Source organism: Lytechinus pictus, chromosome 16, assembly GCF_037042905.1.
Source record: "Lytechinus pictus isolate F3 Inbred chromosome 16, Lp3.0, whole genome shotgun sequence".
Lineage (NCBI taxonomy): Eukaryota > Metazoa > Echinodermata > Echinoidea > Temnopleuroida > Toxopneustidae > Lytechinus > Lytechinus pictus.
Genome location: NC_087260.1, coordinates 3,603,927 through 3,666,187, shown reverse-complemented (window position 1 = coordinate 3,666,187; position 62,261 = coordinate 3,603,927). Strand labels below are relative to the sequence as shown.

The 62,261-nt window shown below is 35.8% G+C and overlaps 3 protein-coding genes across 5 annotated transcripts in view; 2 read left to right on the top strand and 1 right to left on the bottom strand.

The window, feature by feature from the left end:
- Positions 1-8,419: 8,419 nt before the first annotated feature.
- On the top strand, positions 8,420-42,606 carry LOC129279458 (transcription factor Dp-2-like). 3 transcript variants are annotated; one of them, XM_064110904.1, is made up of 12 exons: positions 8,420-9,156; positions 17,696-17,817; positions 18,488-18,551; positions 23,235-23,350; positions 24,913-25,007; positions 25,400-25,447; positions 26,661-26,835; positions 29,263-29,478; positions 30,930-31,081; positions 32,561-32,727; positions 33,749-33,900; positions 36,891-42,606. In XM_064110904.1, exons 1-12 carry the CDS (start codon positions 9,114-9,116, stop codon positions 37,041-37,043), a joined length of 1,503 nt encoding a protein of 500 aa, XP_063966974.1. In that variant the 5' UTR covers positions 8,420-9,113; the 3' UTR covers positions 37,044-42,606. The 3 variants fall into 3 exon arrangements, with proteins under 3 accessions (XP_063966974.1, XP_063966975.1, XP_063966976.1); XM_064110905.1 differs by having other exon boundaries at positions 8,680-9,156; positions 26,664-26,835; XM_064110906.1 differs by lacking the exon at positions 8,420-9,156 and adding an exon at positions 15,641-15,983.
- A 715-nt stretch (positions 42,607-43,321) lies between these two features.
- LOC129279170 (uncharacterized) lies at positions 43,322-47,189 on the top strand. Its single transcript, XM_054915271.2, has 3 exons — positions 43,322-43,472; positions 44,031-44,181; positions 45,345-47,189. Exons 1-3 carry the CDS (start codon positions 43,340-43,342, stop codon positions 45,436-45,438), a joined length of 378 nt encoding a protein of 125 aa, XP_054771246.2. The 5' UTR covers positions 43,322-43,339; the 3' UTR covers positions 45,439-47,189.
- Positions 47,190-55,230: 8,041 nt separating this feature from the next.
- Positions 55,231-62,261, bottom strand: part of LOC129279001 (F-box/SPRY domain-containing protein 1-like) — a 19,011-nt gene continuing 11,980 nt past the window's right edge. The window contains exon 2 of the mRNA XM_054915117.2: positions 55,231-55,416. Within this exon, the coding sequence (XP_054771092.1) occupies positions 55,231-55,416 (186 nt within the window). The remainder of the gene's footprint in view (positions 55,417-62,261) is intronic.

Sequence of the window (62,261 nt, the reverse complement as noted above, 5' to 3'; positions counted from 1 at the left end):
CAATATTAAAGGTCTCTAGCTTTAAAGCTGTAAAAACAACTGATTTTAATGAAAAAAGATATAAGAGGCAGCTTTGTAACCCCCCCCCCCCCCATCTTGGATAAAAAATTCTAGTGGTGCTACTCTTTAGACTCACCAGCCAAAATTTGCAACCCTGTATTGCAATTTACATTGGACCCAATGGGAGTTTTCAAGACTATTTTTAAATTTTCCATGAGGCATTGTGGGGAGGGAATTTGCCCCACGCCCTACCGACAGCGTGCTCTTTTTTATTCTAGTATGTCATTGGTTTTTAATAGTCCTCTTGGGATTGTGTTCTTTCTAGTCTGTGCACATCGTATTTCATACAATGTTAGAGTTTTACATTTATATATATTTGTAAAGACAAGGAATGTATCTAAATCTATTCAATGAAGAACTTTATGTGTACTTGGGTTTGACAGTTGTGTATCAAGAATTTTTTTGTTTTGTCCGGAGACTGTCTGGTAATGCCACTGAAACAATTTTTTTTTAACCACTGTTCAGATTTAGTGTAGGGATAATCACAAAGCAATGACTTTACCAATACGATTATGATTAGATTTTGGTTAGTTTCAAGTTATGATAGACAGAATCATGGTTTTGAAACATGTACATTTTATTTTCCACTGACAATCATATTGTACTTGTAAAGAGCTTCTTGAAGGATTTTTTTGTATAACCTTTTACGTGATTTCGCTGTTTAGAACTCACTGCCACAAGCAAGACTGGTATACCAAAACTTAAAAACAATAGTTGGTTGGAGTTTGGAAATCGAGTCAGTGGACTCCTATCCTTTGGTAAGGAATATATATATATGCAATTACCAAGTCCCTTGGATAGGATGTAAAATGGCTGGTTCTCTGTTTGATTACTTTCTGTCTGAATAAAGCAACCAGCCAAAGGTTACAGATGAGTGTTTCATCAAGCAGTGATTAGCAGTGACAGCTGTTATAAGCTACTGAAATGCTCGTATCTCATTGGCCGAGAGCAATGTGTAGGTGAAAAATCACTCAGAAGATTTGTAAAATGCTCCCTGAGGCCATGTTAAGTTTACTGATTGGTCATGTAGTACGTGTTTACAGTTGATTGCAAATAATTTTTGCAATCAATTATAAGAGTCGGCCCTGTGGCTGTGATCAATAACTAACATTTGTGTTACAGCACTATGGGCTTCAAATGTTGCAAACCTTTACAGTCATATGATTTCTCTCAAGATCTTTCTTAGTTTTTTCTCTTTGTCATGATGAAAGTCTAAATTTTTCTGAAAATGTGTGATATCTGATAAAACGGTCTTCTAAATTTTTGTTCCTTTGAGAGTTTTTAGTTATTATAATAAGCATAATCTCCACATTATGGCTACTTCCATGTTGTATTTACTAAAAATATATTTCATTTTTTGTTCATGGGTTTATATTTGATTTCTACATTTTTCTGTACATTTGATATGCAATTCTTGTTAACTGAAATCATACATGGTTGTCTAATGTGCATTCCTGTGGTATGTTGTTTGGTGATGGTAGGTTAGTTTTTTAATTGTCCTAATTATACACTTTAAAGAAAAGAAACTGCAGGGATCAAGGCAGGTCCCATATTTATGAAATATTGATAAACCTAATAATCATATGGCAGTGTTAGTGTGGTCTATTAAATCAGGTTGCATCTAGTTTTGGGGATTTATGAATATGTGACAAGTTGGTTGATTTGTGGTTTGGTAAAATTACGCCTTATATTCTGGGTTGTGCAAAATTCACATCAGGATCAGATACTCTTTGGTTGGGTAAAAATGTGCATCAATATCTTATTTTCTTGTTTAAGATAAGAATTGTGATACGAACATGTCAAATTTGTTTTATCTATTGTGAAAAATTGCTAAATATTCCCAACCAATCTAAGCATCAACTCTTTTTAAATGATCTTTTAAACAACTACTTGATGCATTTTACTCAACAATTAGTAACTGATGCCAAATTTTAAATTCTCCAACATCACATCGGGCCCATATATTTGACCTTGTTTGGAAAACCAAATGTTTTGTGAAGTAATTATTATTGATTTTGTGTATATTTTGTTTGCTTGCATTGTAAGTCTAATCTTCAGTCCAATGCTGTTAATGATGAAAAAAATAAATCTAATGGTTTTTTTTTTTACTCTGCTTTCTATTTCGCCTTTCCAAAGTGAATACAGACTATCGGTATGATTGTGATATGCTTTGCAATTTTATTTTTTTTTATTAATGATTTTATATATTAATGTGCAGTTTACATTGTTGTTGTTTCATACGTATTGTACAAACTTTAAAATCCCCAGCTATCCCTCTGCAAGTCTGCAATTGTAATCATATAGTCATATTGTATAATGTCTTTTTGTGTCTAGATTCCTGTAGTTGATAAACAAACCAAGTTTTAATCAGGCATTTCAAGAATTTGCAAAAACGCCGGTGTTAATTTAACACCAGCCTGGTAGCTATATCAGTCCACATCAGAGAGGTGTTGAAACAACACCAGTTTGGCGTTAGGCTAACACCAATTTGGCATTTAAGCAACACCAATCAGTGTTAAACCAATATTGGTTTGATTCTTAACTGGTGTTGTTTCAACACCTCTTTGGTGTGTACCGATGTAGATACTGGGTTGGTGTTAAATCAACACCTGTGTTTTTGCAGTGTAGGCAAGCTATGTCTGTTAAAAAAGTGATGTTTAAATCTGTTAACTCTTAATCTCCTTCTTTGACACTTTTTAGGGAAATACTATAGCCACCGATTTTATGGAGAATATATTTATATTGAGAACACTGCACATTACTAGTCACAAACTGGTACATTCTTATAAGATTCATGTAGCCAATAACTTTGAAATTGAAAACTTTGTAATTCTTTTTATGTGTCTTCCACATGATTAAAAGTGATTAATTACAGGGTCCTTTTTAGTAGAGAAAATTTCTTATCATATTAACCTATCATATAGAACCATTTATTCTTGCATTTGACTTTTAAAGAGAACAATCTTATACTCGTACATGGACTATAGTTTTGATGATATATAGATATATTCTTAACCTAAATTTGTATGGGAAGACGATCTGCAGCCATAATAAACCAAAGTACTAATAAATTCAATGTTTCGCATGATATTTAAATAATGGTTGGTATCGAACGTTTGCAAGCCAGCAGGAAATGCCCGACATAGCAACAGATAATGCATGCACTTTGGATTTGGGTATAGCAGTTTATTTGTCATAAGTATGCATTTTAATATCTAGTAATGTGGTCACGAGATAAGAAAAAAACGCCTAGAAAATTGTCTGTAAAAACAAGAAAGGTTTTGTCATTATACTTCAGATAAAGCTACTTGGAACCAAGGTAATTAAACTCTTCATATGAAAAATTTGGACATTTACCTCATTCAATTGAAGTTTGAAATAGGACAGTGCCTTTTCTTTCAATTTCAGTTCTAAGCCCATGTTCTGTTATGTATTCATGTATTAGTTATGTGTTTGAATGGGACCTTTCAAGAAAGATGTGTTGTATATCAAGGTTTACATTTCCACTTCGATGTATTTCATTCTAATCACAATAAACCAGCAGCATACTGTAACAAAGCAGATGAATAGAAATTAGATCGATACAGGATTAACTGCACTAGATAAAAAGTCATATCGTGATGGAAATAGTACTGGAGCGCCGTCTGCACCAGCCAAAGTTTTCAATTAATCGCGCTATTTCTTATCGGCAAATTATCCTGATCTGAACAATCTCGAGATCATTTGTAGTGGAGACGCAATCATCGCGATAGTTCTGGATTAATCTCGAGATTGAAATCCTAAGTCAACTAAGGATTATTTGCAAAATATTGTACTATTTACGAATTATCCCGCTAATTTGCAGGTTCAGATTCACCCGAGATTCAACTCGGGATTATTTATTCACGGCGTCAGACCATAGTGCATTGATGCCTCGCTTGAGCTGGTGGAGATGGGGGGTCTCGAGATTAATTGCGAAGAGGTCTGATCAGGCTAAAATCTTGAGATTGAACAAAACAGATCAGGGCCTTGTAAGACAGAGATTAGCAAGTGATCATGGGATTGAATATTATGATTGATGACATTGATTAAGTATGATCAATTGTAAAATCAGCCTATGATCGATTGCTAAGCTTTATGATACTGGGCCGAGATTTATTTAATCCTTGTGATGAATTAGGTCTTGTTCAAGCAATCTGTTCACATTCATCGTTTTGAAACGTAGCTACCTTGCTAATGCTTGAAGTCATCCATACTGCATTTTTGTTTTCCTTAAGGGCTCCTTCGTTGTTTCAATATGCAAGAAATCTTTGTATGATTGGTCCCCTTTGTTCAACCAAATGAAACAATCATTGTTAATTAATAATTGTTCAAATGTAAACTGGTAAACTTGTCTGAATTGAAATGTATATGTGATAGGACTCGAGGGCTGCATAGATAAACCCATGATACATGTGATACCCACAGTAGCTGCTAGGTTAGGCAAACCTTGTTCTGTCCTGTATTCACTGTTGTATAGACCTTGTTTGACCATGGAGTTTCAGTGATGCCTCTATGGTTGACGCTACAATCTGATGTGGAATAGAGATGATGATATGTTCATGTTCTTAGTCTATTGTGAGTAAATATAGACATCTAAATCCAAGGTTTTTTTATCTTGTCGTGTTTTATTATCAACTTTACCTCGAGGCAAGTATAGGAGAGGCTGGGGGCAACCCCCTATCATTTTTTTAAGTAGTGTAAAAATGAAATAAAAGGGGGAAGGCAGAACAGAGAAATAACATAAAAATGTTGTGGGTGTGGAACTGTTTAATAATATATCTCTTTGATTTAATTCAAAACAAAGATGAAGTCATGTTTGGGTCATCTTGCCCCCCCCCCTCTCCTTTCCCCATCAAAATATTGTTCAAATAACAAAGAAGTGAAAGAGGGAAAGGGGCATTCGAGACAGGAATGGAACATGTGAAAACAACGAGAAAGAGGATTAAGACAAGTAAAAGAAGGAAGAAAGAAAGAAAGAAAATAAGCAGATGGTGAGGCAAAAATGTAAATAATCCGCGTCATTGATCAAGTGATTTGTTTGGCAATTGTGATTGCCAAACTGATATAATAAGTCATTAAAGCGAAAAAAAAAATTGAAATTGAAATAGGGAAAAACGAAGATATAAATAATTTGAACAAGTTTGATAGGCTGCAGGGACACTGCATTCATAACAAAATAATAAAAATCATTGTCGCTCTCTCATTGGCTTCATAGTAGGGGGCGGTGTGAGCTGTGAAAATTTTGTGAAGCAATTTTTTTTTCTTACCTACTGAAAAGAAAAGAGGATTATCGGCAATACCGTTAAAAGAAGCATATGTCCAGGAAAATCACAATTTGTTGGAAAATTGCGAATCGTCGCCCTTTCCATACCGGTACCCTAGCTTCCAGTCCTCCACTCCACAGGGGCGGATCCAGGATTTTCCAAAAGGGGGGGCAAATTTTTCGGAGGAAAATTTTGACAAGACCCCCCCCCCCCTCCCCCCCCCCCCCACAAAAAAAAAGGTTTTCAAATACAAATTAAGGATATTTCGTACCCGAAAAAAATTTGACAAGCAAAAAAAAAAAAAAAGTCTTCAATTTCAACAAAAGAGGCAGTACATTACAAATTTTTAATTGTGCTTCTCAAAAGGGGGGCATGTGCCCCCTGTGTCCCCCCCCCCCTTGGATCCGCGCCTGCCTGACTCCATAACGAAATTCTTATCACAAAATTTACCACAGTACTGCAATCGGTAAAGATCGAGGCAACAAAAAAAGGGAAAAGTGAGACTAGCTGGGAAAAGAGGGGGGAAATTCGGAAATGAGAAGAACGAACGAAATGTTGGTACAAGGGATTTCCTTATAATCTTTCTTTCCCCCGTTTTCTTTAATATTCCATTCGACATCCCTTTCAGTCAGTTTTTATTCTTCCCTCTCCCCCTCTCCAGCCATTATCCACCCCTCGCCTTCTTGTCCATCATGGCAGTAAATGACTTTAGAGTACTTCCTACAAGAATGAAAACTATGAAGTAACAATGGTGGTACCCGTCCTTAGTTGATAAAAATATCAAATTGAAAAAAAAAAAAAAAAAATCTTTTTTCGGAGATTACCGAATGTCATATATATTTTATCAGGCTACGGTATTCAACACTGGCGTACTGAAAGGGACGGGGCCTTGGGGTTTCAGCCCCCCCCCCCTCTTAAATAAATTTCAGCCATAAAATGATAAATTTTCAATTTTTAGGTTAATGATTACAAATGTTTGTTTTCTTGTTATCTCTTTTCTTCAAACGTTTCTTCGTTCGGGTCAGTAGGCATATTAAAAAAAAATCAGCTCGCGTTTCGCACTCGAATTATTAATTAAGTGAGATACGAATATTTTCTATGATGACAAAATGTGTTTAAAATGTGCAGTACTTTTCTGCCCTCGCTCTTCGCGCTCTCATTATTCGATTAGTTGTGCAATTTTAATTAATCAGTTTTCTTGACAAAATACATTCTAATGATCTTGCCATCAGATTTAAATCAGATGCGTCGTTTCGTAACATTGGTATAACTGGAATTTAATTTGTATAATATGAATGCGGGGCCTGAATAACTGGACAAGTGAAATAATGGAATAATCCTAAAAATAAGAAAGATCTTTTGATTGAAATTACGTCAAATTCCTTTTATTTTTTCAAGATGTAATACAAAAAAGGAATTATTGGCAATTCTTGCAACCTTTCCTCTTTTATCTTGAATATCATAAAATCGTCAAGGCCATCCATTTTCTTTTTTCTTTCTTTATTTTTTTAATTCAAGAACATTTTCACCATTGGCCAGGCCAGATGAGTAAGTTTACTTTTGATTAATATGATAGAGTGTATATAAATTGTTTTGTTTATTTCTTAATATAAGCCTTAAAATAAACAACAACAACAACAAAGTTTGTAGAGCAAAATGAGAAGAACATGCTTTCTGCGTTCATCCCGGATGTTCATGAATTAATTTCAAATTGATCTGGCCCGTGCCCCCCCCCCCCTTTGAGAGGCATTATCAACATTTGTAACAAGTGTGCCCCCTCCCCTTTAAAAGTAAGGACTTTTTCCCTTTTTTTGCTTGTCAAATTTTCCCGCGGTTAAAGTGCCCCCTCCCCTTTTGAAAATCCTGGTTCCGCCCCTGATTCGATTGGAGCAAAGATTTTGTACCACAATGGATAATGATAGGCATGGGGTACCAAAAAAAAAACTGTCAGTTATTTTCTGAACAAAAATCTATTAACGTGCTGACAAGAAAATGATACTACCACAGAGTAAAAACACTACTTACAACGCTGTTTATTGAATGAACTTTGAGTTTTTATATGCAGTTTATTGTTAAAGGACAATTTCACCCAAACAAAATGTTGATTTTAATTTAAAAAAAAGAAAAATCCAACAAGCATATTGAAAATTTAATCCAAATCGGATGTAAAATAATTAAGAAAGTTATTACATTTGAAAGTTTCGCTTAATGTTACAAAACAGTTATATGCACTTTCTGGTTGGTATTCAAAATGAGGAGACTGATGACGTCATTCACTCACTATTTTTTTGTGATATGAATAAAATATTCAAATTTTCTCCTCATTGTCAATTAAGTGAAACAATAACGATCAATATTCCTCCCTGAGACCCTGAACATGTGGATTTATCATTGCTCAATACTATATGGTTTAGTCCAGTGTGTCCTTATTGCCAAATGTGTAAAAAAAAAGAAATTGTATAATTCAAACAATAAAAAAACAAAAGAAATATATAGTGAGAGACATTATCCGTCTCATTTGCATGTCACCGAGTTCTGCGTATCACTGTTTTGTGAAAAAAAGGCGAAACTTTAAAATGTTATAAATTTCTTATTTTACATCCTATTTTGATGAAATTTTCAGTGTTGTGCTAGTTTGATTTTTCTCTAATTATTCATATCAACATTTTTCTGGGGTGGACTTGATCTTTAAAATTTAGTTTTAGTTATCCAATCTTTATTAAATCAAGGGTGGTTCAACTTCTGTAAAGCCCACACAATCAACGATATTGCATAAAACAAATAAACGGCGTTTTTATTGTGTAGGCATTATTAAAAATATATATAGGGCTAATAATACTTTATAGGCCTATTATTTTTATGTTATTTTACGCTTGTGCCACTTCCGGTTATTTTCATCTACACCCGGCATCTACAGTATACTGGAAAGTAAAATTACACATTCTTCTCGATGCTGAATATCCTTTTAGTAGGTTAAAACAAAAATTTAGATATTTGTTTTTTAAAATCCAGTAGGGATGGGCTATGAAATAGCTGAAAATGCTTGACGTTGCTGCTTTGTCCTCGAGTTTTTTGCGACAAACCCGGAGATTCAATTTGCATATGTAAACATAATCTAATTTGCTCTGTGTCGCGAGTTTTTTAAGTCACGTGGTGTAGCTTCGACCAATCAAATCCTTTGTTTCTTCATCACCGCCAAGCTCAGTTTACTTGGGAACTCCCGATTTTGACCGAGTTCGGTGATTTTTATTTGTTTTGTTTGTTGTCCTAAATTCCTACGATGTCTTCAGTGGAGGAATTTAAGTTCTAGGGTGTCTCTCGTACCTATGGACACAGATTTAACGATATTTATCCTCAAATATCACATTTCCACGCTGGTTTTGCCGAAACTTCGATCGCGAACATCGCTCGAAACACTGAACCGCACCGCGAGGACATGGGAACAACAGAGTTTCTGTCATAGCGAGAATTAATCAATGGGACGCCATCTCTTCGCTCAATTTCGACTCGAACCAGTTCGGCTAGGCAGCGGCACCGTACCTCCGGACCACTGACAATCGAATCTCGGGGAGCGAGCCTGGGGCTTGGCCCTCTTCTCCGGTGCGATCGCAAATAGCTCCATGGTACAGCGCAACACGGGATTGCTGACGCGACGTCACCGGGACAAAGCAAACATGTCTTGTTTTACAACCCGTTGATTCAGCTTGGACTGCTAGCCTAGATTGTTAATGCCAAATTCAGCCATAAATCGACAATTTCCTCATCACCATGGAACCGAGTGCTAGTTTGACTAGCTTGTGGGGTTCTGAGGGTAAGCAAATTCAGTCAGCATTCAATTTCCAAACTTTTTTGTTGTTGACTGAGACTGAGTAAAAAGTTAGTGAGTGTGGGACTGAGTGAAGGCAGGGCCAGGATCAGGACATGCATTGGCAATGTCATGATCATCATGATCAAGTTCAACTTTTATTTAACTCTTAGTCTTAGTCTTAGTCTTAAATCGATTATTTATAGAAAATGTCTTTCGGGTGCTAGCTAACTTGGCTTTTATTACTTTTGTACGAAACGGCTAGACAGCTGGCAGGCGTCTGTTTCGAGGAGTTTTTTTAACATGTACCGGTACTAGTAATTTTTGTATCTCCTCGTACACAGTCACAGACGGCTCACGATCGTGCAGCCGCCATTAGGGGGTTAACAATGCAAAATACCCCCGACGGGGCTCATCGATTTTTGTCTTTATTTCATAAAAAATATCAAAAAACAACTGGACCAAAATCAAGATTATTCCGTTTTGGCCTGAAATGCACCAAAACGGGGGAAAAATAAACTGAAAAGGAAAAAAAACAGTGACTTTGGCCGTCGCGGAACTCCCACTCCCTGGTTTATCCGAACACATAAATATATGGCCATTGAGTCCCTGTACAGATTGAGTCAGAACTTCGGTCTCTGTAATTGGTGAGTGGAGCCAACAGCTTTCAGCGGAACAACCAATATAAAACAAGAGACCAAAGCTTTTGGTCTAGAAACGGCCCTGCCCAAAAAAAATTAGGTGCCGACTGCAAGGCGATCGTGGCACGGCATGGCCCATCATCCCATGCCCATGGGTACTGAATAAAAATTTGTAGCTCGTATCACTATTTTGTTGATAATGTATGCACTGCATTTAATATGTTGCATGTATTACAATTTTTTTCCTTTTCCACAAAGATATGAATTAAACACAACAGTTTTAAAATGTCCAGGTACATGTAACTACGATTGAGAATAAGATCCAAATTAAGCAATTTTGTGGCTTTGCAGAACCAACAAAATAACGTTTGATAAATTGGTTGAAATTGATAATTAGAGTTAGACTATGCACTGCTAAAACTCTGGTAATTGGTAGCTCGCATTATCAAGTGATAAAGTATTAGGGCCTAATTTGAGTATAATTCAAAATTACAAATCATAAAAATCAACAAAATAATGATCCTTGATCACATTGCTCGATCAATTCATACCCCATTGGAAGAATTTTCTACCTAATCTCCAGTGAGGCTGAGTGGTCCAAAGTAAGCAAATATATTTTTTTTTTCTGGGGGCCAAATTTGGCCATCTACTGCCTAAAAGGTGCAAGATTGGATAACCTTTAAAGGTCAAGTCCACCCCAGAAAAATGTTGATTTGAATAAATAGAGAAAAATCAAACTAGCATAATGCTGAAAATTTCATCAAAATGGGATGTATTGTAAAATAAGAAAGTTATGACATTTTAAAGTTTCGCTTTACATGTAGTTTGCACAAAACAGATATGCACAAATCAACATGCAAATGAGACAGTCGATGATGTCTATCTTTCACTATTTCTTTTGTTTTTATTGTTTGAATTATACAAAATTTATTTTTTACAGATTTGACACAACGACCAACTTGACTGAACCATATACATTTGTAGTATTAAACAATGCTAATTCCACATGTTCAGGGATGAATTAATAGTTTTTTCACATGACAGTGAGGAGAAAATTTGAATATTTCATATAATAAAATACAAAAGAAATAGCGAGTGGATGACGTCGTCATTCGCCTCATTTGCATACCGACCAGGATGTGCATATTTAACTGTTTTGTGATATTATTATTAAGCGAAAATTTAAAATGTCATAACTTTCTTATTTTACATCGGATATTGATGAAATTTTCAGTGTTATGCTTGGATTTTTCTCTTTTTACTCAAATCAACTTTTTGTTGGGATGGACTTGTCCTTTAACATCGCAGTGAAAGGGATGTTTGGGGGCTATTTTTTCATTGGGGGGGGGGGGGGGCTCGTTTCAAGCATTTCGGGGGTAATATTGCCATGAGCCCCAAAGTTGATGTGGGTTCCATTTCATGAAGAGCAAATGCATAATTTCTATAACATTAACAAGTTTATTAATTAATACTATCAGCCAATCAAATTGAAGTTTTTTAAACTGCTATTGAAAATATGAAATGGGGCCCCTGGACAGAACCCTCTGTGTGGTGAAATAAGTTTGGTAATGTTTGGCTTCTTTTCTCTTGTAAATGAATGCTTAGACTGTAGTTAAACATGTAATTTGTTTAGACTGTCAGACTCGGCTTTTATTACAGTTATCCATCATATAACTTTGTTCTAAACTACATTGAATAAAATGAATTCCTTTCATTATTTTATTTCTAAATTAAAAAAGAGAATTTATGGTTTTCCAGTTTTTACTTTCTACCAATATAGGGCCCCACAAAAAAATGTGCTCAAAATGATTTTTTTTTAGCGCTTTGGTAAATAATAAAATGATCCCCTTAAGTTCTTATTAAAAAAATAATGAATGGAACAGAGTAGGCCTATTTTTGTTTAATACAAAAGCGATGTTGTATCTATAGACTAACCACGGACTACAGAGTGCAAGTGCCCTGGACCACATTTGTTTGATATAAAATTACATGTAGGCTTTCATTATAGATTTAGGGATTTAACATGCCTACATGTTTGTATTTTTGTGTGCGGATCTAAATGAGTTCTTATTGTTGGCTTTGACAGGGATGGGGATTCAGGCAAGTGAGCATATTCATTGTTATTTCACAATACTTTCATAGCCAGCCCAAATGCCCAAAGCCAGGGAATTAACACTGCCACCTGAGTGTGTGACTGTACATTATGGCCTCAGAAACTTCATCCCTCAGTATTTTCAAATTCTGAACCCTATCTACATTCTTATAATCATTGTGTGTGTGTTCTGTTGGGGGGGGGGTGTGAGTGCGAAATGACATGGTAATGATTTTTCTTTGCTTAATTTTGAGATTTATGTTTTTTTGTATCCATCATCAAAAAAATAAATTCACGAAAAAAAAAAATCATGGATGCTAATTCAATCTCTCTGTTATTTCTTTCTCCACTAGGATTTGAGATTTTTGTCCTCCAAAGTTGTGTGCTTTTGAACCCTATTGTGCCTTTGGACTATAAAATGAAAATGAACTGTACATAGCCATTTAAGACAATGAACTCTTGCAAGATCAACCAACCCATGCAGTGACTATGGCATCCAAGTCATCCACACTCACCTTATGTAAACAGGAAGAGGAAGGTGGATCTTATGTTAGTTGTGAATGGGTTTCCCTAAATCTTTCCTTTTCTGACTTCAGTGAGGGACAACTGTATCCTGGCGCAGGAAGCAGGAATTTGTAGTTGCTGGCGTTAGGCACTTGGAGGCTACGTTCCTCAAGGAGTGAAGGTCAGCTGTGAGATACTGCATAGATCTGCATTGATTGGTATTGCATGTGGGTGTATTTTGACCTTTGTCCCATCAGCATACATGTTGATTCTGAATGTACAAGACCAACAAGTAATGTATGATGGGGTAAAGTATACTTCCCTGAGGCACCCCTTTCTTCATTGCACACACATTTTTTGCACTGTTTTGATACCTGTAGGCTACCACAACACATTGGGTTCTGCCTTGTCGTATACATGTACTGTACAATGTAGATGAGCAGACATGTTTGGGAGTCTCCCTGAATCTAGATTTCATCCATTTCTGGGGCCTTTGCGGAAAGATTTGTGTTTGAAAGTCCCTTCGAAGCACATAACATTGGTCGAAAATTAGGTTGTATTTGATTTTTGAAGTTGTGTCTGTAGGTCTACAGAGCTCGCCTTCATAGGCAGCCAGGCAGTTCATTCTCGCAGGTTGTGGAGCAACTGTGTCACTGTTGAAGGTTGATCCTTTAGAGGCAAGACCATGCTGGGAGTAACCAATGATAACTTTGTATCATGGCTCCATATCATGAAACATGCAATTACATGTTGTAATTGCAAATCTTGTGGAGGCCAAAAGCATTCCCATGCTCAAATTACCCACCACTTAGCTGTCGCTATGCTGCTGTCCATCATGGTGAAGGCATTATGATCTCGGGTTAATCAACTGTACCATTTTTGTTCTGGCAATAAACTAAAGATCCATTTAATGGATCAAGTTCAAACTTGGTCCAATATAGTGACAATTAATCCTTTTTTTCTATCGAGGTCAAAGGTCACATGGGTAATTAATCATACTGAAAAATACATTCTTATAAGAAGTTAAACCTATAGCAGAGGCCTGTATTTTGTTCTCACTATCCATGGAAACATTTGAGGGATCAATTTCAAACCTGGTTCATACATGTACTGTACATGTATATGCCAATGACAATCTAATTAGATTTTAGGGTCACTTGGTCAAAGGTCACAGAGGTCAATTCATGCATGAAATCATATTCATAATAACCACATAGCCATTTGAGAATCAACTTCAAGCTCATTTACATGTATACAGCATGCATGAATGTAATTGATGATCTCATTAGATTTTGGGTCTTCAGTTCAAAGGTCATTTCATACTTCCTCTTGCAAAATGAGGAATCACCTTCAAACTTGGCTCAGGATCATGCATACAGGAAATTATCGGATTATATTATGGGGTCGTGATCTTAAAGAACTGTAAGAGGTCACAGTTAAACAAATGAAACTTGCACTTTACACATGCACATGTAGGAAGTTCCCAGGAGGCCACTTCCATCAATGACAAGTGGTCGTGGATATACATGTATACGTGTCCATAAACATGTAAAAAGGGTATCTATTTCAAGATATGGCCCAGTACTTACATAACGTATAAGGGTTTCAAAAACATTAAAAATGCTGGAAAAGTATACTTTTTGAGTGAAAATTATGTGATTAGGGGCTGATTTGTGAGGGTATAAATTTATTTTTTAAAGGGATACTTTTTTGTGCATACAGTGTTTACATGGTCCGATTCACCCCAGAACTGATTTATTTTGTGATGTATTCCTGATACTCCTTGCAAGTGGTATGCACAGGATGATTGGAATGATGAAATCATTTGGGAAAACTGGTTAGGGTTACTTTTCGTACCCAATAAGGGTGTGGTTCCGTAGCTGATACATTTTTGTTAAGGGCAGGATTTTTACCCAATTCTTGTCAAGGGTAGGATGTCAGATTACCATACTTGTTTAGGGGTGTGTTTTCAGATCAGTGTTTGGGATGTTTTTTTTAAACTCCATAGACACGCATGATAATATCCAATGGTCAATGGAAGTGCCCCCCCCCCCCATCCTGGAGGAAGTTCAAGTTTTCAAATCATGTTGTAAAATAAAGTTCTTGATATCAAAACATACAAAAGTGATAGAACTTGGCCAAAATCCTATTTTGCTTTCACTTGTGTTTGTGCAGTAATTACATAGGATTAGCATGGTAAATTTGAAACTACATGTACATGTATACTCGACTTGATGTGCAAGTACATGTAAGTGTAGGCCTACATGTACTTCGTTTGCAAAATTGTGTAGAAAAAAAAAACTGACTAGGCTGCCAGCCAATGTTGCATTACCTGTACTACATGTATGGTGTGTATTGATTTCACATTGGAATTTCTAATGTGAAGGGGATTATTAAACATTGTGTGTACATGTATACCTTGTAGTGTACATAGAGTACATTGTATGCTATTTGATAACAAAAGGGGATTTACAATAGTGTGTCTCCTCTGCACTGAATGTTGTGTTGGAAGGATTTTGTACCGAGCCTTTTTTTTTATCCGATCTCCATGGCAGACAAATTGAATATATAGTCCAAACAGAATGCATTTCAAATTTAGGACTCATTACCTGTAGCCCTAGTTGATGATGTAGAACGAGATCTATGTAAGGTGCAGGTCCCTTCTTAAAATGCTCTTGGGGTTACATACACAGGGCCTACATGCAAATCGTTTTTAAAAAAAAGTGGGGGGGGGTGTACGCACACATGCTTGTAGGTCAAAGGTCAAAGTTCATGTACTTGCATTTTTGTGTGAATGTACAAAATGGCTTGAAAGAGCACAATGTATACTGTAGGCCTACATGTCAGTATGTTCATGTATTATTGTCTTTTATAATCATTGTGCTAAAAAATGATAATAGAGCAGCGGGGTTGCATCAGCAAAATGTTCCCAAACATTTAGACTCATTGGCTTGAGCAACTTTGAATGGATTGAAAAAGAGAGAAAGGGCACATGCTCTATACAAGACAATGACTGTCCATGTCATAATGAAAAAAACTCTCCATGAACCCTAATTCCAACACACACACGTCCATTCATTCTTGCAGTCATTCCCCTACCCTGACTTTGGCCTTTGTATGCCTCTAAAACCCACTTCCATATGAATGCAGGGAAGTTCCCTGCATAATGCATACCACTGCAGCATTTAATAATAACTTCCTCCAGCCTTCTATTGAGGCAGCATTTAAAGTCCCCCCATTGTGGCACTCCTGCAGACACACGAGTGTGGCGAGGGTGAGTGGGTTTGCAAGCCAGGCCAGCCCAATTTGGCACCCGTGCAGCAAGCGAGCATGGTTTCCCATTTCTCCTTGCAACAATAGATTGGTGGTTTGCAAGAAAGGCAGCTGGTGTCCCCTATCTATTGTGTAGGCCTACCCGTGGTATGTGGATACAATACACTATAGGCCTCAGATCTACATTGAACATGTGCACCCAAACTGACCATCTGTTTAATTAAAGAATATCTAAAAAAGAGATTGGCTTTTAAGTTTAAACTAAATTAAAGGGTTTTTAAAGAACAAGCTAGTGGCTCTCCAAACTGCTGTGCATAGTTAATGTAAGTATATGGTTCCAATTCTGGGAATTTGAAGTTTATAGTTCATATATTTTATCTTTGTTTAATAATAAATTGGCCAATTGTACTGTGTCTTATTTACAGTACTTGCACGGATCATTTACACAGTGTTTTATGTAAGCCTACGCTGTAATGTAGCATGTATTTTCTCTGGCAGTGTAAATTGAACTTGTGTGTGTATGAAGTGCATTACTGCATGAATACATTTTCACTGGAGGTTACAGGAAATAATCTGCCCTTGTGAATGAATGGATGGATGGATGAATTGAATGAATGAATAAATGATTGAATGAACGAATGAATGAATGAATGAATGAAAGTCTAAGTAAATGAATAAATGATAGAATAATTGAATGGACGAATCAATGATAGCATGGATGAATAGAAACATAATTAAAACCCATAAATTTCAATGGACAAATCGAATACAAAGTACATGTAGATAAGCATATATGTTTAGAAATAGCGATGAAAATAAAGTTAATTTTGACATTGATCAAAGAATGATTGTATTTAAAAAATATTAGATATTATACAAATAATGAATGTTTATGAGTGCAATGGACAGAATACTTCATGAGGTGAAAGATGAAATGATGCATTCAACGAGGCGTAGCTGAGTTGAATGGATCATTATTTCATCTTCTGTCCATTGCACGTATGAAAAAACATTCATTATTTGGTTTATATGACACCTAAAAATTGATTTTTTTTTTCATATGAAATTTATGAATTTCGATGCAAAACATAACCATGCAGTGCGAGTTCGGTCTGTTGATTATTACGTCATTACAACATGCGCACTGCTGGTGCCTGCAGCTGCAGTCTCTGTGCGCGAGTGCAATGGACAAAATCGTATGGATCCAAAATTGCACAATGAATGGACCCAAAATTGCACGGTTGATGACGTCATTGCAAATGGGCTGAATGAACGATATCAAACAACCTATCAAATCACAAGGATCTATCTAGGTGTCATATAATGTTAACACTTTTAAGCTACATATAGGTGGTTTGAATAAAAATGGATAAAATGGCTGATTTCGACTCCCTGTATTACTGCCGTAGGGGAAATGTGACTGAGGTATTACTACGTATGTTCATAGCATGAGACCTGCTTAATTATTTATTGTGAGAATGAATGAATGAGAAAGTACATTCTGAAGTTAGTAAATTGCATTACATTCTTTGTAACAATAAAGCCCATTGTATTATATTGTGATCGTTGATGCAAAGTAGAGATCGTGGAACCCTGTCGTGCTTCATTACTGCTTAAATGCTTTCATTTCTGCATTCTCAAAGTTATACATATATACATGTAGCATGATCTACTTGTACAATGGTGTAGAACTTTCGTTTTGGCAGTTTGGGGGTGGCAGTCGCTCAAACTATAGTATAGCAAACTTGCACAGTGAATGTGCATGACTCGGGGATTTAGCTATGGTGCTATTTGCATGACTATTTCACAGAATTGTGATAACCCCATTGGATATGTGTGCATAAAAATTGCATGCAGCGGTAATGGTCTTGGGTAGAGCCGAGTAAAAACGATCAAACGCTGTTCGAACGACCTTGTGTGCACGCGAGTATTTAAAAATAAATTTAAGTCATGGCTCTTTGTGACCCCACCCTCCAAGAATTTATGACTGGGATGTCCATAACAAACATTGTATGTAATTGTTTCTTTGATACAGGTCATGGTAGCCCATTGAAGTCGCAACCCTCGACACCTTCAAAGTCTCTAGGTAAAGATATCCTTGGTGAAGAGGTGACAAGCTTTTATGAAGATGCTGGCCTGGGAGGCATTGCACGAGAGGTATGTTTGATATTGCAGCAACTGCATACCGTGGCGTGGTTGTGGAGGCGCAGGGGTGGGGGGGGGGGTAGCATTTAAACAAATAAAACTGAATTGAAATTGATTTTCAGATTGATGAAATATTTTCCCATGGAAGTGTTTCTTCAAGCATCCTGTCAGTCGTTTTCACAGACAACTCTGCTCTGAGCCAATCGGATGCTGGTATTTCAGTAGCCTATAACAATAGTTTAGGGAAATTAGACCTGAATGAAGTGCTCCCCAGATTAAATGTGGATTGTCAATTTTTGTTTTTTTCCTCATGCTCTTCTACAAATGGTGCATTGGGTTTTTAATGTGCAAAGGTGATTATGGTATTTTCTTTTTACACATGACCTTGAATCCTCGGACAATGTGTTGTCCATTGAACATCGAGGTCTGTCACATATCACTTCTATTACCAGCATTCTACATATTAAAGCTATTCCATCCCCAAAGCTTTAAAAAGGTAAAGTAGTAGTCTGCAGTGTATTATACCAGTAACAGTATTTTGTCCTTCATGTACCGGTACTTAATGTTTTCATGTTTTAGTGTGTTTACCCCCTCCTTGCATGGTGTGAGAAAAAGAGAGACTTTAGAATGAATTTTTCCAAAACTTCAACTCTGTTTGTGTGTTTATCTTGTTTACTTTTAGGCAAAGTTGATTGACCCTTCTGGCACACTGAGAAGTGATGGCAATCTCCAACAAGTCACAAGAGGTAAAGATATGCCCTACCCCACACCACCCCCCCCCCCCTGCATGGTGCGAGAAAAAGAGAGACTTTAGAAGGAATTTTGTCCAAAACTTCAACTCGGTTTGTAAAAGCAGAAAAAAAGAAAAGATACATTAATGACAGTTTGGTGAAGTTCATTTGAGCAGCTCTCCTAGTGTCGTGTGATATAATTTCTGTAAATAAAGTCAGACATTGGAGTGTAAACCAGTTCACCAAACACTATCTGCAGTCTTCTATAGACAAACAAATACAAGCAAATACATGTACATAAAAAAAACTGTTGCCTGCACAGATTTTTTTTATGTAACAGAAAATATCCAAATAGATTCAGGTTTTCAAGGTTTTCTCATTGATATATCAAGTATTTCTGTAATTCACATATATCTATTTTATTTGTTTGCAGTATGTGTATTTTGTTTCCTTTATTGTATAGCGCCTAGAGAAACTTTCAGTCTATTATGTGCTATACAAGAGAAGTATTATTATAATTATTATTATAAAAAAATTAAATTTGTCTGACATTCTTTTGGATTACCCGTAAGTGTTCATGTAGAACGGAAAATTTTTACACCTTTTTCGTCATGGATGATTGTGATAAAATTGAAATAATATCTACCTGTAATATTCAAATTGCAGTGATCTTCTGGATCATACAGTAAGCTGATGATTAGTTTTTTTGTTTTTTTTAAACCTACTTAAAGTATTTCATCAGTGTCTCGTTCAGTTTAGAATGCATAGCAACACATACATTCAAGGTATCTATTGTATGAATTATGGACATGCAAGTAGGTACAGTCTATAAACAGGGTTTAAAGATTAAGCCATAAAAGTGCATGTGTAGTTTACAAAAGTGAAAATGTACAAGTGACAACATAGGCTAGACTCCCCCTTACAGTGTGCTGAGCAGTGTTTAATTTCAGCATACACGTACAATCTAGTGATCAGAAATGCCAGGCCCCTTTTTCTCTGTAGACTGCATAGTGCTTTAATTGGTACAGCCCAGTGCCATGGAATACCTTATCATAGATCCATAATCTTTTCTTCCTAATACCTCAGTCACATTACCCCTGCGGCGGCTGTACGACAACTCGAAAACAGCAGTTTTATTCATCTTCATTTCAGACCACCTATATGTAGCTGGTACAAAAATGTTATAATGGCTATTTTTCGACTCGTCGTACAGCCGCCGCAGGGAAAATGTGACTGAGGTATAAGGTCTCAACAATGTTACAGTCACACCCCCAATGTAGTGACCGGAAATACCAGACTCTTTTTTCCCTACAGACTGCACAGTGTTTGGGTATTAAAAGCTTAGTGACCGGAAATACCAGACTCCTCTTTACCCATAGACTGCACAGTGTTAGGGTAAAGTGTGGTGACCGGAAATACCAGACTCCTTTTTCCACACAGACTGCACAGTGCTAGGGTAAAGTTCAGAGAATGGGAATACCAGACTTGTTTAAATACCCCCAAAGCTCTCAATAGTGATGCTCATGTCACACCAAAAACCCAACTCCAAAACAACCTACATGTATAGTATGCCATTGGAAATGATATAAAAGCTTTAGATCAATCTGGAGTTAGTTTGGCTGGTAATTTTCAGAGTTATTAAAGCGTGACCTACATTTGCTTAAAGTGATTGGTTAACATTGGTTTGACTTTAAAAAAATCTGAGCTAGAAGGTTACACTTGTCACCTGTGTCTGTGATATGTTACAAAAATGAAGCCCAGAAAAAATTGCGTTCAAAAATAATTATTTAGTGCTTCAAAAATTGAAATATAAAGTGACCGAAAACACCATCTTAATTTCATCCCATACACTTATGTGTACTATTTAGGCGTCTATAAGACGCTCATTTACAAAATCGGGGTTTGCCTTGTAGTTTTAGCTTTTCATTCTCAATAATGGTTGTTTTCAGGGTTTTTTAGTTCTAATACATGCACTTGTACACATGACATGTTTCATCTTGGTTTGAGAATTTTTTAAATCGGCTGCTCACAAAGTTAAACAATACCTTTAAATGCCGACGTGCACATGATATGCAACATGCATTGTAATTGATAGACAAGTGGTAGTGCGCATGATTTGACCAAAAAGGGGGCGATGTGTTATAAACATTATTTACCACACGTATTTGGATATTTAAGTGCGACTCTATTAAGTCACTCTTTAATCATAAGTCTTTGTGAAACACCCCCCTCATGACATTAAAGGAGAATGAAACCCTTGAAACCAGCTGAATCCATATCAAAGAGAAAAATCAAAGAAACATATTGTTGAAAGTTTGAGGAAGATTGAATGAATAATAAGAAAGTTATGAGCATTTGAATATTGAGATCACTAATGCCATGTAGATCCTCCCATTGGCAATGCGACCAAGATCTGTGATGTCACTCACGTACAACTCCCTCATTACTTTAGTACTTATTTCACTTATATTCTCACTTTTATTGAGTCTATCACAAGGTGAGGTGTTCTCTTTATGAGAGGACAAGTACAGAGGTTTCACAACACTATATCATTGATGAATCGTTTGTCATATGATTAGAATGAGCAAAAAGAGATGTTTTGGGGTATATTTATTTTCAGTGTCCAAAAGGGGAGAGTTGTTCATCTGTGACATCATAGATCTTGGTCGCATTGCCAATGGGAGGATCTCCATGTAGCATTAGTGATCTCCACATTCGAATGCTCAATAACTCTTCTATTGCTAGTCCTATTTTACTCAAACTTTTGTTGATCTTATTCTTTGAGTTTTCTGCTTTCACAAACGCTAACTTGCTCCAAGAGTTTCATTCTCCTTTAAGTATAGACCCTTGAAGAAAAAGTAAAGCTGTATGTAATCCCCTCAATGTTGCATAACAATGTTCCATCAAGAGTGATGTACAGGTATTGTAAATTACAAAACTTTAAGATTAAGGTTTTTTTGTTGTTCTCTTATTCAAAGGGGTTATATGATTTAGATCATCCTCAAATCCACTTCAAAAGTCAACCAATGACATTATTGATTGGTATTCTTATCGAATTGATTGAGTTAATCTAGGTCAACTTAAACCACTTTTTGTATAGAGCTTCAGTTGCCAACTCAAATAACAAATCATTCCCGTTGAAAAAAAAATTGAAGAAATTTGCAGTGAAATGAAAAGTAAAGTTCGGAAATAAGTTACAGCAAATTCGTTGGTGTCATCTTTTTTTTAAAGAATATAGAATATGAGAGAGTTTAAAATCAAAAGAGTGGACTCAAAATCTACAGCATAGCGATTGGTCATGGGCTGATTTACAATCAATGCAGTCAGTTGTATAAATCAGTCACAAGTAGAGTGGTTATCTTGTTTTTCAAGTTCTACAAGAAAAAAAAAATACACAGGGGCTAAGAGCAACTCCCCCGGTATTACAAAATAGTCCTGGGCCAGTATTCAAATTTATACTTTAGCCAGAATTTTAAGTATTCTACTCAATATTTTGCTTAAGCTTTAAAGGTCAAGTCCACCCCAGGAAAATGCTGACTTGAATATATAGAGAAAAATAAAACTAGCATAGTGCTGAAAATTTCATCAAAATCGGATGTAAAATAAGAAAGTTATGACATTTTAAAGTTTCGCTTATTTTCCACAAAACAGTGATATGCACAACTCGGTGACTCAGTTGATGCTGTCCATCACTCACTATTTCTTTTGTTTTTTTATTGTTTGAATTATAATATTTCATTTTTTATAGATCTGACAATAAGGACCAACTTGAATGAACCATACAGATTTAAACAATGCTAATTCCACATGTTCAGGGAGGAATTAATCATTGTAACACTTGACAATGAGGAGAAAATTAGAATATTTCATATTTCATATAATAAAATACAAAAGAAATAGTGAGTGGATGACATCATAGTCTCCTCATTTGCACACCAGTCAGGATGTGCATATAACTGTTTTGTGAAATTAAGCGAAACTTTAAAATGTCATAACTTTCTTATTTAACATCCGATTTTGATGAAATTTTCAGTGTCATGCTTGTTGAATTTTTCTCTTTTTATTCAAATCAACTTTTTGTTGGGGTGGACCTGTCCTTTAATGAATACCTATCGATTTTGGAATTCAGACTGGTCTGCGTGGAGTTTACAATCATGATACGGCAGTCACATATTCTATGCATAGATGGATTTATACATTGCATGCAATTTAGGTCAAACTTTATGACGTCACAAGGGTTAATTAGTAAATATCTTGCATAAATTTGACTTCATGAAGTAAAGTACTTAGATGTGATCTGTATACGGGTTTACGCATTTTGCTTTAATAGCGAAGTAAAAAACTTTAAAAATCAGTACTCTCAGTTGAATGCCGGCCTGGGGTTCACATACCACTACATGGCAAGTGTCCCATGTGTAGACGAGACTATCATCTAAATATTGACACCCTCCATTTGGTGATACATGTAGTTTTCTTAGCATTGTATTAGTGATTGGCTGAATAATCTCCCAGGGAGTGCAGAAAGTACATATACTTTAATACATTTTGATAAGGTAACCCCGGTTGACCATTGACCATGATGATAATATCTGTAGAATGCATATTGTCTTGTCAATGTCCTATAATATGATATCAAAATGCAGATTGTTACCATTATAACTTTAAAAATATTCTTCTTTTTTTCATTCTTCTCTGCAGTTGTTCATCTTCCTCAGTTAATCTCACCCAAACCCTCCCCCATGAAGACCACCACCCAGATCCTACCCAAAGTGGCAACCATCGTCACGACAACCAATGTCAACACACTTCCAGTGGTATGTATACTATCTAGAGCTTTCAATAGTGAAACACAATCTCATATGACTAAAACTTTTTTAATTCCTAAAAAGAAACGGTTCTTTTATAATTTATAAAGGTCTGACCATCAATACTTCTTTAAAGTTACTCTTGTGGATATACAGTATGCAATGATGCCTTTGTGTAATTGAAAGGAACTATTGCAAAAATGTACTCCTCTTCACTGTAAATTGCTGCATATTAAACACAACCCTAACCTTTAGTTTTCAATGCCACTGATGGATCTCAGAAGAAAAAAATATGTGAAAAATATGAAGAAAATTAAAAAAAAATTTTTTTTCTTTTTTGTAACTTAATACAAATTTACAATTATGATCAATCACAATAATTAGTATTGATTACATTTCATATTCATAAATAGAGTACTTCCTGACAATTTAACCTTTAAATGTAGAAGAAAATAATTCAACATGAAACAGGGAATGTTTTTAGGAAAATGTTAATAATGATTTAGCACAAAGGTTTTGAAGAGGTTTTATTATTAAAGCTTCTGAGACAGAAATTGTTTATTTTTTATTTTTGATATATCAACAAATATCTTTTTGCAACGTTCCATGAAAGGAGTGTTCATGTGCCTGTATTTTCGGCATAACTTAGTGTCTAAGAGAGTAAATTTCTGTTTTGTATGCACACCCCAAACTAGTGTTTTTTATCTTAGGTATAAAAACAATTGTATTTTACGCAGTGATTTACTCTACATTGTACATCCTTGTAGGATTGAGCTTTCATTTTCACAAGGCATTGGAACAATGTTATAAATTGGTAGTATTTTGGTCTTTCCTTTTGAACTCATATTCAATCAATCATTTTTTTTTCTGTACCGCATGTTCATTCTTGCAGGACTGGTATTTTTAGTTTCAGTTTCACTTTCATTTCTAATATTTGTTGTACAAAGTCCAAATGAATTCTCACACAGATACCTGGCAAAATTTTGTGTTTAAATAAATAAAAAATATATATTTCAGGACTTAATTTTAACTGAATCAGTCCCCCCCCCCCCTCCGTCTTCTTAGGGTAAGTGGAAATAAAGCTTGCACGATTTCTGTTTGTTTTATTTGCTTGAATATTATTCAGTTTCATGTTATACAAGTACATGTATTTTGCAATATTTACATCTAATATTTTACATGAATTATTAAAATGTTACAATTCTTTGAGGTGAAATTATGTATACCAAAATATCTAGAGTTAAACCATCTACATACAAGTATACAAATTGAATTGGGTTATTGAGTGGAAAATGAGGAAAGGTATTTAAAAAGCTATTAGATTGTAAATCATAGATCCCCTTGAACAAAACATTAGAAATCTTTGTTAGTCTGTAGATTTTGTTGGGAAAACAGATACAAAGATGAAATAAAAGTAAAAGTACATTGGTATTTGATAGGTGGAGGGGAGGAGAGAGAAGAAAAGAAGGAGGATGATGGTGATGACAACAATGATGATAACGATGATGATGATGATGAATGATGATAACGATGATGACAACGATGATGATAATATTTTTCTTTTATTGTAGATCCTCACACCTCAGAGGCAAGTCTTAGCAACTGGGAGTCCAAGTCAATCACAAACTTTCACACCTGTTGCTTTACAATCACCAAGTTGGACGACGTAAGTTACACATTTTTTAATGATAAAGACATTCTTATTTTGTTTGTTACGCAGCCTTTACACATTTTCTATCAGAATCATTGGCATATTATTTTGCTTTGTTTTGATTTTATACCAGAATCATTTGCGTATTATTTTCTTTGCTTTGGGGTTTCTGCCAGAACCATTGAGGCATATTTTATTTGTTTTTATTTTATACGAACAATTATTAATACATATATTTTTTTAATTGGATTATGTTAAAATCAATTTTATGATCATTACCACAAATGAAATTTTTGTTATAAAGTGGAATAATGTTATTTGACTGTAAATTACAAATCGTAGTTTCCACCAATAATATGCATGCCAAATGTTATTAATCACATTCATTTCAATCTTTTGTTTTTCAGAGGGTCATCACAGAAAAGAAGGGGTGATTTTTCAGATGAATTTGATAAGTAAGTCAAATTACACGTACGTTAGCCTGTATTCACATAATACCATACTGTACCTTATTTTTTTATATGTTCCTTCTTTTAAACTCGACTGTTAATGATGGTTTCATTAAAGCTAATTTGTAAAAGTACTCCTCGGATGATTTATCCGACAGTTACCATATTAAGGCACCTTGTAGAGTCAGAGCAGCATCTTTCCCGCAGCAATCTCCTGCAAGCAGCAGATCATCACAGTCACCTTAAAATTGTGGACTGCCAGAAAGCTGCAACGAAAAGATGCTTAGAACCATAGTGGGATTCCAGCTCAAAGACAAGGCATTGACTTTTGATGAGTTGCCTGATTAATATTGCTTCTCTGGGGAGTGTTTTGTTAAAGGACTTGTTGGACAGTTACCATAGTAACAACGCTTCTCAGCCAATCAGAATCAAGGAAATTTGTCAGATCTGACAACTTGTCAGACAACACATGTCCATGACATGCTCCCCTGATGAAATGTTTTAGTTGGAGTATCATAAAGCTGTTGTAAACTGTTACAAGTGAATTTACAAGAGACTGGTAATTTTTTCTTAGGAGCTACATGTATATCCAAACCAATGAGAATTTGATGTGCATAACTTTCCTCAAGAAAGGATCACCAGTCGTTTGTAAATTTGCTCGTAACTTGCGAACAGCTTTTGAAACTCACCCAGATATTGAGAGACATTATTATGGTAGTATTTGCAAGATGTTGCTGTTTTTTCTCAGTCCCAAGCCAGGGTGCTACATAACTTTTTAGAAGCACTTGCCCAGTTGGGCAAGTAAATTTTTAAATTGTTGGAATATACTTGCCCAAAAATCTATTTCACTTGCCCGAAAAAATCCTTAAAAAGAAAGTTTTACCTCTTCAAAAGAAAGTTTTGCGGTTTTATAAACCATTGACCTTTTTCTTTTTGACATGAACTGATCTACTTTGTTATTGCATTGTTTTTTCCGAAGTGATTTTATCTTGCCTGCCATAAACAAATTAGGGTCAATATATCATATTGACCCTAATTTTGGTCATTCTACTGTGAGAATTTTGCTTGCCCAATTCGGGCAAGTAGTTTTGGTCTTTACTTCAAAACACTTGCCCGACTCTAACGTTTACTTGCCCCGGGCAATCGGGCAAGTGCTTATGTAGCACCCTGCAAGCACACATTTTTTTAAATCTTGCCTTCAATAATTGTCTTTAAACAGTAGTAGCAAGAGGAAGAAGAGGGAGAATCAGAAAGAATCAAAGGGTCTCCGTCACTTCTCTATGAAGGTTTGTGAGAAAGTACAGCAGAAAGGCATCACATCGTATAACGAAGTAGCAGAGGAGCTCGTCAGAGAATTTAGTCAGCCAGCACATCAATTCTTACCATCAGAATCGGTATGCTACTTCCAAAGATGCCAACCATTCTTATGGCATATTTCTTCCTTTTTTCCCCCATTTACCGATGAGTATGTTAGTGGGTTTTTTTGTGTTTTTTTGCATGCTTGTTCCTCTGTTTTTGCTATGAATAAGGCAAATATAAATGTATATATTTTTAACATAATATTCTGATCATTGATTATGAGCCATAGTTATGAATCATGCATATTCTGCTTTCCATAGATGGAGCCATTGCGCCTATGCTGGGTTTGGGGCCTGCACGATCCTTTACAGTGTCCATATGTGTAGATCACTCTGGCCCCATAACCTGTCTTTTTTGTCTCGCCCACCAGAGGTGTAGGCGAGACTTAGGGATCCAAATGTCGTCCGTCCGTCGTCCGTCCGTCACAAACCTAATGACACCTAACTCCACAACCGTAAGTCGCTTTTCAACCAAACTTGGATGGTAAATGGACTTGGGGGACCTGCATGTTATGCTGCAGTCGGAGGTCACATGGTAAGGTCAAAGGTCATTTTCAGGTCAACGTTAAAGTTTACATGCAAGACTCTCTTATGACACCTAACTCCGCAACCGTAGGTCAATTTTCAACCAAATTTGGATGGTAGATGGACTTAAGGAACCAGCATGATATGCTGCAGTCGGAGGTCACATGGTAAGGTCAAAGGTCATTTTCAGGTCAACGTTAAAGTTTACATGCAAGACTTATGACACCTAACTCTGCAACCGTAAGTCGCTTTTCAACCAAACTTGAATGGTAGATGGACTTGGGGGACCTGCATGTTATGCTGCAGTTGGAGGTCACATGGTAAGGTCAAAGGTCATTTTCAGGTCAACATTAAAGTTTACGTGCAAGGCTCTTATTACAAGTGTTATTCCATCGCAGTCATTTCACAATGAAGTTTCGATACAATTCTGTTGCGTGCCCTCGCTAATCACGATATTTCTGGCTATTTTCATAAGCGGGCGAGACACAAAATCGCTTTTGCCTCGTGTTGTGTTATATAACAGCTACACAGAATGGCTATAGTTAAGTACTGTGAGAGAAACTATCCCATTTTTGTCTGTATTAAACATTATTAATGTGTACCTGGCAGGAGTTTCCTTGAAATGTAGAGTGCATTACAGCTGCTGTACTAAAGCTTGGGTTATGAGGCCCCAATGATAGATCCATCTAATATGTAATATAAGCAGGCACAGTTATAATTATTTGATTTAATACTGCATTTATTGTGAAATGATTAAAAACTTTAAAATCATTTCATATTTTTAATATGGTGCATCTGGGGTATTTTTTCTTCTCATTGGTTATATTTTTGTGCAATTACAGTAACTTCCCATTCTATTAATGGCCATAGCGTCAAATGAAACCAAAACCAATAATGAGTTAAAAATATGCTGATTAAGCCAAGTATTGTGAAATTATCAAGGCCATGCAATGTCTGTGAACATAATTTTTGTTCTCTAGTAATGTCTGATAAATGAGATGAAAGTTTTGCTGTGGTTTTGTCTCCAGTAATGTCTGATAAATGAGATGAAAGTTTTGCTGTGGTTTTATTTTGGCCTATCTACTCTTCTAAAAATGTCCCTTTTGATATATATGACCATTGCCAAAGTGATAGTAAAAAAAAAAAAAGTAGGATTTTTAGTATCGTATAGTATTGTATCCTATTTTAGTATTGTGTAGGTTGGGGAAGTTCTGGGCCCCGTCTTACAAAGAGTTACAATTGATCCAATCAGTCGTAACTCTATGGAAATCCATCAGTGTCGAATTTTTTTACAGGAAATTTGCAAAATGTCCTTTGTAAACAAAGGAGAACACACCAAATTGTCAAGAAATCAATGAATTTATGAATATACATTCATATCTAGATTTTTTTTTGAAAAAGCATGCATTTAATATGTTGACTTTGCTGGCTTTCCATAGTTGCGATTGATCCGATCAATCGCAACTCTTTGTAAGACGGGCCCCTGGAAAGTAGGGAAATATGGAAATAATTTGTCCATAAAGCAGGTAATAGGTCATCAAAGCTGTGGGAGACTTGAAGGGAAAAAAGTCATGAAATATCGCAGCACGATCTTTCCGCGTTACAGATTTGTTGCGAAAAATATTGGGGGGGGGTGGTGGGGGCTAGATAGGGTGTTTTGTGTTGGGGTTGACATTTTGAACCAGGCTACCTTATTTAGCTCCAATAAAAGTTTTGGGTTTACAAAATCATCAAATCAATCACATTTCTGATAGCTCAACACTTAGTGACATGTGTTCCAGCAACACCTTGGACCTGTTGCCTACAGAAACCAAGTAGTACAAAGTATATGGGAATTAGAGAATTATGCATGTGACTTGACAAGTTTGGTGCTGTTGCTGGTGTAATGATAAACCCTTTTTGACACCAGCTGTCTTCTTTCTTTCCTCTTTTATGTAGCATCAGTATGATCAGAAAAACATCAGGCGGCGGGTCTACGATGCCCTCAATGTCCTCATGGCAATGAACATCATCTCAAAAGAAAAGAAAGAGATTAAATGGATTGGTTTGCCAACGAACTCAAGGCAAGAATGCGACAAGTTAGAAACAGAGAAGAGGAAAAAATTAGAGAGTATAAGGCAAAAGAAATCACAGCTTCAAGAACTCCTCTTACAGGTAGGCCTAAAGTGTCTTGAAAATATTGGCCTTCTATGAAATCGCTCATTGTCGAATATTTTGGTTGTTTTATCAGGTACTCTCTAAGAGTTATGAAGATTGTTGGTTATAAGATGTGACCATGGGTAGCCCCAAGGCAGGATTGATTCAAGGAATTGAAACATAAATATCATAAATGATATGAGATTGTCCTTGGGTAACCCCTTTCTTAAAGGACAAGTCCACCCCAACGAAATGTGGATTTGAATAAAAAGAGAAAAATCCAGCAAGCACAACACTGAAAATAACATCAAAATCGGATGTAGAATAAGAAAGTTATGACATTTTTAAGTTTTGCTCAATTTCACAAAATAGTTATATGCACATCCTTGTCGGTATGCAAATTAGGGAACTGATGACATCACTCACTCACTATTTCGTTTGTATTTTATTATATGAAATACGAAATATTCTTATTTTCTCCTCATTGTCCTGTGAAACAAAGTTTTCTTTCGCCCTGAACATGTGGAATTACCATTGTTTAACATTTTGTGGTTCAGTCAAGTTGGTCTTTATTGTCAAATCTGTAAAGTTGAAATATTGTATAATTCAAACAAAAGACAAAAGAAATAGTGAGTGAGGGACATCATCGATTCTCTCATTTGCAAGTGACTCAATTGTGCATATAACTATTTTGTGAAAAATAAGCGAAAATTTAAAATGTTATAACTTTCTTATTTTACATCTGATTTTGATAAAAATTTCAGCTTTATGCCAGTCGGATTTTTCTGCATTGATTCAAATCAACATTTTTCTGAGGTGGACTTAACCTTTAATTTTTAATGTATCTTTGTGTTCCATCTGGGTAATACAGAATGGACTTGAAATGCGGGAGGGAGATTGCATTTGATTATTTCACCAGTGATGGGGTTCTCTTTGCAATAAACTGATGACATATTTCTGTGTAATTATACTCCTATTATGCTAAAACTGCTCCTCCAATTTTCATTTCTGGCAGCAATTATCAGATGTCTTTACTGGCAACATTGTTGTGAAACTTGTTGGAGCATTTGTCTTAGACCACGTATCTCAGAGCAGTTGTATTTTGAGGGACTAGATTTTACCTTTTAAAGAAAAATTATATATATATATATATATGTGTGTGTTTAAGTCTTTTTTGTCTTCTTTCAATGTTCGTAATGCGCCTTAATGCCCTCTACCTTCGTCTTTACGTCTATATGTGTATTATGACGGAATAAACCCATTCATAGACTTCGCCCTTATGTAGGATGTATGCATATACATATATATATATATATAATATCTTATTATATATATATATATATGTATATGCATATAATATCTTATTATATATATATCTTATTATATATATACAGCTGTATAATATCTATATATATATATGATAAGATTAGCCATGTAACATAAATTCATGTCTTTATTTCTGATTGTAGCAAATTGCTTTCAAGAACCTGGTTACGAGGAACAAGAGGTTAGAAGATACAGGAGCAAGTCCGCCAACCAGTAACTCAGCCATTCACTTACCTTATATTATTGTCAACACAAGCAAGAAGACTGTCATTGACTGCAGCATATCAAATGATAAGTAAGTACCATATAGACGGTATTCGACGGTTTGCATTTGTAGATGATATTGAAGTTCTGAAGAAAGTACCGATGACACAGAAGGGTTTTGTGCCTCTCCGAGTGACAAGGACTGTTCGGAAGAGTGCTGGAACCGGAGAGTGAAAGGTTGAATGCTTCACTTTCCATCTCTTGTTCAATGTTCATTTCCAAATATGTGAGACCTAATTAGTTGAAATAGTCTCCCATTTCATTCTGCATTTTCTGAAATTTTAATACATTATTCAGGATTGTGTTCCATAACTTATTGATACCTGTATTGTGCAATATGACGGGTTTTGGTTGCATCGGGGAGGGTAGCCTGCAGGCTATTTAGTTGGCCTTTTCCACACAGGCTGCTCAACCTGGATCCCGTAACACAAGGGTTAGTGATTAATAGTCTTTCATGATTAAAGGTAAATGCTAGTTTTGGTAACGATATCAAAGTGAGTTCGTACAGAATCCAATGAAATGACCACCAAAGTGTCTGTTTGTATAAATAAAACGCATGTGCCAAAGGATTCTGGAAGAAATTGTGTAATTGCTGAGAAATCAGCAAATAAGCACAGGGTTCGGGTAGAGCGTCAGGCCCGACGCTCAAAGCAATAATTATACACTGTCCCACGTGCGCTTATCTGTGTTGGGGAAGTTCAGTCTGAACATTTTTCAGCGTAGATTTCAAGATTTCACAAAGTTCAGCTTATGTAACTGTACCAGATCTAGATCCTCGATGATAAACTGACAATTAAGCCTGGTTTTACAGACTTTCTCATGAAATCAGTGTTTACTGCAACTGCTGGAATTTCTCTTTAATTGTACATTGTAGTCAATACAATCAATCATTAAAAAGTCTTCTATGATGATTCCTAAGCTTTGTGTTACAGGCCCTGATGCACTTTTAACTGCAATACATTGAAATTTACGTATATTTTTTAAAGAGGAACCCCCAAATTAGTCATGTTGGGGGATAAAACAGTGATCAATTATTGTTTTTTTCTGGTCTAATACACAAGTTTCCCATTGTTATGTCTTCCATTGTGACACCATTTGGGAACCCTCTATTGATACATGTGCAAAATGCCAGTTGAATTAATAATACTAGCGTATTTTCGCAATCACCACGCAGCCACTTTTCTACAACGCACCAATTTCTTTGAAAGTGCGAGGCAAATCACAATGGACAGCTGAGAGGTTTTTGTCGAAAGGTGTTGGACCGGGACAGCAGTTTCATCTGAAGATTTTGACGTACGAAAAATTGCATATACGTCGTTTGCCCGGAGTCCACTACGACACTGCTGTTTTGATTCACCAATTTTCTACAAAAGCTGTTTTGTCATTGAAGGGCTTTGGACGAAAGATTATCTTTGTTATAGAAAGCGTCTGCCTAGTGATTGCAAGAATGCCCTAATATACGACCATACAACAAACATTCAACATTTTTTTTTTTACACTTTGACTTCAGGTATGAGTATCTTTTCAACTTCAATGACACCTTTCAAATCCATGACGACATTGAGGTATTAAAGCGAATGGGTATGGCGTATGGACTGGAGAAAGGTCAATGTACTCTTAGTGATCTAGAGAGGGCCAAGACAATGATACCCAAGACGTTAGAACCTTACCTTGCAGGTTAGTATGTGTGTGTCTGTGTGTAATTGAGTTTTTACAGGAGTGTATCAATTTGATATGTGACCAGTCTCCCCAAACCCAACAATAAGTCACCAAAAACAAGTTCGTAGATCTTTATTGAGTTTTTAAAAAGCACATCCTAAGCTGTAAATTGATATACAACTTGTCAAATTGATCAATAATAGCCTACATTAGTACTTGATCGAATATAGAAGAAACCAAGCGAAAGATTCACAAAACAATGTTTGAAGTTCAGGGTTCACTCAAGCATGAGATGTGCACACTGTGCAATCACAATGAAACTTTAAAAAGCAATCAGCAAAAACTTGTGTCAAAGAAACTTGTATTTTTTTTGTTACCTATTCAACTTTACAACTTAAAATTTTGACAGTATGAAGAAGAATTGCTCTTTCATATAAGCTAATTTTTCAATAAATTTTTTGCTTTTTTGAAGACCAAATTACTGTTTTAGCTATTTACAGAGGACCTTACCTGGCAACTTATTGTTGGTTTTGGGGTGGTTGGTCGCATATGATTGAAATGTCACCATTCAAAGGAGCTTAATAGGGCTGGAACCTCTGCATAAAAAAAAACTTTGAATTTATCTCGTTTCTTTTTAAAATCCATATTTTTTAATTTATTGTTCGAAATAGACATGAAACGAAATACTCAGAAAATTTGCTTTGCCCAATTGATCGTGGGCCCAGCAGCCGCTGTGCAAAGCCAGATCGACGAGGCTCTATTTCTTTAATCGTTGAACGCCAAACAGGGTAGCAGCAACTCCCATCTTTTAACGTCTTTTGGTCTGACGCGGCCGGGGTTTGAACTCCCGGTTGTGAGACAGACGCTCAACTAACTGAGCCAACACACCGGTGCTTACTGTTTCAGCACACCGGTGCTTTTACTCTGTTATTTGTTATACCCATTACTTATATTGTTACCCAATCAATGAAAATTACCCAGTTGTCACGCCTAAATTACTCTGGTTGATACAGATCTATCACTATATATTTGTTTTCAGAAATGGCCCAGCAGAGCCAGAGCACGTCGAGTACAACAATCATCGCAGGACCAAGTGGTATCCATACCCAGAGTGCTTCAAAGCCTCACCTACCGGGTGATCCTCAGTTCTCGCCCCTTGCTGTTCCGCTCTCACATTCTGTTGATGCAGAGGTAACATTGCATAACATTACATTGTTTATTTCATGCTTGATTATTTTTTTCTTTATTTGATGTGGGGCGGTGTTTTACAAAGAGTTAAACCTAAATCTCCCGGGGTATTTTGATTCTTGTCATTCCCGGGGGGGGGGGGGGGGGGGGGGGCTATTATGGCCCCCCCTTAAGATCTCAGCCGCGGATTGCGCGATCACAACGAAAATTTGCATGATGGTAGAGAATGACCTAATCTACGCAGTTGCATTGGTAAATTTCACTGAATTCATATATTTTTATTTTATATGAATTAATTATGCTAATTTATTAATGAAATCATACTTTCTGCTCTGATTCACTAAATAAAGCTCCTAGAATGCTATTTTTTTGTGAAAATATTCTTTATAACATTCCTAACAATTGTGAATGAAAAAAATTCAGGTACCAAGACTGATTTCTTATGTATTTTTTTTGTTTTTTTAATTTCTTATGTATTTCTTTGTTTTTTTATTGTTTTTTTGATGGAAATCGTTCCAGACTTAATCCTGATCACAAACTAGGCAAAATTAATTAAGTTTAATCAGTAAAAGTAGAAATAATGATACATTTATGAATTTTGGCTAAATACACAATTTGCATTGGATTTGTACATGCAATCACGTATATGATCAATTTTGGGTCTGACATGCACTTACATAATGTTGCGTAATGTCGTAACCGCGTTCCCGGGCGTCACAAATTTGTACTCAAAATTTGCGCAAGACTTGAAAGTAAAAAGTCAGTTAGCGGCGAGGTAAAAAAATTTGCGCAGCAGATACATCGCGAAAATTGTCAAGGGGGGCCATTATGGCCCCCCCCCCCCAGGAGAATTAGGGTTAAGTTTGACTTGTAGAGTGGTGCTTAAAGGAGAATGAAACCTTTGGAACAAGTGGGCTTGTGTGGAAAGAGAAAAATCAAAGAATAAGATCAAAGACAGTTTCAGAAAAATCAGACAAATATTTAGAAAGTTATGAGCATGAGAATGTTGCGATCACTAATGCTACGGAGATCCTTGCATTGTCAATGCGACAAAGATGTGTGATGTCACATGTGAACAACTTTCCCTATGATGGACTATGAAATACCCCAAAATGTCTCTTTTTGCTCTTTCTTATGGTGATCAAACTCTTTATCCATAATGTATTCTTTAAAAATCTGTATTACATGCCCTCCTATAGAAAGAATACATGATCTACTGATAGAAGTGATAAAAAAGGCAGTTTAAGTGAAACAAATACAAAAGTAATGGAAAAGTTGTTCACATGTGACATCACACCTCTTTGTCGCATTGCCAATTAGAGGATCTACATGTACATTGCAATAATGATCTAAACTTCAAATGCTCATAACTTTCTTATTAGTTATTCACGTTTTCTCAAACTTGCGTTGATCTGTTTCTTTGATTTTTCTGTTTTCACGCAAGCTATCTTGTTTCAAAGGTTTCATTTTCCTTTAAATGCCGATGTTCACATGATATGTAATGCGCCATCTTATTGATTAATATGAGCAGAAATGCACATCTTGGTATGATATTATCATTATTGTGATGCCTTTTATACCATGTGCAACTGTGTATTTAAGTGCGACTATAAGTCCTACTTAACTCTTTGTGGAACGCTCCCCCTCCATTGCCTTTGGCGGTGTTTTTAAAAAAGCTGTTCTCAAATTAGCGCACAACTTTCCATGTAACCTGAACTTGTTCTCAGTTGCTAAGTTGGTTACTTAGGAATATATCATTTGGCAGAAGAAAAGGTCACAAGTCATTTGGAAAGTAATGTGTGACTTGATGCCCCCTGGATACTTCAGCAAAGTCAGGAAATGATTGTTGCCAAACGTGTGTGTGTGTGGGGGGATTAAGACAAGGAATTTGTCTTCCTTTAGTTGAAAGCCATGGATAAGTTTTTCTCTACCATGTATTTCTACATGAGTTGGGGCATTACTGTGGAACCTGCAGAAAAAAAGACATATCTCCATGTACATAAAAGCTTGCAATCACTCGCTAAATGGTCATGGCCAATCATGCTCATCGTTGCATGCTCACTCGGTTTAAATCACTGACCATGAACCAATGAGAATTGTCCTGTCATATTTGGAGTCAATAACAAAGTTTTGTGTCACAGGGACCCGAGATGGAATGTGGGCTTGTTACAAAACTCCCAGCAAGATAACTCATACATTGATATGGATTATCCAATATATTGTTTGATCATTGTATCATATTTGAAAAATTTTTTGTTGACAATTTTTTTCCATTGAAGGGATGCTTTGGGCTGAAAATAATAATTTATAACTAAATAAATTCACAGATCAAAATGCTGAAAATTTCATCAAAATCGGACAAGGAATAAGAAAGCTATGGCATTTTAAAAGATTTGCATTATTCCGGTCAAACAGTTCTCGGCATATCTTCATGAATATTAATTGAGCAAACTGATGATGTCATATCCCCACTTGTTCTTTTGTAGTTTATTAGATGAAATCGGGTTTATTCAACAATTTTTTTCTATCAAGAACTAAAACATTGGATTGACAAATGATTTAGTGTATTAGACATTCATTGCTGCAACTTAGTTCATTATAAGGGAGACACATCATTCACACATGTATGGAAAAATGAAACAATTATGATTTCCTGTAATATGAGAAAAAGGAAAGTGGGGATGTGACATCATCAACCAACCTCATTAATATTCATGATGACGTTCGTATAACTATTAAAAAAAAGTATTGCTATATTTTAAAATGCAATAACTTTGTTATTTGTTATCCGATTTTGATGAAATTTTCAGCGTTTTGCTCTGTGAATTTTACTCTATTTATTTAGATATAAATATTTTCAGCCCGGAGTATCCCTTTAATTTAGATGATTTATAATATATTCTTAGAGTGGTGTTTCACATAATTTTCAATATTGTCTTGTTGACAATGAATTGTCCATTCAATTGATATTATCAAAATGTTTGGTGTTTCAGGTTGCCTTAGCGACCGCTGACCTGGCCATCTCCCAATCATCGAGTTTAAGTTCCTACTCAGATGCAGGCCCATCACGGGGTGCTACCGACACGCCCAGCTCGTTACTCGACACCGACAGTGACGAATCAAGTCGTGAATCATTCCAAGTCTAATACACAGTCTTCCGTTTTTTTGTCCAATCGCCTTTTATATCATAAACTCTTCGATCAGCCTTGATGTACCCTACAAAGACTATGCTTCACAGACTGAATATGCGCGATGGCTTTCATCTTGGTTTGATAGTGAGGCTATTTCAGTTTCAGGACTTGTGTCAACCAAGAATCGATTGGACCTACGTTGTATTGTGAAACCCATTGAGCGAGCGTGTAGGGTATTTCATTACAGATGAAGAAAGTGAGGAGCAAGGAAAAAACAAAAGGATTTGTTGAAAACCAGAAGAACTGTTGAAGTGTTTGCAGAGATGAGCTGAGGTGATTTCTTTATTTCAGGAAGGAGTGCTTTTGCTAGATAAGCTGACATTATGAAGTAGAGATTTGCTCAGTTGAGCTCGGACTCGGGATTCTCGGAGTGGAACAACGTGCCTTTAGATCAACTTATTATATTAATATGTATAGATGTGACCTTTGTAAACTTGTGATAGAAATTATTGCCCATTCCTTCAAGTATCATACAAAAGGTCAATGTTTTTCAAAGTAATATTAAAATGGATAATGGGGTCAAGTTCTTACATTCCTCTACCCAATCGAGACAAAAGACTCCTGGTTGCCTAGCCCAATTTTCTCTTCCAATAGTTTTTCTAATTTTTTGTTGTTGCATGGTAAGTGATATGTTCTAGAGTCTATAATATTTAATGTAACAAGAGTTTTGTTGGGGACTTGTCGTTGGGAACATAATATTGTACATGTCTAGAGACAGTTTTATTGAAAAAAAAAAAGATATATCTATACTGAGAGATTGAAATACTGTTTGCTGTGAACGTTTAATATATTGCAGTGCCACTTGCATTAACCTTGTCAATTTACAATGAGCATACTTTTGGTGAGAATTATTACCAAATTTTAATTTTTAAACAACTATAAAAGAATAATCTATGCTAATTTCAAAACAATTCAGTGAAAATCAAAAGAAATTTGAAAAGGGGGAAAGCACTTTATTTTTAGGTGGGTTGTATGGAAAATGGAATATCTTATAGTGTCGTGTAGTTCAACTATGGAAAACCAGTGATAGTATTATTTGTTATTGAGAATGGATGTGTCTGAGCAAAGTGCTATGCAGAGATGTTTGTGTGTGGTTGTGTGTGTGCGTGCAATTGTGTACACCATAAGCAGTGTGTACACCCTATAAGATGAAAAAATATGACATCCCTGGTTTTCCATAGTTAGGATTTTCTGTTTTAAATCAGGCTCGGTGAAGGCTCAGGGTATGAAATTTGGCAGGCATGGTTGTGAAAAATACAAGAAATTTTGATGAAACATCATTGATTTTCAAGCATAGTGTTTTGTTGTTGAGTGCTCGCTGCAGACTGAGATACTAAACACCAGCTTTGACTGGGTGTCTAGATTAACACTTCCCAGCTCAACACTGAGTGACGCCAATCCTAGCTTGAGCCTGATTTTGAGTGTACAGATAGTGTTTGGGTTTTCCCCTGACACTAACACCAACATCATCTTTTGTCTGTGTAGCTCATAGCTTGTGTTATTTTGGTGAACAGCCATATACACTGTTGTTCAAAAGTAATATAATTCTTTACAGCAATCACTAAAAAATATGCCCCAGTCTAATTTATCTTTGTACGGGGGCTCGGGGCTAATTTGCCCCCTAAATGCCCTTAAGAGCCCCTGAAAATGCCAGAAGATCCAATGTAAACTGTATAGAAAATTTTGGTTGAGGAGCTCAAAATTAGCCCGGGACAGTGTTTTATGAACATCTTTCATCTAGCAGTACATGAAGCACCCATGCAGGAAGAGTTTCTTATATCTAGAGCACATCCTAAACACGTAATTTTTTGGTTGAAAATCAAATTGGGATTGATTGCAACTCATGTTTGCTCCTTGTGAAAGCGTGGGGGGGGGGATGTCATTATGACAAATTTATCAGAACAGCAATCGAAAAGGAATTATGAAATGATCACGTTACAATATAGATCACTATATTACTTTGTACTTGTTTTATATACTGAAATGTTGCATGGAGAAGATAAAGCAGATTCTATTTGAAATCTTAAAAAAAAAAAAAATTCTTAGATGAGATACAAGTAGAAGATCAGGGGGAGTTTTCACAAAGAGTTGAATGTTACTTGAAGTTGCTGTTTAATCATAATTCCTTGTTGTGTTCAGTATGGTCACTGCATGGTCATATTATGCTCAAGATGCACGCTAAGTACTGCGTATTCTTCAACAAGATTAGCTGATACATTCCATGTTCACATTGCCACTTGGCAAGGGTGGACCCTTCAAAGACTCGCGATTGATCCGATCAACCACTAACTTCAACGTCTAAAATGCATGTTTGTTCAAAATACGTCTAGATATGCAGTATATTCATACATTCATTGATTTCTCGCAAATTCAGTGTGATATTCTCCTTGTTTGAAAAGGAAATTGGGCAAATTTCCTGTAGTAGAAAAATATGACATTGATGGCTTTCCATACATTTGAGGTAGATCGAATCAATCCTAACACTCGGTAAGACGGGGCCATGATGTCACACTCCACTTTCTTTTTAAACATCCATTGTTAATTAGATATAGTGAATTCTGACAAGCTCTTTTATAATTCATTATGTAAGTAGTTAAATTTGCAGTCATCTATCTTTATATTTGCAAAAAAATTTGCAGAAATCGGACAAAAAGAAGTCGTATCCTTTATGATATGCTGAACACAGAAATTGTAAAATACTGTAGACGTATTACACAAACAGTAAAAGAAGAGAATTATAATTTATGAAGTATATAGTTCAGGATTCTAACATATATGCATATGCATATATCATTCACTCTCCAACGTGTTAAAAAATGTATTTGTAAATGATAAGTATGGGGTCATAAAATTCAGAGTCTAAGTGGTGAATTTCTTATTACTGTCAAATAAGATAACATCAACATTAATTTTTGTTTTCTAATGAGTCATTCAAGCTAAAGTCCTCTGTTTTCAGTAATACTTATTGCGTCATTCAAAGTAAAGTTCCCAGTTTTCAGTGATAATTTTTGTGTCATTTAAAACTAATTTCCCCAGTTTTCGGTGATACTTATTTTGTCATTCAAAATAAAGTCCCCAGTTTTCAGTGGTACAGAAGACAGAATAGGCAATGTAACACAAAATACACGCTTTTTCACAGAAAATTGTATTTTCTATGATAAAAAAATTTTGTGATAATTTTAAGGCCAAATGTATAAAAATAAGGAAAATAAAGGTTAGACATACTAGAAAAATGTACTAAAAACAAGGCATTAATCATTTCCCTGGGGATAAGATCATCTTTGAATTAAACAGTTGTCACCCTTTACCTTCACATCTTTAAACATTGTCATGAGTAAGAGATATCTTCAATTTAATCATATCTATGGTCTAGTTTATTTTAGTATGAATGATGCACAGAATTTGTGCATATTTTACTCAGAATTTCTATTAAAAAGAATTCTGTATATATCAATACATGAAATTTTTAAATGTACAGTATAGAAAGCTAATGGATCCAAGATTACTTTAATGATTTTCTTTAAAAAATAATCATTTACCCTAATTTCGAAAAGATACATTGTAATAATGTCACTTCATTGTTTTATTATGGTAAAAGATTATGTGATTAGGCCCATGTGTTACCCATATTTGATGTTTTTGTTTGAATTTTTGTATGTGAATGATAGTAGAAATCATTGTGTTGATAAAAGATGTACGATTCCATAGCAGAAATGCAGAATTATTCCAGGGGAACTGAAGGGGGGAAAAAAGGGAAACTAGCTTAATTTATATTCATATGAAGCTGATCGTGGTTGGTATTGGAGTGATTTTTGTTCAGTGTTCAATTTTTTTTTCTTGCACAGATGTAGAGGCAACCGGTTAAAAAAAGAACTTTAAAATCATAAGGGGAAAATAAAGTTAACAGAATAATAATATGCATTTATATAGTGCCGTCTATCAAGAAATATTCTATTCCGAGGCGCGTTGTTATTCCCCCGGCTTTAGCTCGAGCTGCCTTTCAGCACTCGTGCATTCAAGGAATTAATCCTGCCGGGTACCCATTCACCTCACCTGGGTTGAGTGCAGCACAATGTGGATAAATTTCTTGTTGAAGGAAATTACGCCATGGCTGGGATTTGAACCCACGACCCTCTGTTTCAAAGTCAGAGACTAATCCACTGGGCCACAACGCTCCACATGCATTTTCATCTCTGAAAGAATTCTATTAAAATCTATTCAAATCAATATCTTTTTGTTCATGTAAGCGCTCTAGCGTTCTAATCATTCATGCAATTGTACTCCGATGAGTGCTTGTCGAAAAACTTGTCTTAAGGCTATAAAACAATATTTTCACCTACTGCTTTAAAGGAACCATCCAATTGTATCTAAACTTCTCAGCCCACAAGTCTATAGAATAATGATCATGATTATAGTGCATTTTTTCGTTTGTTGTCTGTCAGATATGAAACTGATACTCCATGATTAGTACCCCAGCTTTAGCATAGATTTGTAATAAGACACTATAAAGCTTTTTTAAGGAATAAATCCCTGGTTTCCTTTTATTTCACCTGGGTTGAGTGTGGCAAATGGAAATCAATGCCTTGCCAAAGGACATTAATTCCACAGCAGGATTTGAACCCTAAACCTACAGTCTAAAGGCATATCCACTAGACCACGACACCTTATTTATTATAAAATTATAGGTTTTCATTGGGGAATGAAACTTTTTTTGGGTACATGTTCATTTTTGTACTTTGTGTTACGAGTATTAATGTAAAAAAATAATTTTCACTTTATTTTCTTTATTATAGTGTACAGTAAACCCAGTTTGAGAGATCATATTTTAATTGAAAAGAAATGATATTAGTAACTTATGTGTATGAAATAAACATGAGAGACGGGTCAGAATGCTTGCTTCATTTAACCCATAGAGGTATGCATTTTTCACAACGTCAAAATCATAATTTTTGCTCCTCAAATTGGCAAAAATTCTTGTTTTTGTATTAAATTGGCAACAATCATTAATTTTGTATTGAATTGCATAACAATCTTTAATTTTGTATAAATTGTGGTTATTGGCAGCAATCATTGAAATGTATTAAATTGGCAACAATTATCTCTGATTTTTTATACATTTTGGTTATTGGCAACAATCGTTTATTTTAATTTTGTATTCATAATTTTACAAAATAAATGGATAAAACATGAATCAAACTTAATAAGGTAATTTTATGGAAAAGTTGCCAATTTCCATTTCGGGTAATTTTTTTCATCGTATTGCCTACTGTGTAATGATTAATTTGATCAAGTTAAAGTGGCTTATATTCCAGAACGGCACCCCAAACTGTACTCATCTTTTTCCACATGTAATTGTTTGCATAACTGCAAATATATCTCCAAAAGGGGGCACTGTACCTCTATGGGTTAAAGATATTTCCCACAATGTCAGGAGTCGAGTGTAGAGTTTAGATAAAAACCATATTCCTCTTGTACATAATGTGTGCTTTCTTGAAATAAACACACAACTATGAGTGAATACACATGTTTCCCTGATTTGTTTATTTTACATTTATTGTGAAAGATGTGTGTGAGAGAGAGTATAGTATACTGTATTTATGTAAGAATTTAGTTTATGCAGATGTGTATCAATCAGATATGATTATTTTACATCTGGGACCAACCAACCAGGCCTACAAAGTACCTCAATTTTCTCTTTTTATTTTTTTTTTATATATTGATATGCAGGCAACTTGTGTGGAATTGGTTTTAATGCATATTGCTACAACAATGCTTTTCATTTTAAAGATAAATACCAGTTGTGGGAACGATCTCAAAATGAGTTCAAACAGAATCCAATAAAGTTACCACCCAAGTGTTTGTATGTATAAACAAAAAATATGTGCCAATTGACTCTGGAAAACAATGTGCAAAATAAGCACGGAATTCCTTAAAATTTCGCATATTTTTCCAAGCAATATTAATACACTGACTCTCACATAAGCCTTTAGATATCATTAGAATTATCAGATATTAGCTAAAATTTCATGATTTCATAAAGATGAGTCGATTTCAATGTATCAGATCTAGATCTGTGATAATATGGTGGTTATATAACTTGATTTAAAGGCTTTCTCATGAAATAATTGTTTGCTGCAATTACTTTCTTTTACCTTCAAGCATTTAACCAACAAACTCTTTGTTTCATGGTACTGATGAAGTTTACTTTTCACCAGCTGTTGCCAAAGCCAGCTATTAAGGTTTTCTTGAGAATGACTTTAGGTTCATTTATTCTCATTTCCTTGCTTGTGGTACAATCTACAAAGATGAATTCATTTACACCAGTTTTAATGTTGATATGCATTCTACATTATTGGATTTATAATGCTGATGCCAGAGCATTAGGTAATAATTGATCATTCTTTTAATTTTTAATGAATAATTAATATTTTCATTTTCTTAATTCTTGTTAGTGCTGAATGTGGCTTTTCTTAAGCCATTCAAAAGTATATGGTTGTATTTATGACCAAGTTATTTCTGAATAGGGTTTATGTGTTGGCTACATTAAAATCAAATATCATATTGCTTCAAGAATTTTCAAGACATCATCCTGAATTTCAAAAGGAGGTAATGGTGTTGGGAAGGGGGGGGGGGAGGATTATGATATACTAATATGTTCAGTATTGTAGGAATAAGGAATGGGTGTTTTTATTACCTATTTATCTATTCACCTATGTATTTTTTATGGCAATGTTTCATATTTTTGAATTGCAGCCATTATATATACCTTTTGCAGCCATTATATATACCTCTTTTTGTTGAAGACACAAAGGTACAGCCTATTGGCAGGTTGGAATAGGAATATAGGGTAATAGGCTGCTTGGTTGCTTGTACATGGAGGGGGGGGGGGGCGGTTCATGATGAAGTCATAAATTGACAACATAAAATATTGAATTAATCCAGGTCCAAAGGCTCCATTTGTGGCATCCGGTCAGTCTGTTGATGTTGACGTCTATCTCGATGTCGACGACGATGACGGTACTGATCATGGACGAGATGCCTTGACTAAGTATATAAGACAGGGACAACACCCGAAGGAGGAAAGAGTCAATGGGTATGTTTACTGGGTAATGGGAAGCAGGGGCGGATCCAGGATTTTTTGAAGGCGGGGGGCACATTTTTCCGAGGAAAAATTTGACAAGCCAAAAAAAAAAAGGTTTCAACCAAAAATTAAGGGGATTTCGTCCACGAAAAAAATTTGACAAGCAAAAAAAATGAAGTCTTCACTTTCGAAAGGGGGGGGGGCACATTTCTATTTAACAGCATTTTCAAATTACAAATTTTAATTGTGCCTCTCAAAGGGGGGGGGGCACGGACCGGCTGTGCCCCCAAACCCCCCACCCCTTGATCCACCAGTGATGGGGACGTTACTCTAGAGAGTGGACGTTGATGCATGGAAACTCTATAGAGGGCATATGACTTCCAATCCCAAAGGTTGAGGTTGGCACTGGGCTAGTGATTGGGAGTCAAATGTCCTGTTAGCTTTAGGAAGAGAGCTTCCATACTATTAAGATCCAATCTGGACTATGGGGGGGGGGGTGGAGGATAAGGGGAGGGTGGGATAAGATGAATAAAGCTGATAAGAGTGTGGTAAAATTTGGAAAATGAAGAGGGGTGAAAACAAAGAAAATCGAACAGTTAAATATTAAGAAGAAAGGATGCTAAGATTAAGTGGTGCAAGAGAGATGGGGGGGGGGGTGACAAAATGGGGTCGCGTTGGATCAATGGACAGAGAAACAAAGTCTGATGTTGGATGGAGAAGAGATAGGAAACCAGATAGAGTTAGGAGAAAGAGGTAGGAATTTAATTATCAGTTTGTGCTGAATAAAAACACTCATCATTTTATGCATCTGCTTTTGGAGAAACACATTATTAGTAAATTTGCAGCACTGAATAAAAGAAGCATTTTACTAATCAATTTTATGTAGTATTTCTCTAATGAAGAAACACATCACCATGATGTTGATGATGAAGATAATAGTAACAAGAATAATAATAATAATGATAATAATAATAATGATGATGAAAATAATAATGATAATAATAATACTAATATTGATGATAATGATAATAATAATAGAAATAATGATAAAAATAATGATAATAAAAGCAATAATGATAATAAAAATAAACTGATGCTTATAATCAAATAAAACTGTTCTATGTGCTTTACACACAGCTCTCCAATATCATCTCTTCTTCCTCTTCTATTAACAGAGCGCGGAAACTACATAATGATACCAAGAACAATGCACTCCAGAAACCAATCATCCCTCTTGCACTGAACACCAAACCAGAGAAAACACCTTAATTGTCTTGGTGTTACAAGGAGACCACTTTCAACATACACCAATTCCTATGGAAACACTTTTATCATCTTGTGCTTAACACCAAACCTGAGAAAACACCTTGATTGTCTTGATGTTACAAGGAGACCACTTTCAACATACACTTCAGTTCCCTACCAATTCCTATGGAAACACTTTTTTCATCTTGCACTTGACACCAAACCAGGGAAAACATAATTTTCTTGATGTTTCATCATACACTGCTGCATTATTAATAATGATAGCTATATTTTATACAGCACTTTTCCCAAAATTGGCCAAAGCGCTTTAAAGCATATTATTACCCCGGCTATCGGATCCTTGCATGCCCGCATTATCCTCATCAAAATCATATGGAAACACTTTAATCGTCTTGGTGCTTCACTGCACACTTTTTACACCTGGTAGTTTCTATATTTAGTTCATCTAGAGCAGCAATGGCATTCATAATCTTTAAATACTTGAATTGAGATTTTGTTGACTTCAAACAGGCCATTTACCTGACAACACAACCTTACTGGAATAGCTGTTTTCACCACAGATTTGCATTTTCAGGTCAACAACCACTCAGCCAGTCAGTATTCTGAAAATTGTTCTACCTAGTATCCCATTTTCATTCTTACGGCCATGTATTGTCAACTACGGTATTCTTATACAGGGATACCAACCTTATAAAATAATTGCATTATTCTAAGGGATACCATTATTCAAGCAAATATTCTTTATTGGTTGAATGCCAGCATATTCAGAGCCAGCTGCCAAACCTACATTGTGAAAAAAAACTCCTATTTTTCTTTGTAATTTTGAAAAACATGCCAAAAATCATTCTTACAAGTTTCAAAAATCCCATTTCTAGGAGGAAAATAACCGTTTTCGTGTCACTTTCCCCTTAAAAATCTAAAACTAATTAAACTAAGATCCTGCAAACTGGCAGCTCTGCGTACACAGTAAATAACCCTAGGATACCTTCTGTGTAGGCAGAAATATATCAGTTTCAGTTTAGTTTATTTCATTTCCATTTTCTGATAATAAACATAACAAACATATATATACATATGTATAAATGTACAGAACAAAATAAGTGTTATAAGTATACTTCAATAATCAATTAACAAATTCGTAGGAAATAGATGAAATGTATACAATTTTTGTTCAAGATACATTTTGATGATTAGACAAATTATAGATTACAGTAAGCATGTGAAAATGAAAATGAGGGACTTATTAAAAAGCGAAGCTTGTAATTGTAAGCCCCTTAGGATAAATTTGTAGTAATCTTAATCGTATGTAATTAAAAGTAAAGTAAGACAATCTAGACCATATATGAAGAACAGCAAAATAGGTTTGAATAACAAGGAAAGAAAGGGGGGGCAGTAACTACATAGGTTAGAGGGATAAGGGAATATTAAATAACTGGGGGAAAAAACAGAACAAAAAGAAACGATTATGTGCCCAGCAGAAAAGGAAAGGGGAGGAGAAAGAGAAATAGGGTCGAGAGGCAAGTATCGTGGAAAAGATAAAGCAGTTCATGTGTTTCATACATTGTACTCATTAAGGAATGAGAGTTTTAGGTGTTTTTTGAAGGTGTTTATATTTCTATATTGTTTAAGGCTTTGGTGAATACCATTCCAGTATTTGGGACCTGTATAAATGATGGTTTTTTGTGCGAGTGTGGTTCTAGTCAGAGGGGGGTGATATTGGTGTTGTATAGCTTGTCTTGTGGGGTATGTATGGATGTCAGTGTTTTTGGTAAAGAGTGAAGTAATTGCGGTGGGTAATTCGTTTTTTGATAGCTGGAACATAAAAGTTCCAAGGTTCAGGAGATAGAGATCGTGGATTTTTAGTATTTTATTTTTTTTAAATAACGGGCTTGTATGAGCACGGTAATGGGCATTTTCAATTGTTCTAACAATTCGTTTTTGAAGCAAAAATATTCTATTAGTTTGTGTTATTTGTGAATTACCCCAGGATAAAATTCCGTAGTTTAGATAAGGGAGGATGAGGGTTGAGTAGAGGGTCAAAAGTATTTTGTAAGCCCCTTCAGTGGTGCCCAAAAGTTAGTAAACCCAACCAGAAAGTGTCAAAGTTCTGCCATATTTTTCGATATTTAATTGTGAAGTCGGATGATAAAATATTACATTCAATATAGTTTCTCTAGGCATTATTTGTTGTTTACATTCAACCCTCAGCATGAAGGAGTTCATTTTTGTGGTTTATTGGGGCTGAAAACAAAGCATTTTACAACTTTTGGGCAATAAATATGTGTCCAAAAAGTGCTTTCCTTGAAATCAGTCTGCAGTATTTAAAAAGTACAATGTAAAGTTTAAAAAATGAACAGTTAGCATCTCTCTGCACTTGTACTTGTAATTCAATTGAATTGGGAATATTTATCATTTTCAATGTGGAAGTTAGAAATTGCTCATGTTGGCAAACATTTATTTTGAATCAGACAACTGTTTTAAGGGTTTAAAAATAATTATGTTTTATAATTGTTTGTTTTGTCAATAGAGGGCTACATGTAAAATCTGGCATCTTTAGACATAATGCTAATCATGCTATTAGGGGGAAATTATGAATGATTTATAAAATGAATGTGTTGTTTTTTTATCTTTCAATTCGTATTTTGATTCAAATATTCCTTATTTCTCTTCTGAAAAAGGTTTTTAAGAATAAAACTTTCATGCATGAACAGGTGAGGTGATTTGATAAAGTTATTGTTGTCTCAATTATCTCTCTCTTTCCCTCTCTATCCCCCTCTGTGCGAAACTTCCCTTTGCCAACAACACAAATCGAAAGAATTCAACAAAGACAATATTTTCATAAGAATTTGGTTTAATTCATTGGACAAGTAATGGTTCAGAACATTGAAATCGTCAAACACTGATACATATTGCAAAAATGGTCTAATAACAAGCCTCTTTGCAAATGAAATAATACTTTCGTAAATTCTCTATACTAACATTCATTAAACTCAGCAGTAGGGCTAGGATTACATTAAAAAAAAAGAAATTAATCCTTGGACTATAGCTGTATTAACTTCTTTCGAATAAACCTCACAGACCAATGATTATATTCCTTTAACCCATTTACTACTGGACCCATGTGGTCCCTGGGCAAAGCCTATGGGAATAAAAGAATTTGGTAGTTAACAAGTTGGTTGTAGTAGATGACACCTTGACAGATCTCAGTGTACTCATACAGCTGCTAATAACATCTACGGTAAATATTCTTTTGATTTGTTTGGCCTAAAACCTCATTGCATACTTGTATAATCATTATTATTGTATTAAACAGGAGGGGGGGGGACGAATTACATTCTGTCGTAAAAAAATACAAATGTTTCATGAAATTCTACAAAAAAATCATTAACTTGTGTTCTATTTCATCCAATTTCGGTGAAACTTTCATAGTCTGGATCATTTTCATTTCTTTTTCATCAATTTTCACATTGTACAACAAGGTACATAGAAATCCCCTTGATGCCCATGGGCAGTGGCGGACCGTGACCCGGAGGAGACAAAGCATCGGAGGGGCACTGTATTGTATGTGAACAATGCTGTGCCCCTCCAATGCTTTGTCTCCTCCGGGTCACGGTCCGCCACTGCCCATGGGGGGTGGCACTTTCACTAGAGTTTAACTACAATTCTCATCCAAGGAGTTATAAAAAAACGAGTCTTTAACAATCCATACTGCTTCGATCTTAAATTCCTAAACAAGTATTTTGTCACGTTTTCCAAACATGCCTCATATTTCACGATATGGTGAAATACATAACCTTTCCAAACACCATGTGCGATTTTTGACTTCTCTGATACCCTTTTCACTTCATGCATGTACATCACCCGATCAAATACCCTTTTTACATACTTTTATGCCTCCATGGCTCCCCCACCCCAGGCCAAATCTTTAACCCTGTAATGAGTTTAAATCATATTTTAGTAAAGAAAATGGACTAATAATCATTATCATATGCCAAATAATCCTGACATCTATCTAATGGTATCTACAGAGTACATTCAACTGTTTTAAACAATAACATTGGAACACTATCTTTGCCTTTCTAAAGAGGGGGGGGGGGTGGCATCACACCCAGGGGTGTTTCGCAAAGATATAAGTATGACTTAAGTCACACTTAAATGCCGATGCGTACATGATATTCAACGCCCGATCATATTGATAGATACGCAGAAGTGCGCGTCCTCATGACACGATCTGACCAATGCGGTCAAGCCTTTCATACCGTACGCAACTTGGTATTTAAGTGCGACTCAAGTCATACTTAAATCTTTGTGAAGCACCCCCTGGACATGAACAAGTTTTCCCAACTGCAACGGAGACGAATTCTACAACATAGTAAATCTATTGAAAATACCCATCAAATCACAATGGACAGCTAAGAGGTCTTTGTCGAAATTGGTAAACCAGGACAGCAGATCGTCCTAAGATTCAAGCTGACAAAAAATTGCAAATATGTCATTTGTCCAGAGTCCAAGATGAAACTGCTGTTTTGATTCGCTGATTTTTGACAAAGACAGGTTTACCATGAAGGGCTTTTGACAATAGATTCTCTACGTTCCAGAAAGCGTCTGCATAGTGGTTGCGAAAATTCCCTATTGTAGCAAGCGTACACCAAGGTATGTCTGGCAAGCCATTCAAAACAATTCTATATCTTGAAATCAATGATTTCATTCTTAATAACAATAGTAAACAAATTCTGGTTATCAAGAAAATCATCAAGGCCCATATTTTGAAGTCTGGTTAACTTTAATAGACCATGTTCTTACTCGGTGCTTAAGTTATGGCAAGCCAAAAATGTAAATTTTTCTTAATTGTATGCTTCTAATATCTACATGCATTGTTTTATTTTTCAAAAGCTTTGAAAATGAAGAAAACTAATTCATTTATCATTTCCAAACATTTATGCATGAAGTGAGCACCACATGTGCTGTCGGATTGGAATCTTTGCTTAGATTTGTGCCACAATTGGCTATCCATAGTTAAACCATAAATGTAGGTCGAATCTGAGTTTAGAATACGGGCCTTGATGATGTAAGCAAATGGCAAAGCTTGGTATCGTGAATTTAATTATATCATATTTAATCAATATGATATGGCTTGGCATACGTGGCTTGGCACAAAAAGTTCATGTGTGATAGCACCTTAACAACTTTAAACTAGTTTTAAAGTGGTAAATTCTCAAAATTTGGGGAATTTTAACAGCAACATGAACTATCAAAGAACATTGTATCAATAGATATCAAAACTTGCCAACAATTAGAACCAAACTTTATTACAATTATCACAAATCAAAGAACTGAAATACCAGGCAGTTGGTAAAATACTGTTTTCAAGTTTACTATCTTAAAGCCCCTTTCACACTTCATCAGTTAAACATTAAACATGGTGGATGATGGCAGTATTTGGCATGTACTGTGGAGGATAGTGTGAACAAGTTACCTGCCAATAGCCAATGAATTTCATTGGCTTCTCCTCCTTGTCATTCACACCATTCAAGAAAGCCACTGCATGTAGTCAGGTACACTGTATCCCCATTTCTTCTGACATCATAAGTGCATAAACAACCAAGTTTAACCATTCTCATATCACCGTTCACAAAATAAACTGCCTACACCAGCAATGGCACTGCTAAATTTGTAGTACTTAGCATTGGTACCTTGCTAAATAATGCTAGGGATTTGAACATGACCCATCGATTTCAAGGCCTAGTCAGATCCACTACACTATAATGCTTCCACATGTTGCATATTTTTTTTACTGTGCAATGGTCTTTTGTCATGATTTCTCCCGCAGCAATGACCCATCTACTAAAAATTGCTGATGTGTGAAATGGGGCATTAATCTACATTACATAGGATTTAACAAAAGCAACAACGACTATGCAGCTGCGCTTTAAATTCATCACAATTCATCTCTTGAAAAATACTGAAAGTTCTTTTTTCCTAAAAACAAGACAAAATGTAACATTTCTAATTAACAGAAATACACGCAGTCATTATTCTCTAGTAGACACACTAAAGAAATCTCAAGACTTGATATTAAAAAAGGGGGTAACCTTGGGTTGTAAAGTTGCTATTAATGTTCACGTATAAATGTTTGTTAACAGAGAAAAAGAGTTTCTACTGAGGTATATATTTTTTTAATAGAAATATCGAGAACAGAATGGTCTCAAGTATATACATATACAATATGGTTAAAATCTCTATTGTGAGCTGTATAATATTACAAATATTGTCGTCTGAATTCATTTATATGTTGGTTTTTTTTAATCAAAGGTTAGCGAAACATAGATATTCAGAGTGAATTCATATTTCATTTAAATGTTTTAATCAAACCAGATTGAAAACATAGAAACATATAAAATCAATGTGCCAATCAAATTCATAGCTGTGCATACCATTCAAATCAGTAGATCTACAAAATATTTCTTGATCAAAAGCATGGAGATCCCCATGATCAAAGTCAAGTAAACATTAGACCATAACATTTCAATTCATCTGACATAAATTTCATTCCAATCTATTAAATGATTGATCTATTTTCCTCAAGTTTTTCTTAACTTCACAAAGCTCAACCTTGATGTTATATAATTGTCTGTGATATTAGAAAATTATCTTATTTACCAAACACTAACAAATTTATCACCTTAATATAATGATGATTTGAATTTGCTTGTAAAAACTGTATAAAAAAATATTGATCACAGGGCTTAATTATGGCAAAAATCACTGAAGGTAACCCCCACCCTATTGTCATTACCATTATAATGCAGTTTCCAACACATTTGGAAGTACACACCTGTATATCTTGCATGTCTTAACCACAAGATGAATATTTGTGCAAACTTTCATGAGCACTGGCCAACAAAATGAGGAAGTAATGCCATGGCCAAGGGTGCCCTTACAATGTATAACTGGGCCCCGTCTTACAAAGAGTTACGAATGACCTATTACTAATCTCAACTGTATGGAAATCCATCAATGTCATAATTTTTTCTCCTGGAAATTTGCACAAAGTCCATTAAAGCAAAAGAGAAGCATACTGAGTTTTCAAGAAAACAAAGAATGTATAATTATACATCACATATAGAAATATTTTGAACAAACATGTATTTTAGATGTTGACGTTGCTGGTTTTCCAGTTGTTGTCGATCGAATCGATCATAAGTCTTTGTAAGACGGGGCCCAGGTCTTCAGTCCCCTCTCATTGGCTTGATGACTTGTTGTGCCCAATGGAACCATTGCCTTGCCCTATAACAAAATATTGAAACTTAAGGCCTATGGTCATAAAAAAATGTACAATAAAGAAAACAATAGGCTGTCTGTGACACCTCCTCAGCGGGAATTCTTGATACATGACTGTCAGGTCGAGTGTTATCATGTTTGGTATTTTTGCCAGAGCAAATTCCCTCCCTAGTTCAAAACCTCCAACACGTCACATTCTGCATTCATGTATACATATTTTCTTTAAAGATTCTGCTCAAAACAGATGTTTATAAAACCAATTTATGCATAATAAAAGTTTGTGGGTGTCTAACTCTAAATGCTGTATGGCAGAGGTAATATGTTCCTAGAGGGCGATATAACACATTAAACACATTGCACACAGAGCGGCATACTTTTATCCCAGAATGCATAGTGCGTCCAAAGTCTGATCTGGTTGTTAAACATAAAAATATATATGTTCTAATCATGAGATTGAAGGTATCTATTGGTCTACAAGCAGTTGGTCTAAAAAACCAGATGGCTATATAAAAATGTTTGGTCTACTACAACTTGGTCTAATTGCCATTTGGTGTACACTGTACTTTGTCCAATACCAACTTAAAATCTCATTCAGTCTAATGCCTACAAGTAGATTCATGATCTCCACTTTCCAATTCATCTAAATATTTTGCACTTTGTTAAATGAAAATTTTGGCTAATTAATAGACGGTTCATAGCCTATTACTGGAAATTAGACCAAAATGGTAAATGAGGTAAATGGCATTTAGACCAAATGGTGTACTGGTTGTAGACTAACTAAGGTGAGATCGCGGGAGGTTCCCTTCAAAACTTATTTCTTTGTATTTGAAAACACTTGAATTCATGAGCTGCTCAATTAAAAAAAAATATTGCTAGACTTTGCTATCAAGAACATTTTTCAGGACAAAATATTCTTTTCTTGTGTCAGAACCATCAATGAGCATCATCATTAAAACAAAACAAAATGTTTATTATAGACTTCATGCATGTGACATCATAACCTAATAGCGCCCTCCCTCAGAGGATATAGGAATATGCGTAAATATGGTTGTCAGAGATGCACCAGCTGCAGATGATCAATGCAAGCAATGCAATGGCAATGTACTCCAAGATGGCAGCATCATGAACTCGATGCACAAGGTTTCTGAAGCAGCTGTAACAAGTTGCAGCAAAGTTGCGACAAAAAAAAATGCACAACAGTTTCGTCATCTCTAAAAAGAAAACACAAGACCTTGACTCTTGACAAAATATCAAAAACTATTTCCCACACGTTTGAAGAATCAAGCCTGTGATATAAATGGTCCATGATATGTTGGGCATACAGTGAAAAATATTGACCATTCCATCAGTGAATGGATAGTTTATACCATCCTGCCCTATTCAAATAGGGAAATTTTACCCAGGAAACAAACAATTCTGCCACATCCCTATTTACCCCACCTGGGTTGAGTGAAGCACAATGTGGATGGATTTCTTGCTGAGGAAAATAAAATCTCGGGGTAGCATTTGAACCAATGATCTAAAGCGGCACAGGTCACAACCACTATATGCCTCAACCATTATAACACCCTGACCTTTCCATCAACAACCCTCTTAAAAAATTCAAATGGGTCGTCGGTTACAACATTTTCATTTCTTGGGTTCTTTCACTTGTCCCCCAGTGGCAACCCAAACTCAACCATTGTACATCATTCATTACATCACTTTCTGGAAAACATCAGAAGCGAAGATCCGTTGTCTATTCCACTTTGGTACCCTTTGCAGATATCAGGCACCTTTTGTATAAGATTACATCTACATAGAGGTAATATCTTGAGACATGTACGAATCCCCCTCCTCAGGTACACAAATGTATCCTTACATGTGTGGCTGTGCTTTGCTTTTGTGCATGGTGGTATGCATAGTCATTGGCACATTGGTGTATTTTGACCAACTAGAGGGCAGTATGTGAATCTGATGTACAGCATCAGATGAATACCCTGTCTTAAAAAGTTAACCAAACTAATTAAATGTGCAGTAAATAGTGAGTGGACATTGACACAGAAGGACAAAATACAAGTTACCTTTCTTGATAAAAAAAGATGATATTGAAATAACGATGAAATAATGATGAAATAATGAAGATTTCAAGGTAATCTTCAAGATAGTCTCGCAACTCGACCACTGATAGGACCCACGCCGAATCTCACACGACTAATTTCCCTTAAGGTAGTCTAATATAGTCTTTTCTCACCAATCAGCTATGAAATGAAACTGAAGAACAAGTCTACAGTATAGGCAACTTTCAATAATTCCCTGAATTGTTTATATGGTTGCTACCTTGTGTGTTAATAACGTCACCTCCGATTCTCTTTCCAGCAAATAACCAAACTCCCCCATCTGAAAGAAATGGCCAGTCCTCCTCAATCACACACTGATATAGAAATCTATAGTGTATATTGTTATATACATGGTTGTAGGCTAGCTATGTTGCTATGTTAGAGTGTCCTCATGAAAAAGATGGAGAAGTCAGGGTCATCCATCCAGCGGCTCTCCGAGATAGACCATCGTGACCTCGGTGTTGCCGTAGACGGCTGAGATAGACGGATAGAGCTTCTCGTTGGGTAGACCCCTGAATGCCACGCCCAAGAACTCGTAGCCGCGTTCGAACGCGAGGTAGTTGTCCTCGCAGTCCAGAATGACTCGTATTTTCTCCCCGACCTGAAGAGGATGACATGAATAGAAAATGAAGAGAAAAATCAATGAGAATGTATTATGAAGTGAAATCAATATACATGTATGTATTGAAGAGTAAGGAAATAATTAGATTGGATTAAAGGGCCCCTGTGGAGCTGTAGTATGACACTGCAGGCAAATTAATGAATGTAGTTCATACAAGAGGATACCACTGATATTAATATTTCTTTAACGCATATCTTTGGTTTTGGTAAATCTGCCAAAAAGTGCACGATTACTAGATTATATGAATGTGTGCCCCCAAAACGGTTGTGATGTGCAGGATATAAACTAAAAATATGTCTTATAGGATAAATATACAAATTTTATATAAGAATTTAATTGGATTTTGTGCCTGTTAAAAATAGAATGACTGCATTATTTTTGTAATGTTGTTTTTATTTATAATAAAACACCTTCTCAAGCAAGGAGTGAGCTAAAAAGTGTATTGTACTTGACATAGAGTGAACCAAGTTGCGAAAAAATACGACAAAACTTGCCATTTTGTAGATCTATGGAGAAATCTAAAATGGGACAAAATTTGTCATTTTCTAGTACTAGTCATTTTTGAAAGAGCTACAAAACGGTTATAAATAAAAAAAGAAAATATGTAGGGACAGAGATTTTCCGTTTTACCGGTAAATAGATCGGAAATTCTGTTTGGTTCTTATACTTTTCATGTAAAATTTCATGGAATTCACCTTTGCAAAATTCAGCTTTTTGCTATGTACACTTTCACTAACAAAACGGAATTTCCATATTTTGATCAAGTTGAAACGGAATTACAGAATTTCAGAAAAGGAAAAGACCATTTTTTTAAACTGAAAATCACTGTCTCTAAAGTTGCTTTATTCTGAAATAAACACAACATGATTATGTTAAGTTTAAAAATGAATTCTATCCCAATTCCCAATGTGGATCCTTGAAATGCTAATCGTTCCGTGAACTCTACATGAACTCTGGATCCATCCTATTCCTCTCCCAGTTCAGGAGATGATATGAGAAATTGGGATGCCATAACGGCTTTGGAGTGGATATTAACCTCGCATGGTTTAGCGATTTTTATATTTTGCTTGCATGTATTAGTCATTCACCACGGTTGCCATCTAAATCTGGAACATGAATTATGAAAATGGGCCTTCTGATTTGAGCCATGCAATCAATGTTACGTGTTGTGTCAGGCTTGTTAATTCCTCAGTGATAATTTGTAATACTTGGTTCAGATTGGTACTTGCAATGGATGCTCAGAGCTCTGGCTTATTCCTTAATGAGATTTTGCAATACTTCATGTGACCGATGATGGGCTTGTTTCTCGGGCTCGGAGCCTGTTAAACTACATGTTAATGTTACCTACACTTATTACTAAAAAAAATGGGTTGTTTATTACTCATTGATAATTTGTAATACTTGGTTCATATCTTGCTTGCAATGGGTTTCTTTATTGCTCAATGGTAATTTGTATTATTATATAGGTCCTTTTAGTGGTGGGAATTTGTCTCCAAGATCGACTGTACATGATGTGCGAAAATCTGACAACTTCCCTGTAGGCTGATGTACAAAACTTGGTGTGCAATAGAGCAGTGTATTGCATGGTCTAATTCAAATGATCATAGCCTACAGTGTAAATTGCTTTTCTTCATGGGATGATAGAAATATTGCACCAATCTCAATGTGAGATTCAACAACAATACAGGGTGTCCCAGAAAACCGAATGGTGGATTTCAGGTACTTTTGCCTTTAATTTTGCTTGCAACAGTTTTTACAATCATCTTTTGATACCAAAGCCATTGTTTTTTATGAAATATTTCTATAATGCATTGCCATTTCTGAAAATTAAGCTGCTTAAATTGCAAACCTGTCTATACTGATATGTGGTGGGTTTTATGTAATTCACAAATGTACACATATATCTGTAATTTCTGCGACATCAACAAGGTGTCCATAAATGTTGATGGACATATCAATTCCTACTCCAATAGCAACATATGCCAACCTTGGCATTGCCAAGGGTTCGCCCAACAATAGCAGGGTATGCGATGTCGGGTCACTCCTGTGACTCACAATGAGAAGCTTGCCTCACAGGCAAACAAGTACCATTTACATGTTAAGCAAGGCTGAAGCAAGACAGAGTTTCAAGAACATGATTCACTTTGATGGTGGACCCTGAGGGGCAAACAACGAAAGAAAAACAGGTATCCCAAAATCAATGTTTTGCTGACTACTGGGACTCGGGAAGGGTAACTGGAGAAGCAGTTTGGTCTCTGGCATTTGGTTAGAAGGACCACTGAGATTAACTCAATGTGCGGTTTCACATCTTCATGTCAGGGAATTAAAATTTCTTTTTTTAATTTTCGGGGGCTACACTTCACAAACTACTGCCTAAACATTGGATATGGTAAGCTTTAACACTGTAGTGAATGGGATTTGGGGGCGCAATAGCCAGTGGCGGACCGTGACCCGGAGGAGACAAAGCATTGGAGGGGCACTGTATTGTTTGTAAACAATGCTGTGCCCCTCTAATGCTTTGTCTCCTCCGGGTCACGGTCCGCCACTGGCAATAGCCCCTCCCTCTGTGTAATTTGTCCCCCCCGCATGTTCACCAAATATGTCAGTGAACTACTCCGGCAGGAGTCCAGCTACCCTGGCTCTTGTTGCATAAAAACTCCCAATTAATGGTAAGATTGCGATCGAATGCAACTTCCACAGAAACTTTGATTTTGATTTGTTGTTATGCCACTGATGGTGAAGTTGGCATGAAAGCTATTAAAGTTTTATGCAACAAGATTCCAGCTCGCTTCACTGCCACTCATTTCAAAGCCACCAATGATGCTCAAGATAATTCTGAGAGCTCTCTCTATGCCTTCATCGGACATCGTCTCCAGCAGCTTCAGGGCACCTGTCTCGTTTTCCTCTGCCGCCCCGTTCGGGTTAGCGCCGTGCTCCTTCAGGCACGACAAGAGGGCACATGCATCAACCTTGCTCACTCCTGTAGGTTTATTGTATAATGTATATGTATGGCACACCTCTCCGACATCAAACCTCTTCACATTTCAATTTAGTCATTCACATGCCCGCAGGATTTAAGGCTGGTGACAGCATATCTTTTTCCTTCCTCTGTATGTAGGGTGTTAACTTATAGCCATCTTGCATGATGGTTGAAAATTTTTACTAATCATACTAAAGATTATAGATATTTTGCTCTCGGTTAGATTTTAAACTAGGGAGGGGTAAGGGTATTTTGTCCTGTTTATACTTGTACATTAAAATATGTGTGCCCCTTACATTTAGAAGGGAAAATTGAATCTTAATTGTCAACACAGATAAATTCCTCTTGTAATAAAGTAGAGTATTTCTGCAAAGTTTCTGCTCAAGTCTGTATGGCGGTTAATATATGATTTTAAATTACATTACAATATATTAGGGTAAATTACCACCTTAATAAAAAGAGCTTTAGCAAATTTCTCTTTTGGTTTGACCTACAGTACATGTATAGGGTGAATGACCACTGGCTTTGCTGGTGATCTGATAATACGGAAGAGGCTATTAAAGAAGAATGACCGAAACCCTGTTTTTTTAATTATTAAGTACACTCATATTAAAGGTATATGTACATTCACTTCACTCTCAACTCCCGGGGGGGGGGGGGGCACTTAGTATATAATGCGTGGTGGGTATGTGCTGCGGAGGGGACCCCCATTTTTACACTCAAATTTCCATTCCAAGGCATAGCATTTTTATTTTTTTGAGAAAAAGAACAAAGAAAGCCGCTCCAAAGCATAGCATTTTCTTCTTATCGAGAAAAAAAATGAAAGAAATCTGTTCCAAAGCTTCGCATAATTTTGTTCCGGCCGCATTGATCCGCTACGTACAATGAGCTGCGATTTGGGTGAAAAGCGGCCACAGAGCACTGGCCGACCATCGCGAGCTACATGCACGTATGCCCATTCCATAGGGATGCATACGCACTGACACACAGGCAACCCATTCCAAGGACCCCCGTTTTCATAAGCTCCAAAGCCCGTTCCAAGGACCCTCCTTTTAACAATAAGCCCGCTCCAAAGCCCCTGTTTGTTGTCTCGCCCGCGGCACATACCTACCACTTTTTTGGTCGAGTACCCCCCCCCCCCAGGTCTCAACTACACAAACATCAATCATGCTTTCACATTAAATGATTAATACATTTATAGTATTGCATGAATACTGGAGTACTGTAATAATAACCCTGCTATGCTATGGTACAGAGTATTATAAAGGAGAATGAAACTCTTGGAGCAAGTTAGCTTTTGTGAAAGCAGAAAAATCAAAGAATAAGATCAACAAAAGTTTGAGTAAAATAGGACTAGCAATAGAAGAGTTATGAGCATTTGAATGTCGAGATCACTAATGCTATGGAGATCCTCCCATTGGCAACGCAACCAAGATCTATGATATCACAGATGAACAACTCTCCCCTTTTGGACACTGAAAATATACCCCAAAACATCTCTTTTTGCTCATTCTAATCATATGACAAACGATTCATCAATGATATAATGTTGTGAAACCTCTGTACTTGTCCTCTCATAAAGAGAACACCTCACCTTGTGAAAGATTCTATAAAAGTGAGAATATAAGTGAAATAAGTACTAAAGTAATGAGGGAGTTGTACGTGTGTGACATCACAGATCTTGGTCGCATTGCCAATGGGAGGATCTACATGGCATTAGTGATCTCAATATTCAAATGCTCATAACTTTCTTACTATTCATTCAATCTTCCTCAAACTTTCAACAATATGTTTCTTTGATTTTTCTCTTTGATATGGATTCAGCTGGTTTCAAGGGTTTCATTCTCCTTTAAAGTGGAAGAGCTTTAACAGATGACCAATATCATTATCAATTTCACTGGATTATTAGGTTTACTCATATTATTCACTCTCACCTACACAAACACCAATCATGCTTTCACATATGTTTAGAGGCATGTTAAGTTAACGTTATAATACTGCAATTAAAAAAACAAACAAAGAAGAGGCGTAATTATTGCACATGTACATCGATGCCTTTCTATCAACCTAAAAACTCTTAAATCAACAAAAAAAATCAAAAGAAATGCTTTTGATACGTTATAATCGAAGCTTTCTATCGTGCCTATATTAATCGATCACATATTGTACGTGATGAAATTAAGATGGTGTTTCTGGTCACTTTATATTTCACTTTTTTGTAGCACTAAATTATGATTTTCAGACGCGATGTTTTCTGGGCTTCATTTTTTAAACATATCACAGACACAGTGTGACCTCGCAGCTCAGATATTTTAAAAGTCAAATCAATGTTCATAGCCAATAGTACATTGTACATACATGTACATGTACATGTAAATTTCAATTTGACCATAAACAGTATTACATGTACATGAATATTGGTGTAAATGACCCTGCTATATTGGTAGAGAGCATAATACATATTACTAGGTACATGTACAAAGTATAAAGTTGATAATATGGAACAGGCTCAATAAAGGATGACCAATATCTAAATAATTGGATAATATACGGTATATGATTCACTCACATTTATAGGATCTATGCATTCACTCTCAACTACACAAACATCAATTATGCTTTCTGGTATACATACATTTTGAATTGACCATACAGTATTACATGTACATGTACATGAATACTGTAATCCAGTAGTGTAAATGACGCTGAGCACGATGGTACAGAGTAAGTTGATAATATATGGAAGAGCTTTAAAAGGATGACCGATATCATGTTCATTGGATTATAAGGTTCACGGAGATGGGTTCATCGTATCACTCTCAAGTACACACCATCAAAACACCTTGGGAGTTTTCACACGATCTTTTATTTAACCAAATGGCCAATACATGTATACGCACCATCAAGCACACCTTCGGAGCTTTCACCAAATGACCATTAATACACAATAAAAAACACCTTGGAGCACTGACACTGTCTTTTAAACCAAATGGCTCACCATCAAACACACCTTGGGAGCTTTCACACAATCTTTTAAACCAAATGGCCATCACATTTCTCGGACCTCATACATGAAGTACTGTAATAATGTAAATGACCCCTGCTAGGATGGTAAACTGTACCACGGTTTGATCATATACTTGAATATTGAAATAATGTAAATGACCCCTACCATTATGGTATTTAATAATAATAGGGAAGAGGCTTAGAAGGATGACCAATATCATATTCATTGGATTTGAGGTACAGGAGTATGGTCCATGACCTTCCATTGCATCACACACTATTACAAATCTTGGGAGCTTTCACATGGTTGTTAAGCCTGTCCAGACACCCCCCCCCCCCCCAAAAAAAAAAAAAAAAAAAAAGTCTGTGAAACGCCCCTGGTCTCAAGATCAGACAAATTTTGAACATTCCTTTATAAAGTTCATGATCAAAATCATTCTCAAATTCCCAAAATGGATCTCTGACAAAACCAAGGATGTAGAAATTGATAACATAACAGGAGTCATTTATCATAAAGGTACGGCCTATACACAGTAAATGGTTTCACAATACAAACTGTATGTATATAAAATTTGTCAGAATGAAATTAATAACCTGTGTGAAAAACCTCTACAGTTTGAAGCCTCAGGACTACTCTCACTGCACTTTCAAAATGCTATTAACCAAATTACCCAGCTAGAACGCTACCGTGAAATATGTATGGCTTTTATACAGGTTTACGGATGGACAGTTCAGAGCAGAAAAAAATCAAACAAAATCATTAAAGAAACGTGGAAACATTATGCCTTCAGCAGCCACTAAGGTAAATCATGGACCTATAGTAGGTCCATGGGTAAAT

Coding starts and splice junctions, on each gene's coding strand:
- LOC129279458 (XM_064110904.1), top strand. CDS start 9,114: ATGGAACCGAGTGCTAGTTTGACTAGCTTGTGGGGTTCTGAGG. Junction 26,836..29,262: donor AATTCTTACCATCAGAATCG/GTATGCTACTTC, acceptor TCTTTTATGTAG/CATCAGTATGATCAGAAAAA. Junction 31,082..32,560: donor TGCAGCATATCAAATGATAA/GTAAGTACCATA, acceptor CTTTGACTTCAG/GTATGAGTATCTTTTCAACT.
- LOC129279170 (XM_054915271.2), top strand. CDS start 43,340: ATGACTTTAGGTTCATTTATTCTCATTTCCTTGCTTGTGGTACAATCT. Junction 43,473..44,030: donor TGCTGATGCCAGAGCATTAG/GTAATAATTGAT, acceptor GAATTAATCCAG/GTCCAAAGGCTCCATTTGTG. Junction 44,182..45,344: donor AAGGAGGAAAGAGTCAATGG/GTATGTTTACTG, acceptor TTCTATTAACAG/AGCGCGGAAACTACATAATG.